Below are 72,089 nucleotides of genomic sequence, written 5' to 3'. Positions count from 1 at the left end.
TTGCAATGTAACGTGGAATGAAAGGTGGAACGAAATGGAATTGATTGTGGAATGGAGTGGCATGGAACTTGAAATGGAAAGGAATGAAAAGTGTAATGCAAAGGAATGTAATGTGTAATGCCATGGAATGGTATGGAATGTTGAATGGAATGGAATGGAATGGAATTTGCAATGGAATCGAATGGAATGTGGAGTGGAATAGAATGGAATGTGGAATGGAATGGAATGCAATGTGGAGTGGAATTGAATGGAATGGAGTGTGGAATGGAATGCATTCGAATATTATGAAATGTAATGGAATGATTAATGGATTGTGGAACGAAAGTTGGAATGGAATGGAATGGATTGTGGAATGGAACAGAATGGAACGTGCAATGGAAAGGAATTCAATGTGTAATGCAATGGAATATAACGGAACGTGCAATGGAAAGAATTCAAAATGTAATGCAATGGAATGGTATGGAATGTGGAATGGAATGTAATGCAATGGAATGGAATGGAATGCAATAGAATGTAATGGAATGTGCAATGGAATGGATTGGAATGTCGAATGGAATAGAATAGAATTTGGAATGCAATGGAATGGAAAGTGGAAAGAAACATGGAATGGAACGTGGAATGCAATGTGGAATGGAATGCGGAATGGAAGAGAAGGAAATGTGGAATAGAATGGAATGCAATGTAGAATGAAATGTTGAATGAAATGTGGAATGGAATGTGGAATGGAATGTGGAATGGAATGTGCAGTGGAGAGTGGAAACGAATGTGGAATGGAATTGAATGGAATGGAATATTTTATGGAATTGTGGAATGGAAAGTGAAATGGAATGGAATGAAATGTGGAGCTGAACGTGGAATGGAATGGAATGGAACATGGAATGGAAAGTGGAATGGAACGGGGAAAGGAATGGAATGGAACGTGGAAGGGAAAGTAGAATGGAATGTGGAATGGAATGGAATGGAACGTGGAGTGGAATGGAATGGAATGGAACGTGGAATGGAATTTAGAATGGAATGTGGAAAGGATTGGAAGCTGGAAAGGAATGGAATGGAATGGAATGTGGAATGGAATGGAATGGAATGTGGAATGGAATGTGGAATGCAATGCGAAATGGAAGGTGGAATGAAATGTGGACTGGAACAAAATGGAACATGGAATGCATTGGAATGGAACGGGGAATGGAACGTGGAATGGAACGTGAAATGGAATTTCGGATGGAATGGAATGGAATGTGGAATGGAATGGAATGAAATGTGGAATGGATTGTAGAATGGAATGTGGAATGGATTGTGGAATGGAATGGAATGGAATGTGGAATGGAATATGGAATGGAATGCAGTGGAATGGGGAATGGAATGTGGAATGGAATGTGGAATGCAATGAAATGGAATGTGGAATACAATGTGGCATGGATAGTAGAATGCAATGGATTGGAAAGTGGAACGGAATGTGGAAGGGAATGGAATGGATCGTGGAATTGAAAGTTTAGTGGAACGTGCATTGGAACATGGAATGGAATGTGGGATGGAATGAAAAGCCAATGATTGTGGGATGGAATGGAATGGAATGTGTAATGGAATGTGAATTGGAATGTGGCATGGAAGGTTGAATGGAATGGAATGGAATGTGGAATGGAATGTGGAATGGAATGTGGAATGGAATGGAACGGAATATGGAAAGGAATGTGGATTGCAGTGGAATGGAATGTGGAATTGAGAGGAATTCAATCTGGAATTGAATGTGGAATTGAACGTGGAATGCAAAGGAAAGGAATGTAGAATGGAACGAGGAATGGAATGGAATGGAACAGGGAAAGGAACGTGCAATGTAGTGGAATAGAACGTTGAATGGAATGTGGAATGGAATGTGGAATAGATTGATGAATGGAACGTGGAATGAATTGGAATGGAAAGTGGAATAGAGTGTGGATTGAAATGTGGAATGGAATGTGGAATGGAAAGTGGAATGGAATGGAAGGGAATGTGGAATGGATCAGAATGGAATGTGGAATTTAATGTGGAATGGATCGTGGAATGCATAGGAAAGGAATGTATAATGGAACGGGAAATGGAATGTGAAATGGAATGGAATGGAAGGTGAAATGAAACGGAATGGAATGTGGAATTGTATGTGGAATGGAACGTGGAATGAAAACGAAAGAAATTTAGAATGGAACGTGGAATGGAATGGAAAGGAAGGGGGAATGGAACGTGGAATGATATGCAATGGAAGGTTGAATGGAATGTGGAATGGAATCTGGAATGGAAAGCGGAATGGAACGTGCAATGCTACGTGGAGTGGAACGTGAAATGAAATGAGGAATAGAATGGAATAGAATGTGGAATGGAAAGGAATGGAATGTGGAATGGAAGGTGGAATGGAATGGAATGGAATGTACAATGGAATGGAATAGAATGTGGAATGGAATTGAATGCAATGGAAAGTGGAATGGAATCTGTAATGGAATGTGGAATGGAATTGAATGGAACGTGGAATGGAACGGAATGTGGAATGGAATGGAATGGAATGCGGAATGTAATGGAACATGAAATGGAATGGAATGGAATGCGGAATGTGAAATGGAATGTGGAATGGAACGTGAAATAGAATGTAGATTGGATTGTTGAATGGAAAGTGAAAGGGAATGTCCAATGGAATGTGGAATGAAATCAAAGGGAACGTGGAATAGAATGGAAAGGAACATGGAATGGAATGGAATGGAACGGGGAACAGAACGTGAAATGGAATGGAATGGAACGTGGAAAGGACCGTTGAAATGAAAGTGGAATGGAACGTGGAATGAAATGGAACGGAATGTGGAATGGAATGGAATGGAAGGTGGAATGGATTGTGGATAGGAATGGAATGGAACGTGGCATGGAATTTTGAATGGAATGTGGAAAAGAAGGTGGAATGAAATCGAATGTAATGTGGAACGGAATGTGAAATGAAACGTGGAATGGAATGGAATGGAAAGTGGAATGGAATGAAATGGAGTGTGGAATGAAATGGAATGGAATAATAAATGGAATGGAATGTGGAATGGAAAGGAATGGAATTAAATGGAATGGAAAGTGGAATGGAATGCAATGTAATGTGGAAAGGAATGTATTGGAATGTGGAATGGAAAGTGGAATGGAATGTAATGGAATGTTGAGTGGAATGGAATGGAACGTGAAATGGAAAGTGGAAAGAAAAGTAGAATGGAAAGTGGCATGCAGAATTGAATGAAATGGAATGTGGAATGGAATGGAAAGGAATGTGGAATGGAATGGAATGGAATGTGGAATGGAATGTAATGGAATGTGGAATGGAATGAGATCTAAAGGAATGTGGAACGGAATGCAATGAAAAGTGGTATTCAATGGAATGGAATGTGGAATGGAATGGAATGTGGAATGGAAAGTGGAATGGACTGCAAATGAATGGAATGTCGAATGAAATGGAATGGAATGTGGAATTCAATGGATCGGAATGGAATGTGGAAGGGAATGGAATGAAAGGTCAGGGAATGGAATGTGGAATGGAATATGGAATGGAATGGGATGAAATATGGAATGGAATGTGGAATAGAAGGGAATGGAATGTGGAATGGAATGTGGAATGGAATAGAACGTGGAAAGGAAAGGATTGGAATCTGGAATGGAACGGAGTGGAACAGAATGTGGAATAGAATAGAATGGACTGGAATTGAATGTGGAATATAATGGAATGGAATGTGGAATGGAATGGAATGGAATGTGGATTGGAATGTGGAATTGAATGGGATGGAATCTGCAACGGAAAGGAATGTGGAATGGAATGTGGAATGGATTGTGAAATGGAATGAGAAGTGGAATGGAATGGAAAGTGGAATGGAATGGAATGGAAACTGGAATGGAATGGAAAGGAATGTGGAATGGAATGCAATGTGGAATTGAATGGAAATTGTAGTGGAATGGAATGAGTTGTGGAATGGAATAGAATGGAATGGAAATTGGAATGGAATGCAACGGAATGGAATGTGGAATGGAACGGAATGGAATGTGGAATGTAATATGGAATGGAATGTTTCAATGTTGAATGGAATGTGGAATGGAATGGAAAGGAATGTGGAATGGAATGTAATGTGGAATGAACGGAATTGAATGTGGAATGGAATGGAACGAAATGAAATCGAATGTGGAATGCAATGCAATGGAATGGAATGGAATGTTGAATTGAATGGAATGGAATGTGGAATGGAATGTGGAATGAAATGGGATGAAATGTGGAATGGAATCTGGAATTTAATGGAATGTAATGTAACGTGTAAGGCAATGGAATGGAGTGCAATGGATTGTTGAACGAAATGGAATGGAATGTGGAAAGGAATGTAATGAAATATGGAATGGAATGGAATCTGGAATCGAATACGGAATGGAATGGAATGGAAAGTGGATTGGAATGTGAAATGGAATGGGATTGAATATGGAATGGGATGTGGAATGCGATGAATTGAATGGAAAGTGGAATGGAATGGAATGGAATGGAATGTGGAACAGAATATAATGGAATGTGGAGCGGAATGGAATGGAATGTGGAATGGAACGCAGAAGGTATTGTAATGGAATTTGGAACGGAAAAGAATTGAATGTGGAAAGGAACAAAAGGGAATTTGTAATGGAATGTAGACGGTATTAAAATGGAATGTGGAATGGAATGTGGAACGGAATGTAATGGAATGTGGAATGGAATGGAATGAAATGTGGAATGCAATGGAAAGGAATGTGGAATGAAATTGAATGCAATCTAGTGGAATGTGGAATGGAAATGAATGGAATGTGGAAGGGACGGTGTAATGGAAAATGGAATGGAATGGAATGAGGAAAGGAATGGATTGGAATGTGGAATGGAATGGAATGGAATTTGCAATGGAATGGAAAGGAAAGGATTGGAATGGAATGTGGAATGGAATGGAATGGAATGTGGAATGGAATTGAATGGATTGCAATGTGGAATGGAATGGAATGTGAAATGGAATGTAATGGAATGTGGAATGGAATTGAATGGAAAGGAATTTGGAATGGAATGGAATGGAATGGAATGTGGAATGGAGTGCAATGAAATGTGGAATTGAATGGAATGTGGAATGGAATATGGAATGGAATTGGATGCAATGTGTAATGGAAGGTGGAATGGAACGGAATGGAATGTGGAATGGAATGTGGAATGGAATAGAATGTGGAATGCAATGGAATGGAATGTGTAATGGAATGGAATGGAATGGAATGTGGAATGGAATGTGGAATGGAATGGAATGTGGAATGCAATGGAATGGAATGTGTAACGGAATGGAATGGAATGGAATGTGGAGTGGAATGGAATGGAATGGAATGTAATGTGGAACGGAATGGAATGGAATGTGGAATGGAATGGAATGGAATGTGGAATGGAATGTGGAATGGAATGGAATGGAAAGTGGAATGGAATGTGCAATGGAATGAAATGGAATGTGGAGTGGAATCTGGAATGGAATTTAATGGAATGGAATGCGGAATGCAGTGGAATCCAATGTTGAACAGAATGGAATTGAATATGAAATGAAATGTAATGGAATGTGCAATGGAACGGAATTTGAAATGGAATGTGGAATGGAATGGATTGGAATGTGGAATTGAATGGGATGGAATGTGGAATGGAAAGTGGAATGCAATGGAATGTGGAATATAATGGAATGTCATGGAATGTGGAACGGAATGGAATGGAATGTGGAATGTGGAATGTGGAATGTGGAATGGAATGGAACGGAATGTGGAAGGGAATGTATAAAGTATTGGAATGGAAAGTGGAATGGAATGGAACGTGAAATGGATAGGAATGGAATGTGGAATGTGAAATGCAATGTGGAATGGAATGTGAAATGGAATGTGGAATGGAATGTGGAATGGAATGTCGAAAGGAATGTGGAATGGAATTAGAAATGGAATGTTGAATGGAATGTGGAATTGAATGAAATGGAATGTGGTATGCAATGGAATGGAATTGAACGTGGAATGGAGCGTGGAATGTAATGGAATGGAAAGTGGAATGGAAAGTGGAATGGAATGGAATGGAACGTGGAATGGAACGTGGAATTTAATGGAATGGAACGTGGAGTGTAACGTGGAATGCAACGTGGAATGGAATGGAATGGAATGTGGAATGAAATGTGAAACGGAATGCGGAATGGAATGGAATATAATCAGGCATGGAATTTCGAATGGAACGTGGAATAGAATGTGGAATGGAATGGAGTGGAATGTGGAATGGAATGTGAAATGGAATGGGTAATAGAATGGAATTGAATGTGGAATGGAACGGAAAGGAATGTTGAATGGAATAGAATGGAATATGGAATGGAATGGAATGAAATGTAGTGTGGAATGCAACGGAATGCAATTGAATGGAAGGGAAAGTGGAATGGAATGCAATATAATGTGGAATGGAAAGGATTGGAATGTGGAATGGAATGTGGAATGGAATGGAAAGGAAAGTGTAATGGAACGTGGAACGGAACTTGGAATGGAACGTGTAATGCAATGGAATGGAATGCAGTGTGGAATGATAAGAATGTGCAATGCAATGGAGTGGAATGTTGAAAGGAACGGAATGGAATGGAATGGAATTTGGAATGGAATGGAATCGAATGGAATGGAATGTGGAATGTAATGGAATGGAATGTGAAATGCAATATGGAATGGAAAGGGATGGAATGTGGAATGGAATGTGGAATTTAATGGAAAGGAATGGAATGTGGAATATAATGGAATCTAATGGAATGCAGAACGGAATGGAATGGAATGTGGAATGTGGAATGGAATGGAATGGAATGTGGAACGGATGTTTGAAGGTATTGGTATGGAAAGTGGAATGGAATGGAACGTGAAATGGAATGGAAAGGAATGTGGAATGTGAAATGGAATGTGGAATGGAAAGTGAAATGGAATGTGGAATGGTATGTGGAATGGAATGTTGTAAGGAATGTGGAATGGAATGTGAAATGGAATGTGGCATGCAACGTGGAATGGAATGAAATAGAATGTGGAATGCAATGGAATGGAATGGAACGTGGAATGGAACGTGGAAAGTAATGGAATGGAAAGTAGAATGGAATGGAATGGAACGTGGAATGGAACGAGGAATGGAACGTGGAATGTAATGGAATGGAATGTGGAATGGAATGGAATGTAATCTGGCATGCAGTTTCGAATGGAATCTGGAATAGAATGTGGAATGAAATGGAATGGAATGTGGAGTGGAATGTGATATGGAATGGGTAATGTAATGGAATGGAATGTGGAATGGAATGTGGAATGGAACGGAATGGAAAGTGGAATGGAATGGAGTGGAATGTGGAATGGAATGGATAGGAATGGAATGGAATGTGGAATGGAATTGAATGGAATGGAAAGTGGAATGGAATGCAATATAATTTGGAGTGGAATGGACTGGAATGTGGAAAGGAATGTGGAACGGAGTTGAAAGGAACGTGAAATGGAAAGTGGAACGGAACTTGGAATGGAATGTGTAATGGAATGAAATGGAATGCAGTATGGAATGATATGGAATGTGCAATGGAATGGAATGGAATGTTGAAAGGAACGGAATGGAATGGAATGGAATTTGGAATGGAATGGAATGTGGAATGGAATGGAATGGAATGTGAAATGTAACATGGAATGGAATGAGATGAAATGTTGAATGGAATATTAAATGGAATGGAATGGAAAGTGGAACAGAAAGTTTAATGGAATGGAATGTGGAATGGAATGGAATTGAATGTGGAATGGAATGGAATGGAACGGAATGTGGAATGGAATGCTATGGAAAGGAATGTAATGTGGATTGGAATGGAAAGGATTGTGAAATGGAATGTGGAATGGAATGACATGGAATGTGTATTGGAATCTGGAATGGAATGAAATTTAATGGAATGTGGTATGAAATGGAATGGAGTGGAATGGTAGGTGGAACGGAATGGAATTGAATGTGGAACTGAATGCAATGGAAATTGGAATGGAATGGAATGTGGAATGGAATGTGGAATGGAATGGAATGCAATCAGGAGCGAAGTATGGAATGGACTGGATGGAATGTGAAACAGTATGTGGAATGGAATGGAATGGAATGGAATGTGGAATGGAATGGATAGTAATGGAATGTGTAACGGAATGGAATGGAATGTGGAACGGAATGGAATGGAATCTGGAATGGAAGGTAGAATGTATTGGAATGGAATCAGTAATGGAATGGAACATGAAATGGAAAGGAATGGGACATGGAATGTGAAAAGTAATGAGGAATGGAATGTGGAATGGAATGTGAAGTGGAAAGTGGAATTGAATGAGAAATGGAAGGTGGAATGAAATGTGGAATATAATGAAAGGGAAAGTGGAATGGAATGGAATGGAACATGGAATGGAATGAAATGGAATGTGGATTGGAATGTGGAATGGAATGGAATGAAATTTTATGGAATGTGGAATGGAATGGAATACGGAATGGAATGTGGAATGGAATGGAATGGAAAATGGAATGGAACGTGGAATGGAACGTGTAATTGAACGTGCAATGGAACATGGAATGGAACATGGAATAGAATGAGTAATGGAATGAAATGGAATGTGTAAAGGAACGGAATGGAATGCGGAATGGAATGTGGAATGGAATGTGTGAAAGAATGTGGAATGGAATGTGGAATACAATATGGAATGGAAAGGACTGGAACTTGGAATGGAATGGAATGGATTAGAAGGTGGAATGTAATAGAATGGAACATGTAATGGAATGGAATGCAACGGAATGTGGAATGGAATGGAAAGGAGTGTGGAACTTAAATGAATGGAATGTGGAATGGAATGGTGCTTGGAATTTAATGGATTTGAATGCGGAATGGAATTCAAAGGAATTTGGATTGGAATGGAATGGAATGGAATGGAATAGAATGTGGACTGGAATTGAATGGAATGGAATGGAATGCGGAATGGAATGTGGAATGGAAAGGAATGGATTGTGGAATGGAATGGAATGGAAGGTGGAATGGGATGTGGAATGGAAAGCGGAATGTAATGGAATGGAATGTGGAATGAAACGGAATGGAATGTGGAATGGAATGCAATAGAAAGTGTAATGCAATATAATGGAATGGAATGGAATGTGGAATGGAATGGCATGGAATGTGGAAAGGAATAGAATGGAATGGTATGGAATGTGAAATGGATTGTGGAATGGAATGTGGAGTGGAATGTGGAATGGAATGGAAAGGAATGTGGAAGGAGATGAGGAATAGAATGAAATAGAATGAGTTGTGGAATGTGGAATGGAATGGATTGTGGAATGGAATGTGGAAAGGAATGTGGAATGGAATGGCATGGAATGTGGAATGGAATGGAATGGCTTATGGAATGAGATGTGGAATGGAAAGGAATGGAATGCAGTGAGGAAAGTGGAATGGAATGGAATGCCATGGAATATGGAATGGAATGTTGAATGGCATGTGTAATGGGAAGTGGAATTGAACTTAATGGAAAGTGGAATGGAATGTCATGGAAGGTGGAATGGAATGGAAATTAATGTGGAATGGAATGTGGAATGGAATGGCATTTAATGTGGAATGGAATGTGGAATGGAATGGCACGGAAAGTGGAATGGAATGGAAGGGAATGTGGAATGGAATGCGAAATGGAATGTAAAGGAATGTGGTGAGGAATGTGGAATGGAATGGAATGGAATGGAATGTGGAATGGAAAGTGAAATGGAATGGAATGGAATGTGCAATGGAATGGAATATAACGCAACGTGGAATGGAATCAAATGGAATTTGGAAATCTATGGAACGGAAAGTAATGTGGAATGGAATAGAATGGAATGTGGAATGAAATTTAATGGAATGCAGAATGGAATGTGGAATGGAATGGAATGGAATGTGGAATGGAATGTGGAATGGAATGGAATGTGGAATGGAATGCAATTGAATGGTATTAATGTGTAATGGAATGGAATATAATGTGTAGTGGAATCTGGAATGGAATGGAAAGGAACGTGGAATGGAACGTGGAATGGAACGTGGAATTTAACGTGGAACAGAACACAGAATGGAACGTGGAATGGAACGTGGAATGGAATGTGCAATGGTATGCGGAAAGGAACGTGGAATGGAATGGAATGGGACGTGGAATGGATCGTGGAATGGAATGGAATGGAACATGTAATGGAATGTGAATTGGAATGTGGAATGGAACGTGGAATGGAACGTGCAATGGAATGGAATGGAACAGGTAATGGAACGTGGAATGGAACGTGTACAGGAATGTGGAATGGGGCTTGGAATGGAACGTTGACAGGAATGTGCAATGTAACGTGGAATGGAATGGAATGGAATGTGGAATGAAATGGAATGGAATGTGGAATGGAAAGTGGAATAGAATGTGGAATGGAATGTGAAATGTAATCTGGAATGGAATGTTCAATGGAAAGAATGTAATGTGGAATGGAATGTGGAATGGAACGTGGAATGGAACGTGGAATGGAACGTGGATTGCAATGGAATGGAAAGTAGAATGCAATGTGGAATGGAATGGAATGGAATGTGGAATGGAACGTGGAGTTGAAAGGAATGATATGTGGAATGGAATCAGATGGAATATTGAAAAGAACCTGGAATAGAATGGAAAGGAATTTCAAAGGAATGTTGCATTTAATGTGGAATAGAAAGTGGAACGGAATGTGGAATAGAAAGTGGAATGGAACGTGCAATGGAACGTGGAATAGAATTTGGAATGGAATAGAATGGAATGTGCAATGGAACGGAAATGGAATGGAATGGAATTCAATGGAATGGAATGTGGAATGGAATGGAATGGAATGTGGAATGGAATGGAATGGATAGTGGAATGGAATATTGAATGTAATGGAACGGAAAGGAATGTGGAATTGATGATGGAATGAAATGGAATGGAATGTGGAATGGATTTTTGAACGGAATGGAATGGAATGTGGAATCCAATGGAATGGATTGGAATGTGGAATGGAAAGTGAAATTGAATGGAATGGAATCTGGAATAGAATGTGGAATGGAATGGAATGGAATGTGGAATGGAATTTAATGGTATGTGGATGGAATGGAATGGAATGTGGAATGGAATGGAAAGGAATGGAATGGAACGTGGAAATGAAGTTGGAATGGAATGGAATGGAATGTGGAAAGGAATGTGGAAAGGAGTGGAGTGGAATGTGAAATGGAAGGTGGAATGGAATGGAATTGAATGTGAAATGGAATGGAATGAACTGTGGAATGGAACGTGGAATGGAACTTGCAATGTAACGTGGAATGAAAGGTGGAACGAAATGGAATTGATTGTGGAATGGAGTGGCATGGAACTTGAAATGGAAAGGAATGAAAAGTGTAATGCAAAGGAATGTAATGTGTAATGCCATGGAATGGTATGGAATGTTGAATGGAATGGAATGGAATGGAATTTGCAATGGAATCGAATGGAATGTGGAGTGGAATAGAATGGAATGTGGAATGGAATGGAATGCAATGTGGAGTGGAATTGAATGGAATGGAGTGTGGAATGGAATGCATTCGAATATTATGAAATGTAATGGAATGATTAATGGATTGTGGAACGAAAGTTGGAATGGAATGGAATGGATTGTGGAATGGAACAGAATGGAACGTGCAATGGAAAGGAATTCAATGTGTAATGCAATGGAATATAACGGAACGTGCAATGGAAAGAATTCAAAATGTAATGCAATGGAATGGTATGGAATGTGGAATGGAATGTAATGCAATGGAATGGAATGGAATGCAATAGAATGTAATGGAATGTGCAATGGAATGGATTGGAATGTCGAATGGAATAGAATAGAATTTGGAATGCAATGGAATGGAAAGTGGAAAGAAACATGGAATGGAACGTGGAATGCAATGTGGAATGGAATGCGGAATGGAAGAGAAGGAAATGTGGAATAGAATGGAATGCAATGTAGAATGAAATGTTGAATGAAATGTGGAATGGAATGTGGAATGGAATGTGGAATGGAATGTGCAGTGGAGAGTGGAAACGAATGTGGAATGGAATTGAATGGAAAATGGAATGGAATATTTTATGGAATTGTGGAATGGAAAGTGAAATGGAATGGAATGAAATGTGGAGCTGAACGTGGAATGGAATGGAATGGAACATGGAATGGAAAGTGGAATGGAACGGGGAAAGGAATGGAATGGAACGTGGAAGGGAAAGTAGAATGGAATGTGGAATGGAATGGAATGGAACGTGGAGTGGAATGGAATGGAATGGAACGTGGAATGGAATTTAGAATGGAATGTGGAAAGGATTGGAAGCTGGAAAGGAATGGAATGGAATGGAATGTGGAATGGAATGGAATGGAATGTGGAATGGAATGTGGAATGCAATGCGAAATGGAAGGTGGAATGAAATGTGGACTGGAACAAAATGGAACATGGAATGCATTGGAATGGAACGGGGAATGGAACGTGGAATGGAACGTGAAATGGAATTTCGGATGGAATGGAATGGAATGTGGAATGGAATGGAATGAAATGTGGAATGGATTGTAGAATGGAATGTGGAATGGATTGTGGAATGGAATGGAATGGAATGTGGAATGGAATATGGAATGGAATGCAGTGGAATGGGGAATGGAATGTGGAATGGAATGTGGAATGCAATGAAATGGAATGTGGAATACAATGTGGCATGGATAGTAGAATGCAATGGATTGGAAAGTGGAACGGAATGTGGAAGGGAATGGAATGGATCGTGGAATTGAAAGTTTAGTGGAACGTGCATTGGAACATGGAATGGAATGTGGAATGGAATGAAAAGCCAATGATTGTGGGATGGAATGGAATGGAATGTGTAATGGAATGTGAATTGGAATGTGGCATGGAAGGTTGAATGGAATGGAATGGAATGTGGAATGGAATGTGGAATGGAATGTGGAATGGAATGTGGAAAGGAACATGGAATGGAATGGAATGGAATGTGGAAGAGAATGTGGAATACAATGTAGAATGGAATGTGGAATGGAACGGAATGGAATGGAATATTTAATGTAATGTGGAATGGAATGGAATGGAATCGAATGTGGAACCGAATGTGTAAGATTCTGTGGAATTGAAAGTGGAATGGAATGGAATTAAATGTGGAATGAAATGGATTTGAATGTGGAAAGGAATGTGGAAGGGAACGCATGGGAATGTGGAATGGAACGGAGTGGGATGTGGAATAGGATGTGGAATGGAATGTAGAAAGAAATGGAACGAAATGCGGAATGGAATGTGGAATGGACTGTGGAATGGAATGTGGAATGGAACGGAATGAATTGTGGAAAGGAACGTGGAAAGGAGTGTGGAATGGAATGTGGAATGGAATGGAAGGGAATGTGGAATGGAACGTGGAATTGAATGTAGACTGCAATGTGGAATGGAAAGTGCAATGGATTGGAATGGAACGTTAAATGGAAAGAAATGGATCGTGGAATGGAACGTTGCAAGTAACATGGAATGGAATACAATGGAATGTGGAATGGAATAAGGAATGGAATGTGGAATGGAATGTGGAATGGAATGTGAATTGGAATGTGAAATGGAATGTGGAATGGAATGGAATGGAATGGATTGGAATGCAAAGGATTGTGGAATCGAATGTGGAATGGATTGTGGAATGGAATGCAATAAAATGGGGAAAGGAAAATGGAATTTAATTGAATGGACCATAGAATGGAACGTAGCATGGAACGTTGAATGGAATGTGGAAAGGAATGGAATGGAATGTGGAATGGAATGGAATGGAATGTGGAATGGAATGGAATGGAATGTGGAATGTAAAATGGAACGGATTGGAATGGAATGGAATGGAGTGTGAAATGGTATGGGGAATGGAATGTGAAATGGAATGTGGAATGGAATGCAATGCAATGTGGAATGGAATGGAATGGATGTGGAATGCAATGTGTAATGAAATGTGGAATGGAATGTGGAAAGAAATGCGGAATGGAAAGGAATGAAATGTGAAATGGAATGTGGAATGGAATTGAATGGAATGTGGAATGGAATGGAACGGAATGTGTATTGTAAAGTGGAATGGAATGGAATGGGAGGGGGAATGGAATGGAATGGATTGTGAAATGGAATGTGGAATGGAATGTGAAATGGATTGTGGAATGCAATGGAATTCAATGTGGAATGGAATGGAATGTGCAATGGAATGTGGAATGGAATGGAATGGAATGGAATGTGGAATGGAATGGAACGGAATGTGTAATGTAAAGTGGAATGGAATGGAAAGGGATGGGGAATGGAATGGAATGGAATGTGAAATGGAATGTGGAAAGGAATGTGAAATGGATTGTGGAATGCAATGGAATGCAATGTGGAATAGAATGTGGAATGGAATGGAATGGAATGTGGAATGGAATTTAATGGTATGTGGAATGGAATGGAATGGAATGTGGAACGGAAAGGAGAGGAAAGGAATGGAATGTGGAAATGAAGTTGGAAAGGAATGGAATGGAATGTGGAAAGGAATGTGGAAAGGAGTGGATTGGAATGTGGAATGGAAGGTGGAATGGAATGGAATGGAATGAGAAAAGGATTGGAATGCAATGTGGAATGGAACATGGAATGGAACGTGGAATGGAACCTGCAATGGAACGTGGAATGAAAGGTGGAATGGAATGGAATTGAGTGTGGAATGGAGGGGAATGGAACGTGGAAAGGAAAGGAATGGAAAGTGTAATGCAAAGGAATGTAATGTGGAATGCCATGGAATGGTATGGAATGTTGAATGGAATGGAATGGAATGAAATGGAATTTGCAATGGAATGGAATGGAATGTGGAGTAGAATAGAATTGAATGTGGAATGGAATGGAATGGAATGTGGAGTCGAATTGAATGGAATGGAATGTGGAATAGAATGCAATGGAATAGAATGAAATGTAATGCAATGTGCAATGGACAGTGGAATGGAAGTTGGAATGGAATGGAATGGATTGTGGAATGGAACAGAATGGAACGTGCAATGGAAAGGAATTGAATGTGTAATGCTATGGAACATAATGGAATGTGCAATATAAAGGAATTGAATATGTAATGCAATGGAATGGTATGGAAAGTGGAATGGAATGGAATGGAATGGAATGTGCAATGGAATGGATTGGAATGTGAAATGGGATAGAATAGAATTTGGAATGATATGGAATGCAAAGTGCAAAGGAAAGAGGAATGGAACGTGGAATGCAATGTGGAAAGGAATGCGGAATGGAACAGAAGGGAATGTGGAATGGAATGGAATGCAATGTAGAATGAAATGGTGAATGAAATGTGTAATGGAATGTGGAAGGGAATGTGGAATGGAATGTGGAGTGAAGAGTGGAATTGAATGTGGAATGGAATTGTATGGAAAGTCGAATGGAATTTCTTATGGAATAGTGGAATGGAACATGAAATGGAAGGGAATAGAATGTGGAGCTGAACGTGAAATGGAATGGAATGGAACATGGAATGGAAAGTGGAATGGAACGGGGAATGGAATGGAATGGAACGTGAAATGGAATGCAGAATGGAATGTGGAATAGAATGGAACGTGGAATGGAAAGTAGAATGGAATGTGGAAAGGATTGGAATGTGGAAAGGAATGGAATGGAATGTAGAATGGAATGTGGAAAGGATTGGAATGTGGAAAGGAATGGAATGGAATGGAATGTGGAATGGAATGGAATGGAATGTGGAATTGAATGTGGAAAGGAATGAGAAATGGAAGGTGGAATGATATGTGGATTGGAAAAAAATGGAAAATGGAATATATTGGAATGGGACGTGGAATGGAACCTGGAATGGAACGTGAAATGGAATTTCGAATGGAATGGAATGGAATGTGGAATGGATAGGAATGGAATGTAGAATGGACTGTTTAATGGAATGTGGAATTGATTGTGGAATGGAATGGAATGGAACGTGGAATGGAATGTGGAAATGAATGCAGTGGACTGGGGAATGGAATGTGGAATGGAATGTGGAATGGAATGAAATGGAATGTGGACTGCAATGTGGGATGGATAGGGAAATGCAATGGATTGGAATGTGGAACGGAATGTGGAATCGAATAGAATGGAACGTGGAATTCAGAGTAACGTGCACTGGAATGTGGAATGGAATGTGGAATAGAATGGAATGCAATTGATTGTGGAATGGAATGGAATGGAATGTGTAATGGAATGTGAATTGGAATGTGGCATGGAAGGTTGAATGGAATGGAATGGAATTTGGAATGGAATGTGGAATGGAATGTGGAATGGAACATGGAATGGAATGGAATGGAATGTTGAAGAGAATGTGGAAGGTTCAGTGGAATTGAATGTGGAATGGAATGGAATTAAATGTGGAATGCAATGGAAGTAAATGTGGAATTGAAGGATTTGAATATGGAAAGGAATGTGGAAGGCAACGCAATGGAATGTGGAATGGTATGGAGTGGGATGTGGAATAGGATGTGGAATGGAATGTGGAAAGGAATGGAACGGAATGGGGAATGGAATGTGGAATGGAATGTGGAATGGAATGTGGAATGGAATGGAATGGATTGTGGAATGGAACGTGGAATGGAGTGTGGAATGGAATGTGGAATGGAATGGAAGGGAATGTGGAATGGAACATGGAATGGAATGTAGACTGCAATGTGGAATGGAAAGTGGAGTGGATTGGAATGGAACGTTAAACGGAATGGAATGGATCGTGGAATGGGACGTTGGAAGTAACGTGGAATGGTATACAATGGAATGTGGAATGGAATATGGAATGGAATGTGGAATGGAATGTGGATTGGAATGTGGAATGGAATGGAATTGATTGGAATGGAAAGGATTATGGAATGGAATGTGGAATGGATCGTGGAATGGAATGGAATATAATGGGGAATGGAACGTGGAATTTAATTGAATGGACTTGAGAATGGAACGTACAATGGAACGTTGAATGGAATGTGGAACGGAATGGAATGGAATGTGGAATGGAATGGAATGGAATGTGGAATGGAATGTGACATGAAATGTGAAATGTAATGTGGAATGGAATGCAATGCAACGTGGAATGGAATGGAATGCTGAATGCAATGCGTAACGGAATGTGGAATGGAATGTGTATTGGAATGTGGAAGGGAATGTGGAATGGAAAGGAATGGAATGTGAAATGGAATGTGGAATGGAATGGAAAGGAATGTGGAATGGAATGGAACGCAATGTGGAATGTAAATTGGAATGGAATGGAATGGAATGGGGAATGGTACGTGAAATGGAATGTGGAATGGAATGTGAAATGGAATGTGGAATGCAATGGAAGGCAATGTTGAATGGAATGGAATGGAACGTGGAATGGAATGTAGAGTGGAACGGAGAATGGAATGGAATGGAACTTGGAATGGTATGGAATAGAACAAACAATGGAAGGTGGAATGTAACGTGGAATGGAACGTGGAATGGAATGTGGAATGGAAAGTGGAAAGGAATGTGCAATAAAACGTGGAATGGAGCATGGAATGGATAGGAATGGAACGAGAAATGGAAAGTGGGAAGGAATGGAATGCAACGTAGAATGGAAAGTGGAATGGAATGAGTAACGGAAAGTGGAATGGAATGGAAAGGAAAGTGGAATGGAATGGGATGAAATGCGAAATTGAAAGGAATGGAACGTGGAATGACATGGAATGGATCATGGAATAGAACGTGGAATAGAATGTGGAATGGAATCTGGAACGGAATTGAATGGAATGCGGAATGGAATGGATTGCAATGTGGAATAGAATGGAATGGAAGTGAATGGAATGTGGAATGGAATTGAGTGGAATGGAATGTGGAATGGAATGGAATGGAATGCGGAACGTAATTGAATGGAATGTGGAATGGAATTGACTACAATGTGGAATGGAGTGGAATGGAACGTGGAATAGAATGTGGAATGGAATGTGGAATGGAATGTGTAATGTAATTGAATGGAAAGTGGAATGGAATGCAATGGAAGGTGGAATATAATGGAATTAAATGGAATGTGGTATAGGATGGAATGGAGTGGAATGGAATGCGGAATGGAATGCAATGTGAAATTGAATGGAATGGGATGTGGAATGTAATTCAATGGAATGTGGAATGGAATTCAGTGGAAGTTGGAATATAATGGAATGTAATGGAATGTGAAATAGAATGGAATGGAGAGTAATGAAATCCGGAAAGGAGTGGAATGGAATGACGAACGAAATATAATGGAATGGAATGTGAAATTGAATGGAATGGAATGTGGAATTGAATAGAATGCAATGTGGAATAAAATGGAATGGAATGGAAGGTGGAATAGAATGGAATGGAATGGAATGGAATGCGGGATGGAATGGAATGGAATGTGGAATGTAATGTAATGGAATGGAATGAGAAATTGAATGGAATTGAACGTGGAATGGAATGGAATGGAATCTCGAATGGAATGCAGTGGAAAGTGGAATGGAACGTGGAGTGGAATGTGGAATGGAATGTGGAATGTAAATTTTAATGGAAAGGAAAGAAATGTGGAATGGAATATAATGGATGGTGGAATAGATTGGAATGGAATGCAATGTGGAATGGAATGTGGAATGGAATTTTGAATGGAATGTGGAATGGAATGGAATGGAATGTGAACAGGAATGGAATGGAATTGTGAATGGAATGGAATGGAATGTGAAACGGAATGCAACGTGGAATAGAATGGACTGGAATGTGGATTGGAATGGAATGGAATGTGTAGTGGAATGGAAAGGAAAGTGAAATGGAAAGTGGAATGGAATGTGAAACGGAAAGTGGAATGGAATGAAATGGTTCGTGGAATGGAACGCAATGGAATGTGGAATGGAACGGAACGGAATGTGGAATGCAACGTGCAATGGAAGGGAATGGAATGTGGAATGGAATAGAATGTGGAATGGAACAGAATGGAATGTGGAATGGTATGTGGAAAGGAATGTGGAATGGAATGTGGAATGGAATGCAAAGGATTGTGGAGTGGAATAGAATGGAATGGTATGGAATGTGGAATGGAATGGAATGGAATCTGGAAAGGAATGTGGAATGGAAAGTGCAATAGAAAGTGGAATGGAATGGAAGGGAATGTGGAATGGAAAGTGGAATGGAATGGAATGTAACGTGGAATGGAATGGAATGGAATGGAATGTGGAATAGAATGTGTAATGGAATGAAACGGAATGTGGAATGGAATGAAAAGGAATGGAATGGAATGTGGAATGGAATGGAAAGTGTAATGCAATGGAATGGAATGTGGATGGAATGCAACAGAATGCAGAAAGGAATGGAAAAGACTGTGAAATAGAATGTTTAAGGCAATGTGAAATGGAACGTGGAATGTAAAGGAATAGATTGTGGAATTGAATGGAATGGAACGTGGAATGCAACATGCCATGTAACGTGGAATGGAATTGAATGGAAAGTGGAAAGGAATGGAATGGAATATAGAGTGGAATGGAATGGAATCTGGAAGGGAATGGAATGGAATGTGGAATGGAATGTTTAATGTTATGTGGAATGGAATGGAATGGAATGTGCAAAGGAATGTGGAATGGAATGGAGTGGAATGGAATGGAATCTGGAAAGGAATGTGGAATGGAAAGTGCAATAGAAAGTGGAATGGAATGGAAGGGAATGTGGAATGGAAAGTGGAATGGAATGGAATGTAACGTGGAATGGAATGGAATGGAATGGAATGTGGAATAGAATGTGTAATGGAATGAAACGGAATGTGGAATGGAATGAAAAGGAATGGAATGGAATGTGGAATGGAATGGAAAGTGTAATGCAATGGAATGGAATGTGGATGGAATGCAACAGAATGCAGAAAGGAATGGAAAAGACTGTGAAATAGAATGTTTAAGGCAATGTGAAATGGAACGTGGAATGTAAAGGAATAGATTGTGGAATTGAATGGAATGGAACGTGGAATGCAACATGCCATGTAACGTGGAATGGAATTGAATGGAAAGTGGAAAGGAATGGAATGGAATATAGAGTGGAATGGAATGGAATCTGGAAGGGAATGGAATGGAATGTGGAATGGAATGTTTAATGTTATGTGGAATGGAATGGAATGGAATGTGCAAAGGAATGTGGAATGGAATGGAGTAGAATGGAATGGAATGGAATGTGGAATGAAATTTAGAAGGGAATGCGATATGCAGTGTGGAATGGTGTGTGGAATGGAATGTGGAAGGGAATGTGGTAGCGAATGTGGAATATAACGGAATGGAATGTGGAATAGAATGTGGAATTCAATATGGAATAGAACGTGGAATGCAAGGGAATGGAATGTGGAATGGAATGCAGAATGGAATGTGGATTGGAATGGAATAGATTGTGGAATGGAATGGAATACAATGTGGAATGGAGTGGAATGCAATGTGGAACGGAACGTAGAAAGGACTGCAATGAAATGTGGAAAGGAATGGAATGTGGAATTGAAAATGGAATGGAATATAACGTGGAATGGAATGCAATGGAAAGTGGAGACATTTGACATTCGATTCCATTCCATGCCACGTTCTGTTCCATTCCATTAAACGTTCCATTCCACATTCCATTAAACGTTCCATTCCACATTCCATTCCATTCCATTTCACATTCCATTCCATTCCATTCCACATTCCATCCCACTCCATTCCATTCCATTCCACGTTCCATTCCACATTCCTTTCCACACAATTCCACATTATATTCCACGTTCCATTTCAATTTCCATTCCACTTTCCACTCCATTCCATTACAAATTCCATTCCACATTCCTTTCCACACAATTCCACATTATATTCCACGTTCCATTTCTATTTCCATTCCACTTTCCACTCCATTCCATTACACATTCCATTCCATTCCATTCCACATTGCGTTCCCCATTCCATTCCATTCCACTCCACATTCCATTCCATTGCACTCCACTTTCAATTCCATGTTCCTTTCCTCATTCCATTCCATGCCATTCCACATTCCATTCCTTTCCATTCCCCATTCCATTCCATTCCATTCCACTTTCCATTCCATTCCATTCCACTTTCCATTCCATTCCATTCCACGTTTCATTCCATTCCTTTCCACGTTAAATTCCCCTCAATTCCACTTTCCATTCTACGTTCCATTCCACGTTACATTCCACGTTCCATTCCAAATTCCATTCCATTACATTCCAGATTCCATTCCATTCCATTCCACGTTCCATTCCACTCCATTCCAATCCAGATTCCACTACACTTTCCATTCCACATTCTTTCCATTCCACTCCGTTCCACAGTCGATTACGTTCCGTTCCACACTCCATTCCATTCCATTCTACATTCCATTCCATTCCATTCTACACACCATTCCGTTCCAGTCCTCCGTTCCACATTCCATTCCATTCCATTCCACATTCCATTCCACATTCCTTTCCACATTCCATTCCACATTGCATTCCCTTCCATTCCACATTACATTCCAATCCATTCCACGTACCATTCCACATTCCATTCCATTCCATTCCACATTCCATTCAATTACATTCCATTCAATTTCACATTCCATTCCACATTCCATTCCATATTCCATTCCATTCCATTGCATGTTCCATGCCTTTCCCTTCCAATTTCCATTCCATTCCATTCCACATTCCTTCCCAAATTCCATTCGACATTCCATTTCATTCAATTCCACATTCCAACCCAATTTCCATTCCACATTCCATTCTATTCCGTTCCAGAATCCATTCCATTGCATTCCACTCCACGTTCCTTTCTATTCCATTCCACATTCCATTCCTTTCCATTACTCATTCCATACCATTCCATTCAATTCCATTTCACATTCCATTCAGTTCCATTCCATTCCATTCCACATTCCATTCTATTCCATTCCACTTTCCATTCCAGGGTCCATTCCTCGTTCCATTCCACTTTCCATTACACGTTCCATTCCACGTTCCCTTCCATGTTCCATTCAAAGTTTCATTCTACTTTCCATTCCACATTCTGTTGCATTCCATTCCACATTCATTCCACGTTCCATTCCATTCCATTCCACTTCACATTCAACATTCCATTCCACTCCATTCCACAATCACTTCAACATTCCATTCCATTCCATTCCATTCCACATTCCATTCCATTCCATTCCAGATTCCGTTCCTTACTCCAGGCCATTCAATTCCACATTCCATTCCATTCCATTCCCCTTTCAATTCCACATTCCTTTCCATTCCATTCCATATTTCATTCCACATTTCATTCCATTCAGTTCGACATGCCATTCCATTCAATTCCACATTCCATTCCATTCCACATTCCATTCCAGTCCATTCCACATACCATTCCACATTCCATTCCTTTCCATTCCACGATCCATTCCTCATTGCATTACACATTCTATTCCACATTCCATTCCGTTCCATTCCACATTCCATTCCATTCCACTTTCCGTTGCATTCCATTCCACGTTACATTACCTTCCATTCCACGTCCCATTCCACGTTCCATTCCACATTCGATTCCACGTTCCATTCCTTTCCATTCCAAATTCCTTTCCGATCCATTCCACGTTCCATTCCGTTCCATTCCACGTTCAATTCCGTTCCATTCCACATTCCATTAAATTGCATTCCGCGTTGCATTTCCTTCAATTCCACGTTTCATTCCACTTTCTATTTTGTTCCATTCCACATTCCATTCCATTCCATTCCACATACCATTCCACTTTCCATTCCATTCCATTCCACATTCCATTCCACATTCCATTCCATTCCATTCCACTTTCCATTCCACATTCCATTCTTTTCCATTCCACCATCCATTACACATTCCATTTCCCATTCCAATCCTTTCCATTCCACGTTCCACTGCACATTCCATTCCATTCCTTTCCACATTCCATTCCACATTCCATTCCTTCCCATTCCAATTTCCATTACATTCCTTTACATTCCACGTTCCATTCCAACCCATTCCACGTTCCATTCAATTCCATTCCACGATTCATTCAGTTCCATTCCACGTTCTATTCAATTCCATTTCATTCCATTCCATTCCAAGTTAAATTCCATTTGATTCCACATTCCATTCCACATTCCTTTCTGTTCCTTTCCAAGTTCCATTCCACATTCCATTCCATTCCATTCCACATTCCATTCCACATTCCTTTCCATTCCATTCCACATTCCATTCCATTCCATTCCACATTCCTTTCAATTCCGCTTTCCATACTATTCCTTTCCTCCATTTCACATTACATAACATTCCATCCACATTCAATTTCATTCCATTCCACATTCCATTCCCTTCCATTTCACATTCCATTACACATTCAATTCCATTCCATTCCATTCCATATTCCATTCCATTCCATTCCACATTCCATTCCACTCCATTACACATTCCATTCCATTCCATTCCACATTCCATATTCCATTCCACGTTCCATTCAATGTTTTATTCCATGTTCCATTTCACGTTCCTTTCTGTTCCATTGTACTTTGAATTCCACATTCCATTCTATTCCATTCCACATTCCATTCCACATTCCATTCCATTCCATGGCACATTCCATTCCATTCCATTCCATATTGCTTTATAAATTCCATTCCATACAATTTCACCTTCAATTTCATCCAATTCCACATTCCTTTCCACATTCCATTCCTTTCCATTCCACATTCCATTCCTTTCCATTCCACATTCCATTCCACATTCCATTCCATTCCTTTCCACATTCCATTCAACATTGCATTCCTTTCCTTTCTATATTCCATTAAGCGTTTCATTCTGTTCCATTCCACTTTCCATTACATATTCCATTCCATTGCATTCCATGTTCGATTCCATGTTCCATTCCATTCCATCCCACATTCCATTGAACGTTCCATTCCATTCCATTTCACATTCCATTCCACATACCATTCCAATCCATTCCTCATTCCATTCACGTTGCATTCCACTCCATTCCAAATTCCATTCCATTCCATTCCACATACCGTTCCATTGCATTCCTCATTCCATTCCATTCAATTCCAATTTCCATTCCATTGAATTCCACATTCCTTTCCACATTCCATTCCATTCCATGCCACATTCCGTTCCATTCCTTTCCATTCCACATACCATTGCATTCCATTCCACATTCCATTCCATTCAATTCCATTCCTTTGTGTTCCATTCTATTCCATACCGTTCCATTCAATTCCACATTCCATTCCATTCCATTCCATTCCACATTCCATTCCATTCCATTGCATTCCACCTTCCATTCCATTCCATTGCATTCCACATTCCATTCCATTCCACTTTCCATTCAATTGTATTCCACATTCCATTCCACTTTCCATTTCATTCCATTCCATTCCAAATTCCATTCCATTCCATTCCACATTCCATTTCATTCCATTTCACATTCCATTCAATTCCATTACACATTCAATTCCATTCCATTTCACATTCCTTTCCATTCCATTCCAAATTATATTCCACGTTACATTCCATTCCAAATTCCATTCCATTCCATTCTATTCCAAATTCAATACCAAATTCCATTCCATTCCATTCTGTCTTCCTCTGCATTTCATTCCATTCCATTCCATATTCCATTCCATTCCATTCCATTCCACATTCCCTTAAATTCCATTTCACTTTCCATTCCTTTCCATTCCATTCCATTCCACATTCCTTCCCATTCCATTCCTTTCCACATTCCATTCCATTCCATTACTCTATCCATTCCATTCCTTTCCAGATTCCATTCCATTCCATATCAAATTCCATTCCATTGCAATCCATTCCACATTCCAATCCGTTCCATTCCACAATCCATTCCATAACATTCCATTCCCCATTACATTCCATTCCTTTCCACGATCCATTCCACATTCTATTCCACGTTCCATTACATGTTCCATTTCACTTTCCACTCCATTTCATTCCACATTCCATTGCATATTCCATTCCATTCCATTCCACATTACATTTCAAATTCCATTCCATTCCATTCTATTCCACATTCCATTCTGTTCCATTCTATATCACATTCTATTCCAAATTCCATTCCATTCCATTCCATTTCCACTTCATCCGTTCCATTCCATATTCCATTCCATTGTATTCCATAATTCCATTCCATTCCATTCTACATTACATTCCTATCCATTTCACATTCCATTCCATTCCATTCCTCATTCCATTCCATTTCATTCCACATTCTATTCCATTCCATTTCACATTCCATTCAATTCCATTCCACATTCCTTTCCACATTCCATTCCATTCCATTTCATTCCTCATTTCATTCTAACCGAATCCATTCCACATTCCGTTGCATTCCATCCCATTCCAAATTCCATTCCATTCCATTACACGTTCCATTTCATTCCAGTCCATATTCCATTCCACATTCCCTTCCATTTCGTAACACATTCAATTCCTTTCCATTCCATTCCATTCTACATTCCATTCCATTCTGTTCCTTTGCACATTCCATTTTAATCCATTCCGTATTCCATTCCACATTCCATTCCACATTCCATTCCATTCCATTCCATATTCCACTTCATTCCATTCCATCTTCCACTCCATTCCATTCCATTCCACATTCCCTTCCATTCCACATTCCAACCATTGCATTCCACATTCCATTCCATAACGTTCCAAATTCCATTCCACATTCCATTCTTTTCCACTCCACATTACATTCCATTCCATTTCACATCCATTCCATTCCATTCCACATTCCATACCATTCCATTCCTCATTCCTTTCCCAATTCTTTTCCATTCCATTCCATTCCACATTCTATTCCATTATATTCTTCATTCCATTCAACATTCCATTACACATTCCATTACACTTTCCAATCCTTTCCACTCCATATTCCATTCCAAGCCATTCCACGTTCCATTCGGCATTCCATTCCATTCCAAATTCCATTCCAAATTCCATTCCTTTCCATTCCACTTTCCATTCCGTAACCACCACATTCCTTTCCATTCCACATTGCATTCCATTCCACTCCACATTGCATTCCATTCCATTTCACGTTTCTTTCCACGTTTCATTACACTTTCCACTCCACGTTCCTTTACAACCCATTATACGTTCCATTCCACTTTCCATTCCACATTCTATTCCATTTCATTCCACATTACTTTCCATTCAATTCCACTTCACCCTTCCATTCCATTCCATTCAATTTCACATTACATTCCACATTCAATTCCATCACATTCCACATTCCATTCCATTCAATTCCATTCCATTACATTCCTTTCCACATTCCATTGCATTCCATTCCATTCCACAATCCATTCCATTCCATTCCATTCCATATTCCATTCCTTTCCATTGCACATTGCATTTATTTGCATTCCACATTCCATTCCATTCCATTGCACATTCCATTCCACTTTCCATTCCACATTCCATTGCACATTCCATTCCTTTAATTCCATTCCATTCCACATTCCATTCCTTTCCATTCCACGTTCCATTACATTACATTCCATTCCACATTCCATTGCAATCCATTCCAGATTCCATTCCATTCATTTCCATTCCATCCCATTCCATTCCACATTCCATTCCATTCCATTTCATTCCAATATCCATTCCATTCCATTTCAAATTCCATTCCATTCTATTACAATTTCCATTCTACATTCCTTTCCATTCAATTCCATATCAATCCATCCCAAATTGCATTGAATTCCGTTCCACCTTCCATTCCATTTCACGTTCCATTCCATTCCATTCCATTGCAGTTCACATTCCATTTCACTACATTCCTCATTCCATTACATTCCATTCCACATTGCATTCCACATTCCATTCTACATTCCATTCCACATTCCATTCCATTCCATTCCACATTCCACCCAATTCATTCCATTCCACTTTCCTTTCCATTCCATTCCATTTTCCATTCCACATTCCACTCCACTCCATTACGCAACCCATTCCATTCCACATTCCATTCCACATTCCATTCCATTCTATTTCAAATTACATTCCATTCCATTCCATTCTGCATTCAATTCCGCATTCCATTCCATTGCATTCCACTTTCCATTCAACATTCCATTCCATTCCATTCAAGATTCCATTCCATTCTTCAATCCATTCCATTCCATTGCATTCCACATTCCATTCCTTCCATTCCACCTTCCATTTCTTTCCATTCCACATTCCATTCCACATTCCATTCCACATTCCATTCTATTCCATTCCACATTCCATTCCATATTCCTTTCCATTCCGTTCCATTCCATTCCACATTCCATTCTGTTACACATTCCTTTCCACATTCCAATGCATTAAACTTTCCATTCCACGTTCCATTACATGCCATTCCATTCAATTCCGTTCCACGTTCTATTGCATTCCAGTTCATTCCATATAACATTCTAGACCTTTCCACATTCCATTCTTTTCCATTACACATTCCGTTGCATTCCATTCCTTTCCACATTCTATAATAACCCATTCCAATCCACATTCCATTCCATTGCATTCCATTCCAGATTCCTTTCCACACCATTTCACATTCCATTCCATTCCATTCCATTCCATTCCACGTTCCATTCCACATTCCAAATTCCACATTCCATTCTTCATTCCATTCCACATTCCATTCCACATTCCATTTCCATTCCATTTCCACATTCCATTTCCATTCCACTTTCCATTCCATTCCATTGCAAACTCCATTCCACAATCCAATCCATTCCATTATACGTTCCATTCCACATTCCATTCTATTCCATTCCACATTCCATTCCATTCCATTCCACTTTCCATTCCACATTCCATTCCACAATCCAATCCATTCCATTATACGTTCCATTTCACATTCCATTCTATTCCATTCCACATTCCATTCCATTCCATTCCACTTTCCTTTCCATTCCATTCCACATTCCATTCCAATCCCTTCTGTTCCACAATCCATTCCCTTCCATTCCACTTTCCATTCCATTCCAAATTCCATTACACATTGCCATCCATGCCTTTACAAGTTCAATTGCACAGACCAATCAATTCCATTTCACTTTCCATTCCATTCCATTCCTTTCCATTCCAATTTCCAATCTTCATTCCATTCCATTCCATTCCATTCGACATTCCATTGCATTCCATGACATTCGACATTTCATTCCACATTCCATTCCATTCCACTCCACTCCCTATACCAATACCTTCCACTCCACATTCCATTCAATTCCATTGCATTCCGCATTCCATTCCATTCCATTCCACTCCACATTCCATTCCAGATACCATTCCATTCCATTCCATTCAACTTTCCATTCCATTCCAATCCACATTCCATTCTATTCCATTCAGTTCCATTCCATTACATAAAGCATTCCACTCCATTCCACATTCCATTAAATTCCACATTCCATTCCATTCCATTCCACATTCCATTCCAAATTTCAATCCATTCGATTCCACATTCTGTTCCATATTCCTTTCCAATGCATTCCACAGTCCATTCTACATTCCATTCCATTCCATTCCATTGCACATTCCATTCCAAATTCCATTCCATTCCGTTCCACATTCCAATCCATTGCATTCCACATTCCATTCCATTCCATTCCACATGTCATTTCAGATTCCATTTCATTCAATTACACATTTCATTCCACATTCCATTCCACATTCCCTTCCATTCCATTTCACTTTTCATTCCACATTCCATTTCATTCCATTCCATTCCAAATTCCAAACCATTCCATTCCAGTTTCCATTCTACCTTAAATTCCATTCCATTTCATTCCATTCCATTCCACATTCCATTCCAAAGCATTCGACTTCCCTTTTGACATTCCATTCCATTCCATTCCATTCCACATTCCTTTATGTTCCATTCCACATTCCACTCCATTTCATGCCACATTCCATTCCATTCCACATTCCGTTCCACATTCCATTACTTAACACATTCCATTCCATTCCATTCCATTGCACATTGATATCCATTCCATTCAATTCTACATTCCATTCCATTCCATATTCCTTTCCACATTCCAATCCATTCCATTCCACTTATGATTCATTCCACTCCACATTCCATTACATGCCATTGCATTGCACATTCCATTCCATTCCATTCCACTCCAGATTCAATTCCAGATTCCATTCCAATCCATTCCATCCCATTCTTTTCAACTTTCCATTCCATTCCAATACATTCCATTCGATTCCATTCGACTTTCCATTCCATTCCATTGCACATTTCATAATAATCCATTCCATTCCATTCCACATTCCATTCCACTCCATTCCACATTCCATTCCACATTTCATTCCATTTGATTACACATTCTGTTCCATTCCATTCCACATTCCATTCCACATTCCATTTCATTCGATTCCACATTACATTGCACATTCCTTTAAATTCCATTCCACATTCCATTCCACTACACTTTCCATTTTATTCCGTTCCACATTCCATTCTACATACCATTCCATTCCATTCCACATTCCAGTCCACATTCCATTCCATTCCATTAAACATTCCATTCCACATTCCATTCCATTCCACATTACATTCCACATTGCGTTCCATTCGATTCCCAATTCCCTTCCATTCCACATTCCATTCCATTGCATTCCACATTCCATTCCACATTCCATTCCTTTCCATTCCATTCCACGTTGCATTCCACATTCCATTCCATTCGATTCTAAATTTCCATTCCAAATTCCATTCCATTCCATTCCACATTCGATTCCTTTCCATTCCACATTCCGTTCCATTCCACTCCACTTTCCATTCCTTTGCATTCCATTTTCCAATCCACATTCCATTGCACATTGCATTCCATTCCTTTCTACGTTCCATTCCAAATTCCATTCCATTTCATTCCATATTCCATTCCATTCCATTGCAAATTCCATTGCATTCCATTAAACATTCCATTCCATTCCATTCCACATTCCATTCCATTCCATTGCAAATTCCATTCCACAATCCAATCCATTCCATTATACTTTCCATTCCACATTCCATTCTATTCCATTCCACATTCCATTCCATTCCATTCCACTTTCCATTCCATTCCATTCCACATTCCATTCCAATCCCTTCTATTCCACATTCCATTCCCTACCATTCCACTTTCCATTCCATTCCACATTCCATTACACATTGCAATCCATTCCATTACAAGTTCCATTCCACAGTCCAATCAATTCCATTCCACTTACAATTCCATTCCATTCCACATTCCATTACATTCCATTCCACTTTCCATTCAATTTTCCTTTCCATTCATTTCCACATTCCATTTCATTGAATTCCACATTCCATTCCATATTCCATTTCATTGCATTCCACATTCCATTCAACTTTCCGTTCCATTCCATTTCATTCGACATTCCATTCCATTCCACACTCCATTCCACGTTGCATTCCATTCCATCGCACATTCCATTCCACATTCCATTCTGTTCCATTCCACATTCCATTCCATATTCGCTTCCATTCCATTCCACATTCAATTCCACGTTCCAATCCATTTGATTCCACATTCGTTTCCGCGATCCATTCCATATTTCCTTCCATTCTATTTCGTTACCCATTCCTTTCCATTGCATTCCACATTCCATCCATTCCACATACCATTCCCATTCAAATTCCATTCCACTTTCCATTCCTTCGATTCCACATTCCAATCCACATTCCACTCCATTACATTCCACCTTCCATTCCACATGCAATTCCCTTGCATTCCACATTCCATTCTATTCCATTCCACATTCCGTTTCATTACATTCCACATTCCATTGCACATTCCATTCCATTTCATTCCATTCCAAAATCCATTCCATTCCATTCCACAGTCCATTCCATTGCATGCCATTGCAAATTCCATTCCACATTCCATTCCACATTCCATACCATTCCATTCCACATTCCATTCCTTTCCATTCCACATTCCATTCCATTCCATTCCAAATTCCATTGAACTCTATTCCACATTCCATTCCTTATTCCATTCCACATTTCCTTCCACATTGCATTCCTTTCAGGATTCTATTTCACATTGTGTTCTATTCCGGTCCACATTCCATTCCACACTCCACTTCATTCCATTCCACATTTCATTCTATTCCATTCCATTGCACTCCATTGCATTCCGTTCCATTATAATTCACATAAAATTCCATTCCATTCCACATTCCATTCCATTCCAGTCCATTCCTTTCCACATTCCATTCCACTCCACAATCCATTCCGTTCCCTTCCACATTCTGTTCCACATTCCATTCCTTTCCATTCCACATTCCACTCCAATTCATTCCACATTCAATTCCATTATATTACACTTTCCATCACACAATCCGTTCCACATTCCATTGAATTACATTGCACATTCCACTCCACATTCCATTCCATTCCATTCCATTCCAAATTCCATTCCATTCCATTCCAGTTTCCATTCTACATTCCACTCCATTCCATTACATTCCAGTCCATTCCACATTCCATTCCATTGCATTTGACATTCCATTCGACATTCCATTCCATTCCATTCCATTCCACATTCCATTCCATTCCATGCCACATTCCATTTCATTCCACATTCCATTCCACATTCCATTCCATTCCACATTCCATTCCATTCCATTCCATTCCATTCCATTCCACATTCCATTCCATTCCCTTCCATCCTACTTTCCATTCCGTTCCACATTCCATTCCATTCCACATTCCTTTCCACATTCCAATCAATTCTATTACACTTACAATTCCATTCCTCTCCACATTCCATTCCATTCCATTGCATTCCACATTCCATTCCATTCCATTCCACAATCCATTCTGCATTCCTTTCCATTCCATTGCACATTCCATTCTATTCCATTTCACTTTCCATTCCATTCCTTTCCACATTCCATTTCATTGCATTCCACAATACGTTCCACATTCCATTTCATTCCATTCCACCTTCCATTCAACATTCCATGAAACTCCATTGCATTTCACATTCCATTCCATTCCACATACCATTCCACATTGCATTCCATTCCATTTCACATTCCATTCCACATTCCAATCCATATTCCATTCCATTCCACATTCCATTCCATTCCACTTTCCGTTACAGATTGCATTCCATTCCATTGCACATTCCATTCCACATTCCATTCCATATTCCATACCATTCCATTCCACATTCCATTCCACATTGTATTCCACATTCCATTCCATTCCACATTCCATTCCATTCCATTTCGCATTACATTCCTTTCCATTCCACATTGCATTCCATTCCATTCCACAATCCATTCCATTGCATTCCACATTCCATTCCACATTACATTCCACATTCCATTCCTTTCGTTTCCACATTTCATTCCATATTGCATTCCATTCCAATCTGTATTCCATTCCATATTCCATTCCATTCCATTCCACCTTCCATTGCATTCCATTCCACATTCCATTGCATTCCATTCCACATTCTATTCAATTCCATTCCATTGCATTCCAGATTCCATTCCATTGCATTCCACATTCCATTCCCTACCATTCCACATTTCATTCCATTCCATTCCATGCCACGTGCCTTTCCATGTTCCATTCCACGTACTGTTAAACATTCCATTGCACCTTCCATTACATTCAATTCCACATTCCATTCCATTCCATTCCATTCCATTCCATATTCCATTACACATTCCATTCCATTCTATTCCACATTCCATTCCACATTCCATTCCACATTCCGTTGCATTCCACTCCATTTTACTTTCTCTTCAATTCAATTCCGTTCCATTGCAGTACACATTCCATTCCATTCCATTCCATTCCATATTCCATTCCATTCCATTCCATCCCATCCACATTCCACTCCATTCCATTCCAAATTCCATTCCTTTGCATTCCACTATCCATTAGACATTCCATTCTATTCCACAATCCATTCCACATTCCACTCTATTCCATTGCACATTGCATTCCACATTCCATTCCAGATTCCATTCAATGATCCAATGCATTACATTCCACGTTAAATTCCACTTTGCATTCCATTCTGTTCCATTCTACATTCCATTCATTTGCATTCCACATTAAATTCCACCTTTAATTCCACATTCAATTCCACATTCCATTCCGTTCCTTTCCACATTCTATTCCATTCTATTTCACATTCCCTTCCATTCCACATTCCATTCCATTCCAATCCACATTCCATTCCACATTCCATTTTTTCCATTCCACATTGAACTCCACATTCCATTCCACATTACATTGCACTTTTAATTCCATTCCATTGCATATTCCATTCTACATTCCATTGCAGTCCTTTCCCCATTCCATTCCCCTTTCCATTCCACTTTCCATTCTATATTCCATTCATTTCCATTCCACATTAAATTCCATTCCATTCCACATTCCTTTCAATTCCATTCAATGTTACATTCCATGTTGCATTCCAAGTACCATTCCTTTCCATTCCACCTTCCATTCCATTCATCTCCACCTTCTATTTCATTCCATTCCACATTCCATTCCACATTCCATTCCACATTCCATTTCACATTCCATTGCATTCCACTTTCCATTCCATTCCAAATTCCATTCCTTTCCACATTCCATTTCACATTCCATTACATTCCATTAAACGTTCCATTCCATTCCATTCCACTTTCCATTCCACTTTCCATTACACATTTTATTCCACATTCGATTCCACGATCCAGTCCATTACATTCCACATTCTACTCCATTCCATTGAGTTCCGCATTCCGTTCAATTCCATTCAGCTTTCCATTGCATTCCATTCCACATTCCATTCCTTTCTATTGCTCGTTCATTTCCATTCCATTCCACATTCCATTCCATATTCCATTAAACATTACATTCTGCATTCCAGACCCTTCCACGCAACATTCCATTCCATTCCATTACTCATTCCATTTCACGTTCCATTGCACGTTCCATTGAACGTTCCATTCCCCGTACCATACAACGTTCCATTCCTTTACATTCCATATTCCATACCACATTCCCTTCCATTCCATTCCACGTTCCATACCATTACATTCCATTAAACGTTCCATTCCAAATTCCATTCCATTCCGTTCCACATTCCATTCCATTCCTTTCCACATTCCATTCCATTCCGTTCCACATTCCATTTCATTCCCTTCCACATTCCATTCAATTACATTCCACATTCAATTCCATTCCATTCCACGTTCCATTCCACGATCCGTTCCATTCCATTCCACATTCCGTTCTGTTACATTCCACATTCCATTCCATTCCACACTTCATTCCATTCTATCAATGACACATTCAATTCCACATTTCATTTCATTTCACTTTCCATTCCATTCCACATTTCATTCCATTCCAATCAACATTCCATTCCATTCCATTCCATTCCATACCATTCCACATTCCATTCTATACCATTCCACATTCCATTGCATTCCATTGCATAATATTCCACATTGCATTCCATTCCATAACATTCCACATTCCACTCAAATCTATTCCACATTCCATTCCATTCCATTCCACATTCCATTCCATTCCTTTCCACAATCCATTCCACATTCCATTCCACAATCCTTTCCACATACCATTCCATTCCATTCCACATTCCATTCCATTCCATCCGAAACTCCATTCCATGTTCCATTCCACGTTCCATTCCAATCCATTCCATGTTCCATTTTGTTCCATTCCACATTTCATTCCACCTTCCATTTCGCATTCCATTCAACATTCCATTACACATTCCATTCCATTCCATTCAAGATTCCATTCCATTCCATTCCACATTCAAAGTCCTTCCTCTACACATTACAATCCTTTCCACATTCCATTATACATTCCATTCCACGTTCCATTCCATTCCATTCCACATTCCATTCTACATTCCATTTCACGTTCCTTTCCATTCCATTCCACGTTCCATTCCAGGTTCCATTCCATGTTCCATTCCATTCCATTCCTCGTTCAGCTTAACATTCCATTTCATTCCATGTCCCGTTCCATTCCACAATTCCATTACAAATTCCATTCCACTTTCCATTCCATTCCATTCCACATTTGATTCCACTCTTCACTCCTCATTCCATTCCACATTCCATTCCATTCCACTTTCCATTCCATTCAAATCCATTCCATTCCATTCCATATTCCATTTCATTCCATTCCATTCCATATTCCATTCAATTCCATTCGGCATTCCATTCCATTCCATTACCCATTCCATTTCACATTCCATTCCACTTTACATTCCATTGCATTCCACATTCTATTCCACATCCCATTCGAAATTCCATGCCAGATTCCATTAAATTTCATTCTACATTCCATTCCACATTCCATTCCACATTCCATTCCATTCCATTCCAAATTGTATTCCCTTCCATTCCACATTCCTTTCCTTTCAATTCCACATTCCATTTCTTTCAATTCCACATGCCACATAACATTCCACGTTCCGTTCCACTTTCCATTTCACGTTCCATTCCATTCCATTCCACCTTCCATTCCATTCCCTTCCATTCCACATTCCATTCCATTCCAAATTCCATTGCATTCCATTCCACATTCCATTCCCTTCCATTCCATTCCATTCCACATTCCATTCCTTTCCAAATTCCAAGCATTCCATTCCACATTCCTTTCAATTACATTCCACATTTCATCATTCCATACCACATTCCATACCATTCCATTACACATTCCATTCCATTTCATTCCACATTCCATTCCATTCCATTCCATTCCATTCCATTACATTACATTCCATTCCATTCCACATTCCATTCCATTCCATTCCATTTCACGTTCCAGTCCATTGCACATTCCGTTCCACATTGCATTCCTTTGCACATTCCATTCGATTCCACTCCATTACATTCCACATTCCATTCCATTCCAGATTCCCTTCCATTTCATTCCATTCCCCATTCCATTCCATTCTATTCTAAATACATTCCATTACATTCCACATTCCATTCCACATTCCATTCCATTCCATTCCACTTTACTTTCAATTCCATTCCATTCCATGCCACGTTCCATTACACATTCCATTCCATTCCATTCCACATTCCATTCCATTACAATCCGCATTTCATTCCTATAAGTTCCACATTGCATTCCATTCCATTCAATTCCACATTCTATTCCATTCCATTCAATTTCATATTCCAATCCATTCCAAATTCCTTTGCATTCAATTCCACATTACATACCATTCGATTCCACATTCCATTCGACATTCCATTCCATTCCACATTGGATTACATTCCATTATACATGTCATTCCACATTCCTTTCCATTCCATTCCACATTCCATTCTATTCCACATTCCCTACATTTCCATCCATTACACATTCCATTCCACATGCAATTTCATTGCAAATTCCATGCCATTTCGCATTTCATTCCATTCCATTCCACAGTCTATTCCATTACATTGTATTCTATTCCATTCCATTCCATTCCACATTTCATTCCATTCCATTCCATTCTATTAATTTCCACATTGCATTCCATTCCATTCCACCCTCCGTTTCATTCCATCCATTACACACTCCATTCCACATTCCATTAAATTCCACATTCCATTCCTTTCCACATGTCAGTCCATTCCATTCCACATCCCAATCCATTGCTTTCCATTCCATTCCATTCCACATTCCAATCCATTCCATTCCTTTCCATTCCATTCCATTCCACATTCCATTCCATTGCATTCCACATTCCATTCCATTCCATTCCACATTGCATTCCATTCAACATTGCATTCCATTCCATTCCATTGTAATCAAATCAATTCCATTCCATTCCAGTAAAATCACATCCATTCCAGTCAAATCAATTCCACAATCCTTTCCATTCCATTTCACATTCCATTCCATTCCATTCCATTCCATTCCATTCCACTCCACATTCCACTCAAATCTATTCCACTTTCCATTCCATTCCATTTCACATTGCATTCCCTTCCATTCCATTCCGCATTTCGATCCAAATTCCAATCCATTGCATTCCACATTCCATTCCGTTCCATTCCATTCCACATTCCTTTCCGTTCCAGATTGCATTCCATTCCATTCCATTCCACTTTCCATTCCATTCCAAATTCCATTGCATTCCATTCCACATTCCATTCAATTACATTCCACATTCTGTCATTCCATTCCACATTCCATACCATTACTTTACACATTCCATTCCATTCCATTCCACATTCCATTTCATTCCATTGCATTCCGTTCCACTTTCCATTCCATTGCACATTACATTCGATTCCATTCCATTCCATTGCACATTACATTCGATTCCATTCCATTCCATTCCACATTCCATTCCACTCCACATTCCATTCCATTCCATTCCATTCCGCATTCCATTCCATTCCATTCAATTCTACTTTCCTTTCCATTACATTCCATTCCACATTCCATTCCACATTTTATTCCATTCCACATTCCATTCCATTCCATTCCATTACACATTACATTACATTCCATTCCATTCCAATCCACATTTCATTCCTGTATGTTGCACATTGCTTTCCAATCCATTCCAGTCCACATTCTATTCCATTCCATTCACATCCTCATTCCATTATATTCCAAACTCTTTGCATTCCATTCGACATTCCATACCATTCGTTTCCACATTCCATTCCATTCTATTCCATTCTACATTCCATTCTATTCCACATTGCATTACATTCCATTCCACAATCCATACCATTACATTCCACATTCCATTCCATTCCATTCCATTCCACATTTCATTCCATTCCATTCCAATCCATTCCGCTTTCCATTCCATTCCATTCCATTCCACTTTCCATTCCTTTCCATTCCGCATTGAAATCCTTTCTTTTCCAATTTCCATTCCATTCCATTCCATTTTCCATTCCATTCAATTTCACATTCCTTTCCATTCAATTCCATATTCCATTCCATTGCATTCCACGATCCATTCTATTCCATTCCACTTTCCAGCCCATTCTATTCCACATTCCATTCCACATTCCATTCCACGTTCCTTTACAGATTCCATTTCACATTCCATTTCGCATTACATTCTCTTCCATTACGCATTCCATTCCATTCTATTACTCATTCCATTCCACTTTCCATTGCACTTTCAATTACACGTTCCATTCCACGTTCCGTTCCATTTTCCATTCCATTCCATTCCACATTCCATTCCATATTGCATTCCATTCCATTCGCCATTCCATACCGTTCCTTTCCATTTCATTCCATTTTCCTTTCCATTCCCTTCAACATTCCATTACACATTCCATTCCATTCCATTCCACATTGAATTTCGTTCCTTTCCACATTCCATTCCATTAAATTCCACGTTCCATTCCATTCCTATCCATTTTCCATTTCATTGTATTCCACGTTCCATTTCATCTTCCATTTCATATTCAATTTTACATTCCATTTCACATTCCATTCCATATTCCTTTCCAGATTCCATTTCATATTCCATGCAACATTACATTTCACATTCCACATTCCATTCCATTCCATTTCACGTTCCATTCAATTCCACATTCCATTCCAGTGCCTTCTACCTTCCATTCTACACTGTATTCGATTCCTTTCCTCATTCCCTTCATTTCATTTCCATATTCCAATACTTTAAATTCCATTCCACATTCCATTCCATTCCATTCCGCATTCTATTCCACAATCCATCCCATTCCACTGCACATTCCATTCCACATTCCACTCCATTCCACATTCCATTACTTTCCATTCCACATTCCATTCGATTCCACATTCCTTTCCATTCCATTCCATTCCAGATTCCATTTCATATTCCATTCCATTCCATTCCACATTCCATACCACACTCCATTCCGTTCCACATTCCATTCCTTTCCATTCCACATTCCATTCCATTCCATTCCACATTCCATTCCATTCCACATTACATTCCAATCCATTCCACATTCCATTTCATTCCACATTCCATTCCACATTTCATTCCACTCCATTCAACATTCCATTCTTTATTTCATCCTATTCCATCGCATATTCCATTCCACATTCCATTCCATTCCATTCAACATTCCATTCCATTCCATTCCATTCCAAATTCCATTCCATTCCATTCCGCTCCATTCAATATTCCTTTCCATTCCATTGCACATTCCATTCCATTCCACATTGCATTCCGTTCCATTCCATTCCACGTTCCATTCCACGTTCTGTTCCACGTTCCATTTCAAATTAGATTCCATTCCATTCCATATTTCATTCCACATTCCAATCCATTACATTCCACATTACATTGCATTCGATTCCACTTTCCTTTCCATTCAAATCCGTTCCATTCCTTTCCACATTCCATGTTTATTCCATTCCACATTCCTTTGCATTCCATTATAGTTTCCATTTCGCATTCCATTACACTTTACATTCCATTCCACATTCTATACCACATTCCATTCGAAATTCCAAGCCAGATTCCATTAAATTCCTTTCCACATTCCATTCCAAATTGTATTCCCTTCCATTCCACATATCTTTCCATTCCATTCCACATTGCATTTCATTCAATTCCACATTCCACATAACATTCTGCGTTCCGTTCTACTTTCTGTTTCATGTTCCATTCCATTTCGTTCCACATTCCATTCCATTCCATTTCATTCCACTTTCCATTCCACATTCCAATCCATTATATTCCACATTACATAGAATTCCATTCCACATTACATTGCATTCCATTTCACTTTAATTTCCTTTCAATTCCATTGCTTTCCATTCCACATTCCATTCCTTTCCATTCCATTCCGTATTCCATTCCATTCCATTTCACATTCCATTTCTTTCCATTCTATATTCCATTCCATTCCATTTCACTTTCAATTTCACATTGCATTCCACATTCCATTCCATTTCATTCCACATTCTATTCCACATTCCATTCAAAATTCCAAGCCACATTCCTTTCCATTCCATTCTACAATCCATTCCACCTTCCATTCCATTTTATTCTACATTCCATTCCACATTCCATTCCAATCCATTCCACGTTCTATTCCACCTCCCAATCCATTTCATTCTACATTCCATTCCACTTTCCATTCCATTCCATTCCATGTTCCATTCCACTTTCCATTCAACATTCCATTGCATGTTTCATTCCATTCCGTTCCACGTTCCATTTCACTTTCCATTTCATTCCATTCCCCGTTCCTTTCCATTCCACTTTCCATTTCACATTCCATTCCACATTCCTTTCCGCATTCCATTCCCTTCCATTCCTAATTCCATTCTATTCCATTCCACATTCCATTCCACTCCATTCCACATTCCATACGAATCCATTCCATTCCATGCCAAATTCTATTAGATTCCATTCCACATTCCATTCCACTTTCCACTCCATTCCATTCCACGTTCCGTTTCATTCCATTCCCCAATCCATTAAACATTCCATTTCATATTCCATTCCACATTCTATTTCACTTTCCATTCCACATTCCATTCCACATTCTATTCCCCGATTCTTTCCATTCCATTCCACGTTCCATTCAATTCAATTCTACGTTCCATTCCATTCCATTCCTCTTCGCTCTCCATTCCATTGAATTAAACATTCCATTCCGTTCCATTCCACATTCCATTTCATTCTATTCTATTCCACTTTCCATTCCATTCCATTCCGCATTCCATTCCATTTTTGCCACATCTCTTTCCATTCCATTCCACATACCATTCCATATTTCATTCCACATTCCATTCCACATTTCAATCCCTCTCATTCCACACTCCATTCCATTCCCTTACACATTCCATTCCATTCCTTTCCACATTCCATTACATTACATTCCATGTTCCATTACATTACATTCCACATTCCATTACATTACATTCCATGTTCCATTCCATTCCATTCCACTTTCCATTCCATATTCCTTTCCACATTCCATTGCGCATTCCATTTCCTTGCATTCAACATTCCATTCCATTCCATTACTCATTCCATTCCACGTTCCATTCCACGTTCCAATGCACGTCCCTTTACACGTTCCATACCACGTTCCATTCCACACTCCATTCCATTCCATTCCACATTCCATAACATTCCATTCCACATTCCATACCATTCCTTTCCATTCCAGTCCACATTCCCTTCCATTCCATTCCGCATTCCATTCCATTCCGTTCCACTTTCCATTTCATTGCATTCCACATTCCATTCCTTTCCATTCCACATTCCATTCCATTCCATTCCACATTCCATTCCATTCCATTCGACATTCCGTTCCACATTCCATTTCATTCCATTCCACGTTCCATTCCATTCCATCCCCCTTTCCATTTCTCTCCATTCCACAATCCATTCCACGTTCCATTTCACATTCCATTCCACATTTCATTTCACATTCCATACCTCATTCCATTCCACATTCCATTCAGGATCCATTCCATTCCTTTCCACATTCCATTCCATTCCACATTCCATTGCATTCCATTCCATATTCCACTCTATTCCATTCAATTCCACATTCCATTGCATTCCATTCCATATTCCACTCTATTCCATTCAATTCCACATTCCATTCCATTCAGTTACACATTCCATTCCATTCCATTCCTCATTCCATTCCATTCCATTCCATTCCATATTCCGTTCCATTCCATTCCATTCCAAGTTCCATTGCATTCCATTCCACGTTCCATTCCATTAAGTTCCACATTCCATTCCTTATTCCAATCCACATTCCATTCCTCATTCCATTCCCTTCCATTCCACACTCCATTCCTTTCCATTCCACGTTCCATTCCATTCCATTCAACTTTCGATTAAATTCTGTTCCACTTTCCATTTCAATTTCCATTCCTTATTTCATTTGGCATTCTATTCCCTTCCATTCCACATTCCATTGCATTCCATTACTCATTCCATTCGAAATTCCAGTCCACGTTCCATTGCACATTTCATTCTACGTTCCATTCCACGTTGCATTCCATGTTCCATTCCATTCCATTCCACATTCTATTCCGCATTCCATTCGATTCCATTCCACATTGCATACCATTCCATTACATTACTTTCCACATTGCATACCGTTCCATTCCAAGTTCCATTCCACTCCATTCCACGTTCCATTTCATTGCATTCCACAATCCATTCCACATTCCATTTCACATTCCAATCCACATTCCATTTCATATTCCATTCCACATTATATTTCACATTCCATTTCACAATGAATTCGACATTCCATTTCACATTCAACATTCAGTTCAATTCCATTCCCCATTCCATTCCATTCCATTCCGCATTCCATTGCATTCCATTCCACATTCCATTCTATTCAATTCCACTTTCCATTCCACATTCCATTCCATTCCATTCTATTCCACATTCCATTTCATTCCATTCTATTCCACATTCCATTCCATTCCATTACTCATTCCATTCCATTCCATTCCATTCAATTACACATTCCATTCCAAATTTCATTCCCTTCCATTCCACTTTCCATTCCATTCCATTCCACATTCCGTTCCATTCCATTTCATTTCACATTCCATTCCATTCCATTCCGCATTCCTTTCCATATTAAAGATGACATTCCGTTCCACATTCCATTCCACATTGCATTCCACATTCCATTCCACATTCCGTTCCCTGCTTTTCCACATTCCATTCCACATTGAAGTAGACATGTCATTCCACATTCCATTCCACATTGCATTCCACATTCCATTCCACATTCCATTCTATTACTTTCCAGATTCCTTTCCACCTTCCATTACATTCCATTCCACATTCCGTTACACATTCCATTCCATTCCGTTCCTCATTCCATTCCAAATTGCTTTCCATTCCATTTCAATTTCCATTGCACATTCCATTTCATTCCATTCCACATTCCACTCCACATTCCATTCCACATTCCTTTAAGTTCCATTCCATTCCACATCCCATTCCATTCCACATTACTTTCCTTTCCATTACACTTTCCATGCCATTCCATTCCACATTCCATTACCTTCCAGCTTCCATTCCACATTCAATTCCATTCAATTCCACATTCCGTTCCATTCCGTTTCACATTCCATTCCATTCCATTCCATTCCATATTACATTCCATTCCCCTCCACTTTCCACTGCATTCAATTCCATTTCATTCCATTCCATTCTACAATCCACACCATTTCATGCCAAATTCCATTCCACATTCCATTACATTCCATTCCACAATCCATTCCACATTCCATTCCATTCCACATTCCATTCTACGTTCAATTCCAATCCACTTTCCACTCCACTTTCCTTCCAACATTTCACTCAATTTCATTCCACATTCCATTCCATTCCATTCTGTTTCATGCCACACTCCATTCCTTTGCATTCCACATTCGATTCCATTCCATTCCATATTCCATTCCATTGCATTCCATTCCATTCCACTTTCCATTCCACATTCCATTCCCATAGCTTCTACCTTCCATTCCACATTGCATTCCATTCCGTTCCACATCCCTTTCCATTCTGTTCCACATTACATTGCAATAATTTCTACATTCCATTCCACATTCCATTCCATTCCGTTCCACATTCCATTCCATTTCTTTCCACATTCCATTACCTTCCATTCCATTCCATAATCCTTTCCATTCCATTAGTTTCCACTTTCCATTCCACATTCAATCCCATTTCATTACAATTTCCATTCCACATTCCATTCCGTTCCATTCCATTCCACTTTCCATTCCATTATTTCCACATTCCTTTCTCCATTAAATTCCATTTCATTCCACTTTGCATTCCACATTCCATTCCATTTAATTCCAGATTGAAATCCACGTTCTATTCCATTCCACTTTCCATTACTTTCTGTTCCACATTCCGTTTCATTCCTTTCAATATTCATTCCACTCCATTCCATTCTGTTCCACATTCCATTCCATTCCATTCAATTCCAGATTCCATTCCATATTCCATGCCATTCCATTCCATATTCCATTCCTTTCCATTCCATTCCACATTGCCTCCCATTCCATTCCATATTCCATTCCACATTCAATTATATTCCATTCCACATTTCATTCCATTCCATTCCATTCCAAATTCCATTCTATTCCATTCCATTCCACATTCCATTCTATTCCACATTCCATTCCATTCCATTGCACATTCCATTCCATTCCATTGCACATTCCATTCCATTCCACATTGCAATCCCTTCCATTCCTTTCCACATTCCTTTCCATTCCATTCCACATTCCATTCCATTCCATTTCACATTCCATTACATTCCTTTCCCTTCCAAATTCCATTCCATTCCATTCCATTCCACATTCAATTCCATTCCATTTCACATTCCATTCAATTCCGTTCCACATTCCGTTCCACTCCATTCCATTCAACGTTCCATTCCACATTTCAATCCTTTCAATTCCACATACCATTCCACATTCCATTCCATTCCATATCTCATTCAATTAAACATTCCTTTCCCCATCTCATTATATTCCATTCCAGTTCACATTCCATTCCTTACCATTCCACATCCCATTGCATTCCTTTACACATTCCATTTCGTTCCACATTTCCTTCCACATTCCATTCCACATTCCATTCTATTCCATTTCGCATACCATTTCAATTTCCATTCAATTCCACTTTCCATTCCATTCCATTCCTTTCCATTCCACATTCCATTCAATTCCATTCCACTCCATGTTCGATTCCACTCCATTCCGTATTCCGTTCCATTCCATTCCATGTTCAATTCCATTCCATATTCCTTTTCTACATTCCGTTCCATTGCATTCCACATTCCATTCCACATTCCATTCCATTCTATTCCACTTTCCATACCATTGCATTGCCCATCCCTTTCCACCTTCCATTCCTTTCCATTCCTCATTTCATTCCTCATTCCATTCCACGTTCCATTACATGTTCGATTCCACATTACATTCCATTGCATTCCACAATCCATTCCACATTCCATTCCGTGTTCTTTCCCACATTCCATTCCACATTCCATTCCGCCTTCCATTCCATTCCTTTCCACATTCCATTCCATTCCATATTCCATTCCACATTCCATTCAATTCTATTCCACATTCCATTCCACATTGCATTCCATTCCATTCCATATTCCATTCCACATTCCATTACATTCCATTCCACATTCCATTCCATGCCATTCCATTCCATTCCATTCCACGTGCCATTCCGTCCCTTTGAATTCCACATTACATTCCATTCCATTCCACATTACATTCCATTCCACATTACATTCCACATTCCATTCCACTTCAATTTCCATTCCATTCGATTCCATTCCATTCCACCTTCCATTCCATTCCACATACAATTCCACATTTCATTCCATATTCCATTCCACATTGCATTCCTTTCCGTATCTCATTCCATTCCACATTCCATTCCACATTTCATTCCATTCCTTTCCATTCCACATTACATTCCTTACCATTCCATATCCCATTACATTCCATTACACATTCCATTCCGTTCCTTTACACATTCCATTCCATTCCACATTCTATTCCATTCCATTCCACATTCCATTCCATTAAATCCCATTCCACGTTGCATTCCATTCCTTTCCATGTTGCCGTCCTTTCCATTCCAAATTCCTTTCCACATTCCATTTCACATTCAATTTCGCTTTCCATACCCTTCCATTCCACATTCCATTCCATTCCATTACACATTCAAATTCACGTTCCATTCCACTTTCCATAGCACTTTCCATTGCACGTTCCATTCCACGTTCCATTCCATTTTCCATTCCACATTCCATTCCACATTCTACTAAATTTCTTTCCACATTCCATTCCACATTCCATTCCATATTCCATTCTGCTCTATTCCATATTCCCTTCCATTCCATCCCTCATTCCATTCCATTCCATTCCACCTTCCATTCCATTTCATTCTGTTCTGTATTCCATTCCATTCCATTCCACATTCCATTACTTTCTATTTCAATTTCCATTTCATTCCATTCCATTCCACATTCTGTTGCATTCCATTCCACTTTCAAGCCCATTCCATTCCATGTTCCAGACCATTCAATTCCATGTTCCATTCCATATTCGATTCCACTTTCCATTCAAATTTCCATTACATTCCATTCCACATTCCATTCCATTCCACATTCCACTCCACATTCCACTCCACATTTGTCTTCATTCCATTCCACATTCCATTCCACATTCCATTCCTTGCCATTCCATATTGCACTCCATTCCATTCCATTCCACATTGCATTCCATTCCATTCCACATTCCCTTTCAAATTCCCTTGCATTTCATTCCACATTGCATTCCTTTCCATTCCATTCCATTCCACATTCCATTGCACGTTCCTGTCCATTTCATTCCACATTCCATTCCTTTCAATTCCATTCCATTCCATTCCACATTCCATTCCTTTCCAATCCACATTCCATTCCACATTCCATTCCACATTCCATTCCACATTCTATTCTTCATCCATTCCTGGTTCCATTAAATTCCATTCCACTTTCCACTCCATTCTATTCCATTCCACATTCCATTCCATTCCTTTCCATTCCATTTCACATTGCATTGCACCTTCCATTCCATTCCTTTTCACATTCCTTTTCATTCCATTAAATTCCACATTCCATTCCAAATTCCATTCCATTCCATTCCATATTCTACTTGATTCCATTCCATTCCATTCCATATTCCAATCCACGTTCCATTCCACGTTCCATTCCACATTCTATACCATTCAATTCCACATTCCATTGCATTTCATTCCATTTCAAGTACAATTTCACATTCTGTTCCATTCTGTTCTACATTCCGTTCCATTCCATTGAATTTCACCTTCCATTCCATTTCACGTTTCATTCCACATTCCATTCCGTTCCACATTCCATTCAATTCCATTACACATTCCATTCCATTCCATTACACATTCCATTCCATTCCAAATTCCATTCCACATTGCCTTCCATTCCATCCCTCTTTCCATTCCATTCCATTCCATTCCATTCCATATTCCATCCCATTCCATTCCAAATTCCATTCCTTTGCATTCCCCATTCCATTCCATTCCATTCCACATTCCAATCCACATTCCATTCCATGTTCCATTCCACATTCCATTCCACATTCCATTCCACATTCCATTCCTTTCCATTCCATTCCATTCCACATTCCATTCCATTCCCTGTTCCATTCCATTACATTCCACATTCCATTGCATTCCATTCCACATTCTGTTCAATTCGTTTCCATTCCATTCTATTCCACATTCCGTTCCATTCCATTCCATTATGCAATCCGTTCCATTCCGTCCCACATTCCGTTCCATTCCATTCCACTTTCCATTCCACATTCCCTTCCATTCCATTCCACATTCCATTCCATTCCATTCCAAATTCCATTGATTTCCATACCACATTCCATTCTATTTCACTTCCATTCCATTCCATTCCAGTTCACTTTCCATTCCAGTACATTCCATATTCCATTCCATTCCATTGCACGTTCCATTCCACATTCCATTCCACTTTCCATTCTACATTCCATTCCACTTTCCATTCCATTCCATCCCCTTTTCCACTCTTTTCCATTCCATTTCACGTTCCATTCCAATCCATTCCACATTCAATTCCACATTGTACTCCATTTCATTCTGCATTCAATTCCATTCCATTCCACATTCCATTGCATTCCATTTCCCGTTGCATTACACATTCCGTTGCGTTCCATAGTACTTTCCGTTCCATTCCATTCCGTTCCATTTCACATTCCATTCCATTCCATTTCACATTCCATTCTATTCTATTCCACATTCCATTCCATTCCCTGTTCCATTCCATTCCATTCCACATTCCATTGCATTGCATTCCACATTCTATTCAATTCGTTTCCATTCCATTCTATTCCACATTCCGTTCCATTCCATTCCATTATGCAATCCATTCCATTCCGTCCCACATTCCGTTCCATTCCACATTCCCTTCCATTCCACTCCACATTCCATTCCATTCCATTCCAAATTCCATTGAATTCCATACCACATTCCATTCTATTTCACTTCCATTCCATTCCATTCCAGTTCACTTTCCATTCCACTACATTCCATATTCCTTTCCATTCCGTTGCACGTTCCATTCTACATTCCATTCCACTTTCCATTCTACATTCCCTTCCACTTTCCATTCCGTTCCATCCCCCTTTCCACTCTTTTCCATTCCATTTCACGTTCCATTCCATTCCATTCCACATTCAATTCCTCATTCTACTCCATTTCATTCTGCATTCAATTCCATTCCATTCCACATTCCATTGCATTCCATTTCCCGTTGCATTACACATTCCGTTGTGTTCCATAATACTTTCCGTTCCATTCCATTCCGTTCCATTTCACATTCCATTCCATTCCATTGCACATTCCATTCCATTCCATTCCATTCCACACTCCATTTCTTTCCATTTCACATTCCATTCCATTCAATTTATTTTTTCATTTCATTCCCTTTAATTCCATTCCACGTTCTGTTGCCTTGAATTCCACATTCCATTCCATTTCTTTCCACGTTCCATTCAATTCCATTCCACTTTCCAATACACATTCGATTACACATTCTGTTCCACTTTCCATTCCATTCCATTCCACATTGCATTCCATTGCATTCCACATTCCATTCCACGTTCCATATCATTCCATTCCACATTGCATTCCGCATTCCCTTCCATTCCACATTCCTCTCCATTCCACATTCCACTCCTTTCCATTCCAATCCACATTCCAATCTATTCCATTCCACATTCCATTCCAAATCCCAGTACACATTCCACTTCATTCCATTCCACATTCCATTCCATATTCCAATCCACATTGCACTCCATACCATTCCCCATTGCACTCCATTCCATTCCATTCTGCATTCCATTCCATTCCATTCCACATTGCATTGCATCCCACTGCACATTCCAATCCTCATTCCATTCCACATTCAATTCCACGGTTCATTCACTTCCATTCCAAGTTCCATTCCACGTTCCTTTCCATTCCATTCCACCTTCCATTACACATTCCATTCCATTGCTTTCCATATTCCATTCCAATTACCATTCCATTCATTTCCACTTTCCATTCCATTTCATCCCACTTTCCATTCCATTTCATTCCACCTTCCATTCCATTCTATTCCACATTGCATTCCATTATTTTCCAGATTCCATTCCATGTTCCATTCCACTTTCCACTCCACGTTCCTTTCCATTTCATTGCACGTTCCATTCCACGTTCCATTCCACATTCTATACCATTCCATTCCACATTCCATTCCATTCCATTCCATTTCAAATACCATTCCACATTCTATTCCATTCCATTCTACATTCCATTCCATTCGATTGAACTTCCCATTCCATTAAATTTCATTACATTTCACGTTCCATTCCACATTCCTTTCCATTCCACATTCCATTGCATTCCACCTTCCATTCCATTCCACATTCCACTAAACCTTCCATTCCATTCCATATTCCATTCCATTCCATTCCACATTCCATTACTTTGCATTCCCCATACCATTCCATTCCATTCCACATTCCATTCCGCATTCCATTCCTTTCCATTCCATTCCATTCCACTTTGAATTCCATTCCATTCCATTCCATGTTCCATTCCATTCCATTCCATGTTCCATTCCATTCCATTCCACATTCCATTGCATTCCATTCCACATTCCATTCCATTCGTTTCTATTCCTTTCAATTCCACATTCCATTCCATTCCATTCCATTCCGCAATCCGTTCAATTCCATTCCATTCTATTCCACTTCCCATTCCATATTCCTTTCCATTCCATTGCACATTCCATTTCATTACATCCCAAATTTCATTGAATTCCATACTACATTCCATTCCATTTCACGCTGCATTCCATTCCATTCCATTCCATTTCATTCCAGTTCACATTCCGTTCCCTTCCATGCCACATTCCATTCCATTCCACATTCCATTACACATTGCATTCCACATTCCATTCTACATTACATTCCACCTTCCATTCCATTCCATCCCACTTTCCACTCCATTCCATTCCATTCCACATTCCGTTCCATTCCATTCCACATTCATTTCCAAATTCTACTCCATTAAATTCTGCATTCAATTCCATTCCATTCCACTTTCCATGGCAGTCCATTTCACGTTTCATTACACGTTCCATTCCATTCCATAATACATTCCATTACATTCAATTCCATTCCATTCCACATTCCTTTAGATTCCATTCCACCTTCCATCACATTCCATTCTTTTCCACGCTCCATTCCAATCCATTCCACTTTAAATTCCATATTCCATTCCTTTCCATTCCACATTCCATTCCATTCCATTTCAGATTCCATTCCATTCCATTCTACATTCCATTCCTCATTCCTTTCCATTCCATTCCTCATTCCTTTCCATTCCATTCCACATTCAATTCCATTCAATTCTCCATTCTTTTCCACATTGCATGCCATTCCATTCCACATTCCATTCGATTCCATTCCATTCCATTCTACATTCCATTCCAATATCCATTCCGCATTCCTTTCCACGTTCCTTTCCACTTTCCATTCCAGGTTCCATTCCAATTTCCATTCCAAATTGCCTTCCATTCCATTCCACATTCCATTCCACATTCCATTCCATTCCACATTCCATTCCATTCCATTCCACATTCCATTCCATTCCTTTCCTCATTCCATTCCAATCCATTGCACATTATATTCCACATTCCATTCCATTCCATTTCACATTCCATTCCGTTCCATTACAAATTAGATTTAAGTTCATTCCACATTTCATTCCGTTCCATTTCAAGTTCCATTCCATTCCATTCCATTCCAGTCCACATTCCAACCCATTATGTTCCTAATTCCATTGCATTCCATTCCACATTCCATTCTACATTCCATTCCAAATTCCATTCCATTCCATTCCACATTTCACTCTATTCCATTCCATTCCACATTCCATTCCTTTCCATTCCACTTTCAATTCCATTCCATTCCACATTCCATTCCACATTACTTTCCATTCCATTCCACATTCTATTCCATTCCATTCCAAATTTCATTGAATTCCCTTCCACATTCCATTCCATTCCTTTTCACGTTCGATTCCATTCCATTAAGTTCCTGTGCACATTCCATTCCTTTACATTCCTCATTCCCTTCCATTCCTTTCCACATTCCATTCCATTCCACTCCACATTCCATTCCATTCCACATTCCTTTCCACATTCCATTCCACATTCCATTCTGCATCCTTTTGGCATTCCATTCAATTGCTTTGCACTTTCCACTCCATTCCATTCCATTCCACCTTCCATTCCATTTCAATTCACATCCCATTCCATTCCATTACACATTCCATTCCATTCCATTCCATTCCACATATGATTCCATTCTATTCCATATTCCATTTCATTTCATTCCATTCCATTTCACATTGCATTCCACATTCCATTCCATTCTACTTCAAATTCCATTCCATTCCATTCCACATACAATTCCACATTCCATTCCATTCTATTCCACATTCCTTTCGATTGCATTCCATTCCAATCCAAATTTCATTCAAATGTCCATTCAACGTTCCATTCCACGTTCCTTTCCAATTTCCATTCCACGTTCCATTCCACGATCCATTCCGCATTACATTTCATTTCTTTCCACATTCGATTCCACATTCCATTGCATTCCACTCCACATTCCATTGCACGCCTTTCCACATTCCATTCCATTCCATTCCACATTCCATTTGACATTCCATTCGATATTCCTTTCCATTCCATTTGATATTCCATTCCATTCCATTCCAGATTCCTTTCCTTTCCATTCATTTCCACACTGTTTTCCAATCCATTCCACATTCCATTCCGCATTCCTTTGCATTCCATTCCATTCCATTCCATTCCAATACATTGCATTCCACATTCCTTTCCATTGCATTCCAATCCACATATCATTCCATTCCATTCCATTCCATATTCCATTCCATTCCATTCCACAATCCATTCCATTCCATTACACTTTCCATTCCATTCCATAGGAGATTCCATTGCACATTCCGTTGCATTCCATTATAAATTCCATTCTACATTCCATTCAATTCCATTGCACATTCCATTCCACATTACATTCTACATTCCTTTCCATTCCATTCCACATTCCTGTCAATTCCATTCCACATTCCATTCCATTCCTTTCCATTCCATTCCACATTGCATTCAATTCCATTCCACATTCCATTCTACATTACAATCCACATTGCATTCCATTCCTTTACACATTCAATACCACATTGCATTCCACATTCCATTACAAATTCCATTCCATTTCATTCCACATTCCATTACGCAATCCATTCAATTCCATTTCACTTTCTATTCCATTCCATTCCACATTGAATTGCATTCCATTCCGAATTCCATTGCGTTCCATTCCGAACTCCATTCCTTTCCGTTCCATTCCGTTCCACATTAGATTCCATGACATTCCTTTCCACATTCTGTTTCATTTCATTCCTTTCCAGTCCAATCAATTCCACATTCCAATCCATTCCATTCCATTGCATATTCCACTCTAGGCCATTCCATTCCATTCTACATTCCATTCCATATTCCATTTCATTCCCTTCCATCCCACTCCACATTCCATGCCACATTCCATTCCATTCCACATTGCATTCCACATTCCATTCTACATTCCCTTCCATATTCAACTCCATTCCATTCCATTCCACATTCCATTCCATTCCATTCAACATTCCATTCCACTTTCCTTTCCACGTTCCATTCCATTCCATTCCATATTCCATTCCACATTCCATTCCGCATTTCATTCCACATTGCATTCCATTCCATTCAACATTCCATTCCACATTCCATTCCATTACATTCCACATTCCATTGCACGTTCCATTCCACATTCCATTTCAATCCATTCCACATTCCATTCCACGTTCCATTACACGTTCCATTCCTCGTTACTTTCCATTCCATTCCACATTCCATTCCACGTTCCATTCCATACCATTCAACATTCCATTCCACATTCCATTCCACATTTCATTCCTTTCCATTCCACATTCCACTCAATTCCATTTCACTTTCCAATTCACTTTCCACTCCATTCCATTCCACACTCCATTCCACATTCCTTTCCACATTCCATTCCATTCCATTCCACCTTCCAATCCATTCCATTTCAAATTTCATTCCATTCCTCATTCCATTCCATTTCGCATTCCGTTCCATTCCATTCCACATTCCATTCAATTCCATTACATTCCAAGTTCCATTCCATGTTCCAATGCGCATTAGATTTCCATTACATTCCATGATCCATTCCACATTACATTTCACAATCCATTCAAATCCATTTCACTTTCCATTCCACATTCCATTTCATTCCATTCTATTCCACATTCCACTCCATTCCATTCCACATTCCATTCCACATTCCATTCCATATTCCATTCCATTCCAATACACCTTCCTCTTCATTCCATTCCATTCGACATTCCATTCCATTCCATTTAAAATTCAATTAGATTTCATTCAATTCCATTCCACATTCCATTCCATTCCATTCCATATTCCATTCCATTCCATATTCCATTCCATTCCATTCCATTCCACATTCCATTCCATTCCATTCCATTCCACATTCCATTCCATTCAATTGCACATTGCATTCCACATTCCATTCCATGTTCCATTCCACGTTGCATTAAATTTCATTCCACATTCCATTCCACAATTCATTCCATTCCATTCCACGTTCCACTCCACATTCTGTTCCATTCCATTCCTTTCCATTCCACATACTGTTCCATTCCATTCCACATTCTGTTCCATTCCATTCCACATTCCGTTCCATTCCATTCCACATTCCATTCCATTTCATTCCATTCCATTCCTTTCCAATCCACATACCTTTCCATTCCATTCCATTACATACCATTCCACTTTCCACTCTATTCGATTCCGTTAGACATTCCATTACATTCCATTCCACTCCATTCCATTCCACATTACATTAAAATCCTTTCCACTTTCCATTCCACATTCTCTTGTATTCCATTCCACCTTCCATTCCTTTCCATTCCGTTCTATTCCACGTTACAAACCATTCCGTTCTATTCCACATTCCATTCCATTAAATTCAACATTCCATTGCATTCCATTCCACATTCCCCTCCATTCCATTCCACCCTCCATTCTTTTCCATTCCATTCCATTCCACATTCCATTCCTTTCCTTTCCATTCCACATTGCATTACACATTCCCTTCCGTTCCACTCCACCTTTCTTTCCTTTCCATTGCATTCCGTTGCACTTTCCTTTCCATTACATTGCATTCTGCAATCCATTCCATTCCATTCCACATTCCATTCGATTCCATTCCACTTTCCATTCCACATTCCTCTCCATTCCATTTCACATTCCATTTCATTCCATTCCAAATTCCATTGAATTCCATTTCACATTCCAATCCATTCCATTTCACATTCCATTCAATTGCATTTCACATTCCGTTCAATTCCATTCTAGTCCAGTCCACATTCTATTCCATTACATTCCACATTCCATTCGACTCCATTCCATATTGGATTCCATTCAATTCCATTCCATTACACATTGCATTCCATTCCATTCCAGATTCCATTCCATTCCATTCCATTCCACCCTCCATTACATTCCTATCCACACTGCATTTCATTCCATTCCACGTTGCATTCCACGTTCCATTCCACTTTCTATTCCACGTTCTATTCCTAGTTCCACTACACGTTATATTCCATTCCATTCCACTTTCCATACCAATTTCCATTCCACGTTCCATTCCACTTTTCATTGCAAGTTCCGTTCCACATTCCATTCCATTCCATTCCATTCCACATTCCATTCCATTTCATTACACTTTCCATTCCACGTTCCTTTCCACGTTACCTTCAGCGCTCCATTCCACGTTCCTATCCATTCCATTCCACATTCCATTCCACATTGCATTCCGTTGCATTCCACATTCCATTCAATTCCATTGCACATTCCATTCCATTCCATTCCACATTCCATTCCTGTCCATTCCACATTCCATTCCATTCCATTCCACATTCCGTTCCATTCCTTTCCAGATTCCATTACATTTCATTCCACTTTGCATTCCACATTCATTTCCATGTCATTTCACATTCCATTCCTTTCCACATTAAATTACATTCCGTTCCACATTTCATTCCATTGCAGTATATACCATTCCATATTCCATTCCATTCTATATTCCATTCCATATTCCATTCAACATTCCATTCCATTCCATTCGACATTCCGTTCCATTCGATTCCACATTCCATTCCATTTCATTCCTTTCCATTCCACATTCAATTCTCTGCCATTCCACATTCCATTCCCTTCCTCATTCCATTATATTCCATTGCACATTCCATTCCTTTCCAGTACATTCCATTCCAAATTCCATTCCATTCCATTCCATTCCACAATCCATTCCATTCCATTCCATGTCCCATTCCATGTTCCATTCCATTGCATTCCGCATTCCATTTCATTCCATTCCACATTCCGTTCCATTCCATTCCACTTTCCATTCCATTCCATTCCTTTCCACATTATGTTTCATTCCATCCCACATTCTATACCCTTCCTTTCCATTCCATTACACATTCCATTTCATTCCATTCCATTCCACCTTTAATTCCATTACTCATTCCATTCCATTCCAAACTCCACTCCACATTCCATTCCATTCCATGCCATTCCACATTCCATTTCATTCCATTCCATACCACATTTAATTCCATTTCGCATTCCATTCCATTCCACATTCCACTCCACATTCTATTCCATTCCATTCCACATTCCATTCCACATTCCCTTCCTTTCCATTCCAGTTTCCATTCCATTCTATTCCACATTCCATTCCATTCCATTCCACATTGTATTCCATTCCATTCCGCATTGCATTCCATGTCATTCCGCATTTCATTCCAATTTGAGTTCCATTCCATTCCACATTCCATTCCATTCCGTTCCACCTTCCATTCCATTCAAATCCACATTGCATTTCATTCCATTCAACCTTCCATTCCACATTACATTCCACGTTCTATTCCACGTTCTATTCCACTTTCCACTACACGTTATATTCCATTCCATTCCAAGTACCATACCATGTTCCATTCCACGATCCATTCGACGTTCCATTCCACGTTCCTTTCCATTCCTTTCCACTTTCCATTCCATATTGCTTTCCTTTTCATTCCACATTCCATTCCACATTCCATTCCATTCCATAACACTTTCCATTCCATTCCGTTACAGATTCCTTTCCATTACATATTAAATTCTACATTCCATTCCATATTGCATTCCGTTCCATTCCACATTGCATTCCATTCCATTCCACATTCCATTCCAAATTCCATTCCATTCCATTGCCTTCCATTCCACTTTCCATTCCATTCCATTCCAAATTCCATTCCACATTGCATTTCACATTCCATTCTACATTCTATTCCACATTCCATTCCATTCCATTCCACATTCCATTCCACATTCCACTCCATTCCATTCTGCATTCCATTGAATTCCCTTCCACATTTCATTCCGTTCCAATCCACGTTCCATTCCACATTCCACTCCATTCCATTCCGCATTCCATTCCATTCCATTCCACATTCCATTCCATTCCATTCCACGTTGCATTCCACATTCCATTCAATTACATTCCACAATCCATTCCACATTCCGTTCCAAATTCCATTCCACATTCCATTCCATTCCATTCCACATTCTATTCCTTTCCATTGCACATTGCATTGCACATTCCATTCCATTCCACTCCTCATTCCATTCCACATTCCATTCCACATTCCATTCCGTTCCATTCCATTCCACATTCCATTCCATTCCATTCCACATTCTATTCCGTGCCATTCCATTCCACGTTCCTTTCCCCCTTCCATTCCACATTCCATTTCATTCCATTCCACATTCCATTCAAAATTCCATTCCATTCCAGTCCATTCCATTGCATTCCACACTCCATTCCACATTCCTTTACATTGCATTCCACATTCCATTTCATTCCATTCCACATTCCATCCCTTTCGATTCCATTCCATTCCACGTTCCATTCCACATTCCATTCAACTCCATTCCGTTCTATCCCACATTACATTGCATTCCATTCCACATTCCATTCCACCCCATTCCACATTCCATTCCATTCCATTTCATTGCAATACAAATTCCATTCCATTCCATTCCATATTCCATTCCAATTTCCATTCCATTCAATTCCACAATCAATTCCATGTTCCATTGCATTCTATTCCACTTTCCTTTCCACATTCAATTCCAATCGATTCCATTCCACATTCCATTCCGTTCCATTCTGACTTCCATTCCATTCCGTTCCACATTGCATTCCATTCCACATTCCATCTCACATTCCATTCCATTCCGTTCCACTTTGCATTCCATTACATTCCACATTCCTTTACATTCCATGCCACATTCCATTCCATTACATTCCAGATTCCGTTCCATTCCATTCCACATTCCTTTCCATTCCATTCCGTTTCAAATTCCATTCCATTCCATTCCACATTCGATTCCATGTTCCATTCCATTTCATTCCACATTCCTTTCCAAGTTTCATTCCATTCCATTGCACATTCCTTTCCACATTCAATTCCATGCGATTACGTTCTTCATTCCATTCCAATCCATTCCACATTCCAATCCATTGCATTCCATTTTCCGTTTCATTCCACATTCCATTCCATTCCATTCCACATTCCATTCCATTCCATTCTACATTCCATTCAATATTCCATTCCATTCCATTGAAGTCCATATTGCATTCCATTCCGTTCCATTCTGCATTCAATTCCTTTCCATTCCACATTCCATTCCATTCCTCATTCCGTACCACTTGATTCCACATTCCATTCTGCATTCCATTCCACATTCCATTCCATTCCATTCCTTTCCACAATCCATTCAATGCCATTCCACATTCCATTCCATTCCTTTCCAGTCGTCATTCCGTACCATGCCATTCTACATTCCATTCTGCATTCCATTCCACATTCAATTCTGCATTCCATTCCACATTCCATTCCATTCCATTCCATTCCGCATTCCATTCAATTCCATTCTCATTCCATTCTATTCCTTTCAATTCCACATTCCTTTCGATTCCATTCCATATTCCATTCCATTCCATTCCTCATTCCATTCCCTTCCATTACACATTCTATTCTATGCCATTCCACATTTCATTCCAAATTCAGTTCCATTTCATTCCACATTCCATTCCGTCGCATTCAACTTTGCATTCCATTCCACATTCCATTCCATTCCACGTTCCATTCCACGTTACATTCTATTGCATTCCACATTCCATTGCATTCCTTTCCACATTCCATTCCACATTCCATTCCTTTCTATTCCACATTCCATTCCACGTTCCATTCCATTCCATTACAGATTCCTTTCCACATTCCATTCCACGTTCCTTTCCATCAGATTCCATTCCACATTCCTTTACATTCCATTACATATTCCATTCCATTCCATTCTATTACACATTCCATTCCATTCCATTCTACGTTCCATTCCACATTCCTTTTTATACCATTCCTCATTCCATTCCATTCCATTAATCATTCCATTCCACATTCCATTCCTTTCCATCCCACATTCCATTCCACGTTCCATTCCATTCCGTTGCATACTCCTTTCCACAATCCATTCCACATTCCGTTCCATTACATTCCATTCCACATTCCATTACATTCCATTCCACTCCATTCCATTCCACATTTCATTACACGTTCAATTCCTTTTCATTCCATTCCACATTCCATTCCATTCCATTCTACATTCCATTCCATTGCACACTCCATTCCATTCCATTCCACATGCCATTCCACATTCCATTCCTTTCCATTACACATTCCATTCCATTCCATTCCATATTCCATTCCATTCCACATTCTATTCCATTCCTTTCCTCATTACATTCCATTCAATTACACTTTCCATTCCAATCCAGATTGCATTCCATTCCATTTGACATTCCATTCCATTACATTCCACATTCCATTCCATTCAATTTCACTTTCCATTCCATTCCACATTCCATTCCACTACACGTTCCATTCAATTCCATACCATTACATTCCAATCCATTCCGGGTTCCATTCCATTCCATTACACACTCCATTCCATTCCATTCCACATTCCTTTCCCCATTCCATTCCATTCCATTCCACTCTACTTTCCATTCCAAATTCCATTTCATTCAATTACACATTCCATTCCACATTCCATTGCATTCCATTCCATTCCAGTCTCCATTCCATTCCATTCCATTCTGCATTCAATTCCATTCCATTCCACATTCCATTCCATTCCATTCCATTCCATTATTCATTCTATTCCATTCCATTCCACATTCCATTCGGCATTCCATTCCTCATTCCATTCCATTCCATTCCATTCCATTACAGTCCACATTGCATTCCATTCCTATCTATTTCACATTCCATTCGATTCCATTCTGTATTCCATTCCATTAAATTCTACATTCCATACCCTTCAATTCCACATTCTATTCCATGCCATTCCACAATTCATTCCACATTCAATTGCATTTTATTCCACATTCCATTCGATTCCATTCCATTCCAGTCCAAATTCCATTCCATTCCATTCCATTCCACGTTGTATTCCATTGTATTCCGCTTTCCATTCCATTCCACATTCGATTCCATTCCATTCCATTCCAGTCCACTTTCCATTCCATTCTATTCCATTCCACATTCCATTCAATTACATTCCATATTCCTTTCCTTTCCATTGTACATTCCACTACATTCCATTCCACTTTCCATTCCATTCCATTCCACGTTCCATTCCACTTTCCATTCCACGTTCTATTCCATTCCCTGCCATTCCACATTCCATTTTATTCCATTCCAGATTCCATTGCGCATTCCATTCGATTCCATTGCAATCCGTATTCCATTCCACTTTCCATTCCACGTTCCATTCCATTCCATTCCACGTTCTATTCCATGTTCCATTCCACGATGCTTTTCACGTTCTATTCCGTGTTCCATTCAACATTTCATTCCATTCCATAAAACATTCCACTCTACATTCCATTCCATTCAACTACACATTCCATTTCACATTCCATTCCATTCCATTCCATTCTACGTTCCATTCCACTTTCCATTCCATTCCATTTCAGTCCATATTCCATTCCATTCCATTCGATTCCACATTCCATTCCTTTCCATTCTACATGTCATTTTATTCTATTCCACATTGCATTCCATTCCATTTCACAATACATTCCATTCCACTTTCCTTTCCATTCCATATTCCATTCCACATTCTCTTGCATTCTTTTCCACATTCCATTCCACTTCATTACACATTCGTTTCCATTCCATCCCACATTCCAAATTCCAATCCATGTTCCATTTCACGTTCCATTCCACGTTCCATTCCACCTTCCTTTCCACGATCCGTTACATAGTATGCGATCTTCCATTCTACTTTCCATTCCATTACATTCCACGTTCCATTCCACTTTCCATTACTTTCCGCATTCCATTCTATTCAATTCCACATTCCATTCCACATTCCAACCCATTCCATTCCACTTTCCATTCCATTCCAATCCACATTTCATTCCTCAATCCATCCCATTCCATTCCATTCCACATTTCATTCCATTCCATTCTAGGTTTGTTTCCATTCCATTCCATTCCTCGTTTCATTCCTTTCCACGTTGCATTCCATTTCATTGCACATCCAATGCACATTCTATTTCATTCCATTCCACATTCTATTCCACCTTCCAATCCATTGCATTGCACATTCCATTCCATTCATTCCATTCCATTCCATTCCACGTTACATTCCACGTTCCATTCCATTGCATACCACATTCTATTCCATTCCATTCCACATTCAATTCCATTCCATTCCACATTCCATTCCATTCCATTACATTCCACATTCCATTCCAAATTCCAATCTATTTTATTACACATTCCATTCCACATTCCATTCCACTTTCCATTCAGCATTCCATTCCACATTCCCTTCCACATTCCATTCCGTTACGTTCCATTCCACATTACATTCCTTTCCATTCCACATTCCATTCCATTCCATTACATATTCCATTGCGTTCCATTATACATTCCGTTACATTCCACTTTCCATTCCACCTTCCCTTCCACATTCCATTCCATTCCATTTCAAATTCCATTCATTTTCATTTCACATTCCATTCCATTCCATTCCATTCCACACTCCATTCCATTCCATTCCACACTCCATTCCATTCCACATTCCATTCCATTCAATTCTATTCCATTCAATTCCAAATTGCATTCCATTCCACTTTCCATTCCATTCAATTCCATTCCATTCCATTCCACATTCCTTTCCTTTAAATTCCATTCCATATTCCATTCCACGTTCAATTCCACATTCCATTCCACATTCCAATCCACATTCCATTCACTTATATTCCACATTCCATTAAATTCCATTACTCATTCCATTCAACGTTCTATTCCACGTTCCATTGTACGTTCCATTAAACGTTCCATTCCACGTTCTATTCCATTCCATTCCATTCCATTCCATACCATTCCACTTTCCATTCCATTCCATTCCAATTTCCATTCAATTCCATTCCACATAACACTCCATTCCATTCCACATTCCGTTCCATTGCATTCCACATTCCATTTCACATTCCATTGCATTCAATCCAACATTCCTTTCCATTCCTTTAAACATTACTTTCCATTCCATTCCGCATTCTTTCCATTCCATTCCACATTTCATTCCTTTAAATTCCACATTCCATTCCATTCCATTCCAGATTCCATTCCATTCCATTCCACTTTCATTTCCATTCAATTCTAAATTCCTTTCCATTCCATTCCACTTTCAATTCCATTCCATTGCATTCCACATTCCATTCCATTCCACATTCCATTCTTCATTCCATTCCATTACATTCCACTTTCCATTACATTCAATTCCACATTCCATTCCACATTTCATTCAACGTTCCAATTTACATTCCATTTCACCTGCCATTCCACTTTCCATTCCGTTCCATTCCTCATTCAATTTCATTAAATTCCACATTCCATTCCACTTTCCATTCTATTCCATTCCCGTTCCTTTCCAAATTCCAATCGATTGCATTCCATTCCATTTCACATTCCATTCCATTCCATTCCACATTCCATTCCATTTCATTCCACATTCCATTCCGTTACATACCACGTTCCATTCCATTCCATTCCACATTCCTTTCTACATTCCATTCCGCATTTCTTTCCCTTCTATTGCACATTTCATTGCACTTTCCGTTCCATTCCACATTCCATTCCATTCCATTCCACATTCCATTCCACATTCCATTCCATTCCATTCCACATTCCGTACAATTGCATCCAAACAATTCCACTTTCCATTTCATTGCATTCCACATTCCATTCCAGATTTCATTCCACATTACATTCCGCATTCAATTCCATTCGTTTCCACATTCCATTCCATTCCATTCCACATTCGATACAATTCCATTCCATTCCATTCCACATTCCAATCCATTCCATTCCACCTTCAATTACACATTTTATTCCACATTCCTTTCTATTCCATTCCACATTCCATTCCTTTCCATTCCACATACCACTCCACATTCGATTCCATTCCATTCCACTTTCCTTTCCACATTCGATTCCAAATTCCATTTAATTCCATTCCACATTCCATTCCATTCTACATTATATTCCATTACTTTCCCTTACATTCCACATTCCATTCCATTTCATTCCATTCCACATCCAAATCCATTTCATTCCATATTCCATTCCACATTCCATTTCACTCCATTCCACATTCAATTCCACAATGCAACCCATTCCATTCAACATAGCTTTCCACATTCCATTCCATTCCATTCCACATTCCATTCCATTCCATTCCACACTCCATTCCATTCCATTCCACATTCTATTCCACATTCCAATCTATTTTGTTACACATTCTATTCCACATTCCATTCCATCCCATTTCTCTTTCCATTCCACATTCCATTCCATTCCATTCCACATTCTATTCCACTTTCCATTCAACATTCCATTACACATTCCATTCCATTACATTCCATTCCTCACTCCATTCCATTCCATTCCACATTCCATTGCATTCCATTACACATTCCTTTCCGTTCCATTACACATTCCATTACATTCCACATTCCATTCCCCCTTCCCTTCCACATTCCATTCCATTCCATTTCAAATTCCATTCAATTCCATTTCACATTCCATTCCATTCCATTACATTCCACATTCCGTTCCATTCCACATTCCATTCCATTCAATTCCATTCCATTCAAATCCACATTTCATTCCATTCCACATTCCATTCCATTCATTTCCTTTCCATTTCATTCCACCATCCATTTCATTAAATTCCATTCCATATTCCTTTCCACATTCAATTCCACATTCCATTCCACATTCCCTTCCACATTCCATTCCACATTCCATTCCACATTCCTTTCCCTTATATTCCACATTCCATTAAATTCCATTACTCATTCCATTCCACGTTCTATTCCACATTAGCTTGCAAGTTCCATTAAACGTTCTGTTCCACTTTCCATTCCATTCAATTCCATTCCATACCATTCAACATTCCAATCCATTCCATTCCATATTCCATTCCATTCCATTCCATTCCATTACGCATTCCATTCCACATTCCATTCTTTCCATTCAGCATTCCATTCCATTCCACAGTAAATACTACTCCATTCCACATTCCATTCCACATTCCATTCCATTCCATTCCACATTCCATTCCATTCCATTCCAAATTTCATTCCTTTAAGTTCCACATTCCATTGCATTCCGTTTCATTCCACATTCCATTCCATTCCATTCCACTATCCATTCTACTCCATTCCACATTTCATTCCTTTAAGTTCCAGATTCCATTCCATTCCATACCATTCCATATTCCGTTCCTTTCCTTTCCATTGTACATTCCATTCCATTTCAAATTCCACTGAATTCCATTCCACATTCTATTGCATTCCATTCTACATTTCATTCCATTCCACTTTGGATTACATTCCATTCCACACTTCATTCCATTCCATTCCACATTTCATTCCATTCCACATTCCATTCCATTCAATCCATTACACATTCCTTTCCACTTTCCATTCCTTTCCACATTCAATTCCATTCCATTTCAAATTCCATTCAATTCCATTTCACATTCCATTCCATTACATTACATTTCATTCCATATTCCATTCTATTCCATTCCACATTCCATTCCATTCGTTTACATTAGATTCCACTTTGCATACCGTTCCATTCCATTCCACATTCTGTTCATATCTATTCCACATTTCATTCCACTCAATTTCACATTGCATTCCATACCATTCTATTCCTTTACACATTTCGATCCAAATTCCATTCAATTCCATTCCATATTAGATACCATTTCATTCCATTCCATTTTCCTTTCCATTCCACATTGCATTCCATTCCATTCCACATTTTATCCCATTCCATTCCACATTCCATTCCATTCAATTCCTTTCCATTCCACATTCAGTTCCACATTCCTTTCCATTCCATTCCACATTCCATTCCATTCCATTCCACATTCCATTTCACATTCCATTGCATTCAATTCCACATTCCATTCCATTCCTTTAAACATTCCATTCCATTCCATTTCACATTCCATTCCATTCCATTACACATTTCATTCCTTTAAATTCCACATTCCGTTCCAATCCATTCCATTCCATTCCAGACTCCATTACATTCCATTACACATTTCATTCCATTTCATTCAACCTTTCATTACATTCCCTTCGGCATTCCATTCCTTTCTATTCCATGTCCCATTCCATTCCATTCCATTCCATTCCACATTCCAATCCATTCCAAATCCCATTCCATTCCATTCTACATTCCATTCCATTCCATGCCATTGCATTCCACATACCATTCCATTCCTTTCCACATTTCATTCCATTCCATTCCGCATTCCATTCCATTCCACTTTCCATTCCACATTCCATTCCACATTCCATTCAAATTCCCTTCCACATTAAATTCCATTCGTTTTAATTTCATTCCACATTCCTTTCCATTCCATTACACATTATATTCCATTCCATTACACATTCCACTCCATTACATTCCACATTCCATTTTCTTCCTTTCCGCATTCCATTCCATTCCATTCCATTCCACAATCCATTCCAAATTCCATTCCACATTCAAGCCCATTACATTCGACATTCCATTCCACGTTTCTTTCCATTATATTCCACTTTCCATTCCACATTCCATCCCATTCCTTTCCACATTCCATTCCACCCCATTTAACGTTCCATTCCATTCCACATTGTATTCCACATTCCAATTCAAACCATTCCACCTTCCATTCCACGTTCCTTTCCATTCCACTCCACTTTCCATTCCACATTCCATTCCACATTCCATTCCATTCTGTTCCACATTCCATTCCATATTCAACTCCATTGCATTCCACTTCCTATTCCATCCTATTCCGTTCCACATTCCAACCCATTCCATTCTACATTCCATTCCACATTCCATTACATTCCACATTCCATTCCACATTCCATTTCACATTGGAGACCATTCCATTCCTCATTTCATTCCATTCCATTCCACATTCCATCCCATTCCATTCCACATTCCGTTCCACATTCCATTCCGCTCAATTGAATTCAACATTCCATTCTACTCCATTTCACATTCCATTCTGCTCCATTGAATTCCACATTCCCTTCTACTCCATTCCACATTCCATTCCATTCCATTCCATTCCATATTCCATCCCACATTCCAGTCCATTCCATTCCACATTCCATCCCATTCCATTCCACATTTCATTTGTTCCATTCCACATTCCATTCCATTCCATTCCACAATGCATTCCATTCCATTCCACTTTCCATTCCACATTCCGTTACATTCCGCTCCACATTCCATTTCATTTCATTATGTTCCATTCCATATAACATTCCATTCCATTCCATACCATTCCAGATTCCATTTCACATTCCATCCCATACCATTCCACATTCCATTACCCTTTCCATTTCATTGCATTCCACATTGCATTCCACTTTCCATTCCATTCCATTTCCCGTTCCATTCCTCATTGCATTCCATTCCATATTCCATTCCGCACTCCATTCCATTCCATTCCACATTCCATTCCATTCCATTCCATATTCCATTCCACATTCCAATCTATTCCATTAAATATTCCATTCCACATTGCATTCCATCCCATATCTCATTCTATTCCACATTCCATTCCACATTCCATTCCATTCCATTCCATTCCACATTCCATTCCTTTCCGTTCCACTTTGCATTCCATTCCATTACACATTCCATTCCGTTCCATTACACATTCCATTCCATTCCACATTCCATTCCATTCCATTTCACATTACATTCCATTCCAATCCATTCCACTTTCCATTCCATTCCCCATTCTATTCCATTCAATTCCATTCCATTCAAATCCACATTTCATTCCATTTCTCATTACATTCCATTCCAATCCATTCCACGTTCCATTCCATTCCCCATTCCATTCCATTCAATTCCATTCCATTCAAATCCACATTTCATTACATTCCACATTCCATTACATTCAATTCCATTCCATTTCTTTCCACATTCCTTTCCATTCCATTCCAAATCATATACCACATTCAATTCCACATTCCATTCCACTTTACATTACACGTTCCATTCCATTCCGTTCCACATCCAATTCCATTCAATTACATATTGCATTCCGTTCCATTCCACATTTCATTCCATTCCATTCCACATTCCATTCCATTCCACATTCCATTCCATTCCATTCCACATTCCATTCCACATGCCATACCATTCCATCCCACATTCCATTCCATTCCATTCCACATTCCATTCCACATTCCATTCCACATGCCATTCCATTCCATTCCATTGCACATTCCATTCCTTTGCATTCCACATTCCATTCCAGTCCATTACACATTCCATTCAATTCCATTGCACATTACATTCCATTCAACATTGCATTCCACATTCCATTACACTTTCCATTGCATTCCATTTCACATTCCATTCCATTCCATTCCATTCCATTCCATTCCACATTCCATTCCATTCCACATTCTATTCCATTGAATTCCATTCAATTCAAATCCACATTTCCTTCAATTCCACATTCCATTCCATTCAATTCCATTCCATTCCATTCCACATTCCATTCCACATTCCATTCCATTCCATTCCATATTCCATTCCACATTCAATTTCACATTCCGTTCCACTTTCCATTCCACGTTCCATTCCATTCCGTTGCACATTCCATTCCATTCAATTCCACTTTCCATTCCATTCCAATCCAAATTCCTTTCCATTCCATTCCAATAGACATTCCATTCCATTCCATTCCACATTCCATTCCATTCCATTCCTCGTTCCATTCCATTCCACTCCTCATTCCATTCAATATTCAATCCCACATTGCATTCCGCATTCTAGACCCTTCCTTTCCAAATTCCATTACATTCCAATGCACCTACCATTCTATTCCTTTCCACTTTCCATTCTATTCCATTCCACATTCCATTACACATTCCATTCCAAATTCCATTCCGCATTCTATTCCCTTATATTCCACATTCCATTAAATTCCATTAATCATTCCATTATAAATTCTATTCCAGTTTCCATTAAACGTTCCATTCCACATTGAATTCCATTCCATTCCATTGCATTCCACATTTCATTCCATTCCGTTCCATTCCATTTCACATGCCATTCCAGTTCATTACACATTCCATTCCATTCCATTCCACATAACATTCCATACCATTCCATTCCACATTCCATTCAATTCCAATTTCCATTCCATTCCATTCCATTCCCCATTCCATTCTATTCCATTCCACATTCCATTCCACATTCCATTCAATACCTCATTCCATTCCATTCCATTTCATTCCAGATTCCATTCAATTACATTCCATTTCATTTCACATTCCATTCCCCATTCTATTCCATTCCATTCCACATTCAATTCCATTCGTTTCAATTTCATTCCACATTCCTTTCCATTCCATTCCACATTCCATTGCATTCCATTCCACATTCAATTCCATTCCATTCCGCATTGCATTCCATTCCATTACATTCCACTTTCCATTCCACATTCCATTCCACGTTCGAGCGCATTCCATTCCACATTCCATTCCTCTTTTCATTCCTTTACATTCCACATTCCTTTCCACGTTCCATACCGTTCCATTCCACATTCCATTCCACATTCCATTCCACTCCATTTAACATTCCATGCCATTCCAGATTGCATTCCACATTCTAATCCAATCCATTCCACCTTCCATTACTCGGACCATTCCATTCCATTTTACTTTCCATTCCACATTCCTTTTCACTTTCCATTACATTCCATTCCAAATTCCATTCCATATTCAACTCCATTCCTTTCCACATTCCATTCCATATTCAACTCCATTCCATTCCACATTCCATTCCATCGCATTCCATTCCGCATTCCATCCCTTTCCATTCCACATTTCATTCCATATTACATTCCATTCCATTCCACCATCCATTCCATTCCAATCCACTTTCCATTCCACATTCCATTACATTCGGTTCCACATTCCATTTCATTCCATGATGTTCCATTCCATATTCCATTCCATTCCATTCCATTCCATTCCAGATTCCATTCCACATTCCATCCCATAGCATTCCACATTCTATTCCACTTTCCATTCCATTCCTTTCCACATTCCATTCCACATTCCATTCCATTCCATTCCACATTCCATTCCACATTGAATTCCATTCCATTCCGTATTCCATTCAACATTCCGTTCCATTCCATTCAACATTCCATTCCACTCCATTCCATCCCACTTTCCATTCCACATTCCTTTCTATTCCATTATATATTCCATTCCACATTCCATTCCATCCCATTTCTCTGTCTATTCCACATTCCATTCCATTCCATTACACATTCCATTCAACATTCCATTTCACGTTCCAATCCACATTCCTTTCACCTCCATTCCAATACACATTGCATTCCATTCCTTTCCACATTCCGTTCCATTGCATTCCACATTCCATTCCACATTCCATTCCACATTCCATTCCACATTCCATTCCATTCAATTCCACTTTCCATTCCATTCCAATCCAAATTCCTTTCCATTCCATTCCAATACACGTTCCTTTCCATTCCATTCCAATACTCGTTCCTTTCCATTCCATTCCATTCCACATTCCATTCCATTCCATTCCTCGTTCCATTCCATTCCACTCCACATTCCATTCTATATTCCATTCCACATTGCATTCCGCATTCTAGTCCCTTCCTTTCCAAATTCCATTCCATTCCATTCCATGTACCATTCTATTCCTTTCCACGTTCCATTAAATTCCATTCCAAATTCCTTTACACATTCCATTCCAAATTCCTTTCCGCATTCCATTCCCTTATATTCCACATTCTATTAAATTCCATTACTCATTCCATTACACTTTCTATTCCACTTTCCATTATACATTCCATTCCAAATTGAATTCCATTCCATTCCACATTGAATTCCATTCCATTCCATTCCATTCCGCATTTCATTCCATTCCATTCCATTCCATTTCACATTCCATTCCCTTCCAATCCATTTCACATTTCATTCCACATTCCGTTCCAATCCATTCCTCACTGCGTTCAAAATTCCACTCAATTCCATTCAATATTCCATCCCATTCCATTCCATTCCATTCCACACTCCATTCCACATTGCATTCCAGTCCAGTCCACCTTCCATTCCACGTTCCATTCCATTCCATTCCACATTCTATTCCACCTTCCATTTCATTCCATTTCACATTCCTTTCCATTCCATTACACGTTCCATTCCATTCCATTCCACATTCCATTCCATTCCATTACACGTTCCATTCCATTCCATTCCACATTGCATTCCATTCCATTCCACATTGCATTCCATTCCATTCCACATTCCATTCCCTTCCATTCCGTAACAAATTCCATTCCACATTCCAATCCAGTCCACTCCACATTCCATTCCATTCCATTCCACATTCCATTCCATTCCATTGCATTCCATTCCATTCCATTCCATTTTGCGTTGCATTACATGTTCCATTACACTTTCCTTTCCATTAAATTTCACGTTCCATTGCATGTTTCATTCCACGATGCTTTCCATTAAAATCCAATTTCCATTCCATTACATTCCCCATTCAATTCCATTCCCTTCCACATTCCATTCCATTCCATATTTCTTTCCATTCCATTGCACATTCCATTCCATTCCATTCTGCAGTCCGTTCCATTCCATTCAATATTTCATTCCATTCCATTCCACATTAAATTCCATTGCATTCCATTCCATTCCACTTTGCATTCCTCATTCCATTCAATTCCATTCCACATTTCATTCCATTCCATTCCACAATAAATTCCATTCAATTCCACATTGGATTCCATTCCATTACATTCCACATTCCATTTCATTCCATTCCACATTCCATTCCACTCCAATTGACATTCCATTCCACATTCCATTCGATTACACATTCCATTCCATTCAATATTGCATTCCATTCCACATTCCATTCCATTCCACATTCCATTGCATTCCTTTCCATTCAATTCCAAATTCCATTCCGCATTCCATTCCATTCCATTCCATATTCCATTCCATTCCACAACACATTTAATTCCACTCCTTTCCACATTCCATTCCATTCCATATTCCATTCCATTCCATTCCACAATCCATTCCATTCCATTGCACATTGCATTCCATTCCATTCCATTCCATTCCACATTCCATTCCTTTCCATTCTACATTGCAATCAATTCCATTCCATTCCACATTCCATTCAACATTCATTTCCACTCCACTCGACGTTCCATTCCACATTCCATTCCACATTCCATTTCGTTTCTTTCCGCATTCCATTCCACATTCCACTCCATTCCATTCCACATTCCATTCCATGATCCATTCCATTCCACAATCCACTCCACATTCCATTCCACTTTCCATTCCTTTCCATTCCACATTCCATTCCACATTCCATTCCTTTCCATTCCACATTCCATTCCACATTCCATTCCATTCCATTCCATTCCACATTTCATTCCACATTCCATTCCATTCCATTCCACATTTCATTCCATTCCATTCCAATCCATATTCCATTCCATTCCATTCCATTCCACATTCCACTGCATTCCATTCCACCTTGAATTCCATTCCATTCCATTCCATATTCCATTCCATTCAATTCCTTTCAATATTCCACTGCATTCCGTTCCACATGGCATTCCATTACTTTCCGTTCCACATTCCATTGCATTCCATTCTGTACCCTTGCACATTCCATTCCACATTCCATTCCATTCCATTCCATTCATTTAAACCTTCCATTCCTTTCCATTCCATTTCATTCCGTATTGCATTCCACATTCCATTCCATTCCAATCCACATTCCATTGCATTCCACCTTCCATTCCATTCCATTCCACATTCCATTCCATTCCATTCCACTTTGCATTTTATTCCATTCCACATTCCATTCCTTTCCACATTCCTTTCCATTCCACATTCCTTTCCATTCCTTTCCAATCCATTCCAAATTCCTTTCCTTTCCATTCCATATTCCATTCCATTACATTCCTCATTGCATTCCATTCCATTCCATATTCTATTCCATTC

This window comes from Pongo pygmaeus, chromosome 22 (genome assembly GCF_028885625.2).
Source record: "Pongo pygmaeus isolate AG05252 chromosome 22, NHGRI_mPonPyg2-v2.0_pri, whole genome shotgun sequence".
Classification (NCBI taxonomy): Eukaryota; Metazoa; Chordata; class Mammalia; order Primates; family Hominidae; genus Pongo; species Pongo pygmaeus.
This window is presented reverse-complemented; position numbering follows the sequence as displayed.